This window comes from Pyrus communis, chromosome 8, assembly GCF_041283825.1.
Source record: "Pyrus communis isolate YQ-2024b chromosome 8, ASM4128382v1, whole genome shotgun sequence".
Classification (NCBI taxonomy): domain Eukaryota; kingdom Viridiplantae; phylum Streptophyta; class Magnoliopsida; order Rosales; family Rosaceae; genus Pyrus; species Pyrus communis.
The window spans coordinates 3,128,407-3,200,495 of record NC_142572.1 but is presented as its reverse complement, the minus strand read 5'-3'; the positions used below and the strand labels follow the sequence as shown (position 1 = coordinate 3,200,495).

General features: G+C 36.2%; 2 protein-coding genes and 2 long non-coding RNA genes across 11 annotated transcripts; 3 read left to right on the top strand and 1 right to left on the bottom strand.

The window, feature by feature from the left end:
* The first annotated feature begins 25,383 nt into the window (after positions 1-25,383).
* LOC137718424 (MADS-box transcription factor 23-like) lies at positions 25,384-43,913 on the top strand. Of its 2 annotated transcripts, XM_088698615.1 has the most exons (9): positions 25,384-25,492; positions 25,791-25,979; positions 35,907-35,985; positions 40,674-40,735; positions 43,049-43,148; positions 43,235-43,276; positions 43,359-43,442; positions 43,567-43,721; positions 43,816-43,913. In XM_088698615.1, exons 2-9 carry the CDS (start codon positions 25,798-25,800, stop codon positions 43,829-43,831), a joined length of 720 nt encoding a protein of 239 aa, XP_088554741.1. In that variant the 5' UTR covers positions 25,384-25,492; positions 25,791-25,797; the 3' UTR covers positions 43,832-43,913. The 2 variants fall into 2 exon arrangements, with proteins under 2 accessions (XP_088554741.1, XP_068314073.2); XM_068457972.2 differs by lacking the exon at positions 43,816-43,913 and having other exon boundaries at positions 43,567-43,746.
* On the bottom strand, positions 33,874-53,537 carry LOC137718425 (uncharacterized). 6 transcript variants are annotated; one of them, XR_015965339.1, is made up of 8 exons: positions 52,994-53,537; positions 52,736-52,802; positions 44,304-44,363; positions 39,438-39,617; positions 37,387-38,234; positions 37,004-37,200; positions 35,779-36,031; positions 34,739-35,686 (listed from the first exon to the last, which is right to left on the bottom strand). It is a non-coding gene; the product is annotated as an uncharacterized LOC137718425 (long non-coding RNA). The 6 variants fall into 6 exon arrangements; XR_015965338.1 differs by lacking the exon at positions 39,438-39,617 and adding an exon at positions 33,874-34,138 and having other exon boundaries at positions 35,012-36,031; XR_015965336.1 differs by having other exon boundaries at positions 34,739-36,031.
* Positions 53,538-56,994: 3,457 nt separating this feature from the next.
* On the top strand, positions 56,995-59,191 carry LOC148694611 (uncharacterized). The gene is made up of 3 exons (XR_015965725.1): positions 56,995-57,511; positions 58,199-58,257; positions 58,984-59,191. It is a non-coding gene; the product is annotated as an uncharacterized LOC148694611 (long non-coding RNA).
* Positions 59,192-62,363: 3,172 nt separating this feature from the next.
* LOC137718230 (uncharacterized) lies at positions 62,364-64,861 on the top strand. Of its 2 annotated transcripts, none has more exons than XM_088699146.1 (2): positions 62,364-62,633; positions 62,757-64,861. In XM_088699146.1, the coding sequence occupies exon 2, from the start codon at positions 62,808-62,810 to the stop codon at positions 64,647-64,649; it is 1,842 nt and encodes a 613-aa protein (XP_088555272.1). In that variant the 5' UTR covers positions 62,364-62,633; positions 62,757-62,807; the 3' UTR covers positions 64,650-64,861. The 2 variants fall into 2 exon arrangements, with proteins under 2 accessions (XP_088555272.1, XP_088555273.1); XM_088699147.1 differs by having other exon boundaries at positions 62,365-62,633; positions 62,864-64,861.
* The last annotated feature ends 7,228 nt before the right edge of the window (positions 64,862-72,089 follow it).

Here is a 72,089-nt window from a genome sequence, read left to right as displayed (position 1 = left end):
ATATGGCAGGAAAATGGCCTAGAATTCTCGGCCTATTTAGGCTTCTTCGAATCCATGACAGATGCGAGCATGCAAAGCTAAGATCTTAATCCAGGGATGGTAAGGAATTTTTCGGTGGTGCTAACTTCATCCAATTCAACGAGGGTTGGCCGGAAAACAAGTTGGGAAACCTGCAACTTGTAGGGAAAAATGGAGCCGTGAGGTTCCATTCAAACAGCGCATAGCTAGAGAGGGAGGGAAGACAGAGAAATAGAGACTGAAATCGATAAAGGGTTTGACTGGGAATGAGAGAGTGAGAGAGAGACAGGAATCGAGAGGTTTGGGAGGAAAAAAAAAGGACAGGGTGGGACGAAGAACTGAGAGAAGAGGGAGAGAGTGGGACGGAAATGGTAGGAAAAGATGGAGAAAAAGATAAGATCATAATAAAATATTAATAATTTTTAGATTAAATAATATAATATTAGAATTTGTTATGATCCAGCTTCTTAGTCCAACACTGCACCAAACATTTCACTAAGTTAGTCCAGTTTAATCTAGTCTAAACCAGTCTAGCTTAGTCCTTAAAACTAGTCTAGTCCCATACAGTCCGGTGCAACAAATGCACCCTGAGGTTTTAACTCACTTTCACCTCACCCCTTTAATGAAAAATTTTCCCTTATAACTAATTTTATTTAAAATATAAAAAAGCCTATAAATAAATAGATTAAAAAAAAAAACAGCAAAACATTATGCATCTTCCTCTTCCCCTTGCAATTTTTTTTCCCGACCACAAACCGTTTCCCCCACCAATTAACAACAAAACAGTTTTTCAATGACATCAGTAAAACATAGAACAAAACTGTTTTTCCAATTATAAATTTTGGCAAGGCAAGAAAAACGAATATACAAACCAAACCACACAGAAAATATGTAATTGTCTTCTACTCGAAATTTCCAGTTATGTGAAATTGAATCCACAAGGAACGATTGGGCTATCAACAACTATTACATCAGTCCTAGTGGGTTTTGAATTTGAACATAAAAAAAGAGTCAAATTATAGAATTCTTCTATTCAAGCAGTGACGATTTTAAAAGCATGGTGATAGAAAAATGGAGAGGTAGATGGTCGAGTAGTGATGATGATGAGCTCTTAATTTCATGGTAATTTTAATGGGTGATTAGTCTTTAGAAAAATAGAGTGAATTAGCTTGGCTAGCCAATTTAGGTTAATAATCATGATGCCTTCTTAAAATCTCTTGAGAGAGAGAGTTTTGGTAAAATTTGGGGTATGGTTGTTGGGAAAAAAAAATATGGGAGGAGGAGAAGAAGATGCCTAGGTTTTTTTTTCTTTTTCTTTTTTTCGTTTTTCTCTTTATTAAAAAAAAGATTTTGTTTTGTAGAAAAGTAATTTAAAGGGTAAATTTGTTCTTGAGGAGTTATGTGAAAGTGAATTAAAATTTAAGGGGTGTTAGTGTACGTTGTAAAATCAGAGGGAGTTTTTTGAAAAATTGAAAACTTTGGGGAGTGTAATTAACTAGAACTATGGCAGACCTGATTTTCAATTAGGATGCATTTGGTTTTCGATTCGCATATAAATCTCCAAGGTTACCTTATTGGTCGATACTCGATACCCTAGTACATATCGAATATCATTCACGTGAGTCTACCAACCCCAACAACTCCTGAAGAAAGAAGCACAATTTTCTATGCAGTAAAAAGGATAATGCTAGGTGAGTGACATTTTACTATAGTAGTGAAAATGAGTTGAGCTCTTGCATGATGACACGGGTTCAAACTCCGTTAATGGCTAATCTAATACATAATCTAACAAAATTTATCGTTTGACCCCCAAAAAAAGAAGATAATACTAGGGAGATCAAAATTTTAAATCATACTGTGTAAACTAAATGATGTTGTTAATAATTGAATTATTAATTAAATGTCGATTAACGTACTACACATCATACATCATTGGTTTGCAAAGTTGGTTTAAAATTTTGATCTCTTTAGTATTATCCAAATTAAAAATAAAAGAAAAAAATAGCATTAAAAGGCAATTTTTTTCTAAATTATAGGAAATTGCAAAGCATTCTAAATTTTCAAGGAAATGTCGCTAAAACGGCAAAAAAAAAAAAAATAAATAAATTTATTTTGCACTTCTCAAAAGTAAATTTTTGTTTTTTAATATAAAAAATTTGGAGTGTAATATTATTTTTTTGGAACACCAATAACAGCAATTATTTTTTAAATGAACTATTATATCTTTCAAAATTGTTATAACAAAATCAATCACACAAAATCTGTTTTCTTATTAAAAGTAGTTGGCAGAGTCGTTAGAATCAACCGACGGATGAAAATGAAAAAGATGATAAATAATAGTAGGCTAGAAATATAAAGTTTGAAACTAACGGTTGTAAAAAACAAATTTAGTAAAAGTAGTGAGTGCATACAAATGGTTACCTGCAAAACCCTTTTTAAGAAATGGTGAGATGTTATTGGCAGGATTGTGATTCTAGTTGGGAGCCGGTTGAGTACCATCGGACTATACACCCAATAACGGTGAGCAAATGGCTCCCTCATCGATTAGCTATTTTGTGCATTTGCACGTGCAGGGTCTTTCAATCATATTTTGACATCTGCTATTCGCTCCCACGGGTTTGGATACATTATCAGATTATATGGATGGATCCGACATCAACCCGGAGCCTGTAATTACATAGATTTGTTATAAATATGAGTTAATTTATTCAATGCTCACGAGGGCAATCCTAGAATTGTGTTTTACGCATGTCCAAGTTACATTCGTTCCGGAAGAAAGATATATAGAACTTAGGAGCTATTAGCTCTGGTGAAGTTTGTTTCAACTGTAATATCACCCATTTCATTTGCTTTTTATCTTCTGTAACCTCCTTTTCATTCTATAGTTTGTAACTCTTTCGACATCCTTGCATGTTCTTTTACAAGTATGGGTTAAAGCTCTGGATTGACAGATGAAAAACTATAGTTGTAAGTTCATATATGGAAGCAACAAAACAAAATGGAAGACATCATTTTTCTAGTTGTTTAATGAGTAATTGTAATTGGACGTATATTGTTCTAAATCTGAAAATTGATTTTAACATCTCAATAATCATTTTTATCATTTTTGTGGAGCAATTTTTTCAAATTTCATACACATTTTTAGAGTTTTGAATCCTGTAAGAATTAATTTTCATGATCATGAACTTGTCACATAATAGTGGATTCCACTTATTGAGCCCAGTGCGATGCTCTATGCGTATTAAATAAATAACTCATTATCGGGGCACTTTTGGCGAAGCAGTCAATAAGAAAAAATCATCAACAATGAGTTATTATCAGTTTTATAATGAGTTGATAAGAGATAATAATAACAACTCGTCTGTCACTCTGTCGTTAAGTTATATGCAGATCATATGTATATATATTCCCTTTACATAACATAAACTATCTAACACACTGGATCATTTCAAATATCATAATTTAGTTGCGAAAGGATAAATACATTGGGACAATCAACATCTAACAAGATAATATAAATATGTCAGTGGGTAAATATTATTGGATGCTCAATGTCCAATGGCGTAGAGTATTTATTCTTTAGTAAAGTAACAGAATAAGAAGTCAAAAAACAAGACATTGTTATGCAACTGAAAGTTCAAGGTCGATGGGAAAGGTATTGAAGAGAAAGGAAGGATTATAATTATTGATATTGAACCAATCAAACTTCTCAAGCAAGAAGACTAAAATACATGAATATTTATTGAGATTTGTATATAAGTTTTGCTAATTACCAAGTGATTACCAGGTTTAGTATGGATAAAAGTACAGAAGCCATGACTCTTACCACTTATGGATAAGTCATGTAATGTACTGTTGAATGATATTTTGGTGGGCATGAAACTGCAAGATATATTTGAAAGTGCCAACTTTGGAACTTGTTTTGTTTCAGGAGAGGGACAAAATTAGCACTTGGCAGAGAGAATCAGGTGCTTCATATAGTTGTTAACAAAAAAAAGGAAAACGAGGGTCGAGGTCAGTCAGGTGCTTTGGCAAAGTCAAGTTAAGTAGTGCATGGAGAAAAATCATAGGCGGAGCCAACTTCCTTTTCCGGAAACCTCGTTTTTCAGGGAAAATAAAACGAAAGAGGAAACTTACGTCTGTTCGATTCCCCACGTTTTACGTTCCTGACTCCTGACTCGTCCCACACCACACATATCATGGGAACTGGGGACTCGTGATGCACGTGAGTCGTGACCTTCTTCTTTAGGTTGAATTTAAGTGGCAAATACACCCTTGAGCTTTTGGAAATTGACCAGAATATCCTCTTTTTTAGCAATTTGTGGGACTCCGCAGGGGCTGGTAGGGCTGGTATTTGATTCAGGTGGGAAAGGAAACATCCTAGTTGGATATGACGGTAACAATCATGCTAACAGCTTAGTTGATGATACAACTACATATTTACATTATAAGACGTGCTTTAAACGTGCTAGGTCATTTGAGTACTTCACCACTAAAGAAATACCCAGTCCTTTTTTGGAACTTATGGGTCTACTTCTAGATCGATAGAGTAGCAAATCTATTCCACCGAAAAAGAAAAGGAGTTGCTAACCTCCGCACTCAAAGTTTGATTTCGAAACTCCCCTTCTTTGTTTTGCCTTATTGAAAAGGAAAAAAAAATCAACTCTTTCAAATTAGCATGAATCATGTGCATATTTAAGCATACTATGGCAAACTTGAGTTCCCTAGTCCATCCCCATTTCCTCTAAAACAGTATATCATTTTGCCGTTATATTCTTCTTGTGTTTTAAAGATGTTTTATCATGCATATAATAATATAAATTTCCGTTTCTATTTCAAAGAAAGCACAATAGTGTTAAAAAAAGGTTAGTTTCAGCATCGATGTTTATATCTTTTTCTTCAACTCACTATGCTCCGAGTTCAAAATTTTCTCTTTTTAGTATAGATTAGAGTAAAATATCGTTTGTGATTAAAAAATTAACGATAACTGGGTTTTGAGCACCATGCCTAAAATGATGCCCGACGCTTGACAACACATCCACGTCAGTTTACAAACTTACTTAAATTGGAGACAACGGACATTTTCAAAACTCTGCTTAATTACAACTGAGAAAATTAACATATGAATCAACGAAAATAAAAATGTGCGTTTTCGATCTAATGTATAGTACTGAAATAATCTCATCCATTGATGGAAGATAATAAGAGAAGAAAATAATCTCACCCATTAATCTGATACTGAAAAATAATCTCACCCATTTATTTAGTACTGAAATACCATATGGTTAGTCTAGGGGGAGACGAGGAAAATTTCCATCACATAGAAGCTAGCTAGAATAATGATCAGTTTCCAGCAAGAAGAAGAAAGAAGCTAGGACCCTGATTAGACATACTTTGTAGTTGGGACTACTGTTTAAAAAATTTGGTTTAGTGTTAAATTATCAAAGAGACGGGTCAAAGACCCACTTCCAACCACACCAATATTGTCCAAACTTGTTAATTATCATCTGCATAATCCGTTAGGTGGGGTTTTACCATACAAGACCTTGGTATTAGTTGAAGGTGGGGTTAGGATATTTACACTCTTCTTTTCTTAGAGATACGGTCGATAGGGGATATTTCAACACGTCCAGTCACGTGGGACCCAATTATTGGGTCACACGTGGGAGATCCACACATTGTCAACCACGCGGAGCCAAGGGGACCCACCCATCACGTGGTAGTACAAGCCCGCTCCCTGGCTTTGATACCATGTTAAATTATCAGAGAGACGAGTCAAAGGCCCACGTCCAACCACACCGATATTGTCTCCAACTTGTTAACCCTCAATGAACTTTTTACTTTTCTATTATATATAAATAAATAAATAAATAAGAGTAAAGTACAAAAAACTACCTCAACTATTGGTGTCACGACACTTTCATACCTCATCTTTTAACATTGACAATGTCATACCTCATCTTTAGAATTTGATCCAATGTTATACCTTCCGTTACTTGGCCGTTTACTTTTCAATTAAATGTTGACGTGGCTTGATTCGAGACCCACTTTCTATTAAAATATCATTAAAATATTATTAAAAACTAACAAAAATTGATAAAATAATAAAGAAAAGTGTTAAAAAAAATTTTGAAAACCCATTTAACCCCACCCCACCCCCCCCCCCCCCCCGGCCGGAAGAAGAAGAAGAAGAGAAAAAAAATCCCAAACCAACCCCCTGCAACCTAGAAAGAAGAAGGAGGAAGAAGAAGAGGAGGAAAAAGAAGGAGGAAAAAAATAATAATAAATAAATAAACCAACCCAACCCAACCTAATTCCTTCCCCCAGAAAGAAGAAGAAGGGAAACAAATCCAAAGCGAACCCAATTCGTCCCCCCCCCCCTCCCAAACTCAACCCCCTACCAACCCCAAGTCCACCACTCTCATCCATTCTTCACATCCTCTTCCGCACCCATCATCCACCTTCTTCGCACACCCATATTCCCGCCGACGGGATCTGGGTTTTTTTTTTTTTCTTCTTTTTTTTCCAGGTTGCAGGAGGGAGAAGAAGGGGTGGGGGGGTTGCAGGTGGGGGGAAGAAGAGAGAGGAGGGGGGAGGGGGAGGGACAAGTTGAGGGATTTTTTATTTTTTATTTTTTTTACTTTTCTTTATTATTTTAATATTTAAAAAATATTAAATAAATTTTTTTTAGGTTTTAATATTTTAATAGAAGGTGGATCCCGAATCAAACCACGTCAGCATTTAACTAAAAAATAAACGGCCAAGAAACGGAAGGTATAACATTGGACCAAATTCTAAAGATGAGGTATGACATTGTCAATTTTAAAAGATGAGGTATGAAAGTGTTGTGACATCAATAATTGAGGTAGTTTTTTGTACTTTACCCAAAAAAAACTAAAAAGATTACCACCTACACAATTTGTCAGGTGCGAAGTTTTATCAAAAAAAGCCTCGGTATTAGTGAGAGTGGGGTTCTGATATTTAAACTCTTCTTTTCTTAGAGATACGATCGATGTGGGATATTTCAACACCTAGTGCCGCCTAGGTGCTAGGCGGCTAGCCACATTCCCAATTAACTCGTAGGCGTTTGAAAATTAAGAAATGGCTCCTAGACCTCCTTAGGCGCCCGCCTACCCTGTCTAGGTGCCCGCCTAGACCCGTCATGGCACCTGCTTGGGTCGCAACTCTCACTTTAACAAAAAATAGATATCTTTCATTTTGCATTTTATTTTTGTTCAGTAAATTGTAAAAGACTTGTTGAATACTTGGATGACCACTCTTTGTATGCATGTGCCCCATATGTTCAATATGTTCAAATACTTTAATCTATATGCCATTTTATTTTGCAATTTATGTATCTCATACAATTATGTATTTTTTTAAGGATAAATGGGCATTTATTTATACGATATAAATAAGTTTACTTAAATCCACCTAATCCACCTAGGCCTCCACCCAGACCCCGCCTAGTCATCTAAGCGCTAGTCACTAGTCAACCGTTCAACTAGCAACTAGCATCTTTTAAAAACTTGGTTGGAAAAAGTCACAAGATAGGGTTGGTGAATCCATTTACGCGATGAATATATATTGAAGCATGCTTTCTTACAAAAATAATAGCAAAGTTTTCTTTCCATAAAAGATAAAGTTCACCTGCATCTGATCATCAGGATTCATAAGGAAGAAAGAAGTTTAAAAGGGAGAATGAATCAGTAAAGTGCCATTTCCACTCTTTAGATAATAAAGCAATCAATGAAAGTGATATATTATCTTATATATCCAATAAAGGTGGGGGAAGAGAATGACTTATATTGAATTGGTTTAAGACATAATGTTATACTATTAAATTGAAAAGTCACGATGACCTCGAACTTATTACTAATACCATCTGAGGTTTAAGAACATACACTAACATTCTCTGAAGTTTTAATTCACTTTCACCTCACCCTTTAATGAAATTTTACCCTTATAATTAATTTTATTTTAATAATAAAAAAGCCTATAAATAAATAGAAAAATAAATCAAAAATTAAAGAAGGCATTAAACATTAAAAAAAAAAAAAAAACAGAAAAACCTATGCGGCTTGTTCTTCCCCTTGCAATTTTTTTCCCGACCACAAACCGTTTCCCCCACCAATTAACAAAACAGTTTTTCAATGACATCAGAAAAGCATAGAACAAAACTGTTTTTCCAATTACAAATTTTGATAAGGCAAGAAAAACGAATATACAAACCACACAGAAAGTGTGTAATTGTCTTCTACTCGAAATTTCCAGTTATGTGAAATTGCATCCACGACGAACGATATTGGGCTATCAACAACTATTACATCAGCCCTAGTGGGTTTTGAATTTTAACATAAAAAAAGAGCCAAATTATAGAATTCTTCTATTCAAGCAGTGACGATTTTAAAAGCATAGTGATAGAAAAATGGAGAGGTAGATGGTCGAGAAGTGATGATGGTGAGCTCTTAATTTCACGGTAATTTTTGTGGGTGATAAGTCTTTAGAAAAATAGAGTGAATCGGCTTGGCTAGCCAAGTTAGGTTACTAATCATGATGCCTTCTTAAACATCTCATAAGAGAGAGAGTTTTCGTAAAATTTGGGGTATGATTGTTAGGAAAAAAATATGGCAGGAGGAGGAGGAGAAGATGCACAAGAAGGAGATGCCTTGGTTTTTCTTTTCTTTTTCTTTTTTTGTTTCTCATTATTCAAATAGGGTTTTTGTTTTGTAAAAAGGTATTTTAGAGGGTAAACTTGTTCTTGAGGGGTGTTCTTGAGGAGTTACGTGCAAGTGAACTAAAACTTAAAGAGGTGTTAATGTATCCCGTTCTTAAATTTGAGGGAGTTTTGAAAAATTGAAGAACTTTGGGGAGTGTAATTAACTAGAATAATGGCAGACCTGATTTTTTTTTATTGGGATGCATTTAGTTTTCGATTCGCATATAAATCTCCAAGGTTATCTTATTGGTGGTTACTCGATACCCTAGTACATATCGAAGGAATATCGAATATCATTCACATGAGTCAGCCAATCCAAACAACTACTCAAGAAAGAAGCACAATTTTCTATGCAGTCTTCAATAAGATATTCTTAAAAAAAAAATAAAAAAATAAAAAAATAGCATTAAAAATGAATCCTTTAGGTCTCGTTTCGCAGCTCGGACTATACTGACTATTTCTGTCGGATAGAATAAATAGTCACCGGATAGTACTGACTAATTTAGTCAGGCGTTTGGTGCAGTATCAGACTAATGACCGTATTATTTATACTGTATTTGGTACTGAACCAGATAAGAAAATAGAGGTTACATCATTGATATAATCTCAATCAGTTCAGTGTAAGTTACATCATTGATAGAAGGCAAGTCATTAGCTGCCAACACAACCTGCATAATAAGAGGCAATCATGTAAAAATGCTCAGCAACGCAACTCATTCACAAAGCATTCATAATAAATTTCATGCCTTTTGTTATTTGGCAGGAAGAAACAAGTTCGGAAAATACATGCTAAAGAAACAAATGCATTGAACTTAAGAACAAGATTTGGGGGTTCTACATAAGAACCAGATGCATTGAACATAAGAACAATATTTGACAGTAAACCTGTGTCCCACGCCAGAGTAATTCTCTTCCAAATGGTAAAATACCCAAAATAATACCAGAAATATTTACAGACTTACAAAAATATTTACTATAACTTATCAAATCCCACCCTCCATACGAACCCACTCATTGATTCACCAACCAAAATTAAAATCCCAGATTGAATATTTTCAAAGGAAAAATAATGAAAAGGGCTTGAAAACTTTGAGTTTTAATGATAAGGAAAAAATAAATGGTAAAATGAATAGTACCATGATTGACTTTTTAGTGTAAAAATGTGATTTTTCGTTAAAGTGAACAGTATCGTGGGCTTTTCGTTAAAACTCCATATTTTCAATGGTAATAAACCAACAGGCTCCTCGTCGGAGCCCGGCTCCCTTCCTCGTCAAAACCCAGATCGGAAGAATTCGAATCATTGTCTTCCTCCTTCAACCCATGGAAGGTTTTGTTGCCACTTGTCAGAGATCGAAGGCAAATGGATGAGGTGGGAGGTGTGTGTGTGCGTGTGTGAGGAGGGAGGAACAAAGAGATAAAAGAAGAAGAAGGCGAAAATGAACTTGGGATCCAGACAAGAGAGTGCAGGCGATGTAAGAAAGTGGAAGGAAAGTGATGCGAGAGAAGGAGAGAGACAAAGAAGCGATAGAGAGGGACGGAGTAAGCGAGGAGAGCCATTTTACCCGGCTAAATTATCCGAAGGTTTTGGTTGGGATAAACAAGCGGCGGGAGGTGTATAAAATAAGTGGGCTGGGATTAAATAATCCGGTGTTTATTTAATACGAAGCTCACCAAACACCGTTTCCTACTATTAATACTATCCGGTGGTCTTATACGGCATGCCAAACGAGGCCTTAATGCATTATAAGTAGACCTGGCATTTGTGTCGTATTTCTCATGTTCGTGTTGGTTTCGTGTCATACCCAATAACTTAATGGGTCATGTCGTGTAATACCGTTAAACTAAACGGGTAATATGACCCGACTCGAAATCAACCCGTTAATATTATCAAGTAATATGACCCGACCCATTACCCGTTAAGAAAAATATATTTTAAATCAATGAAAATGAAAATAAAAAACATAATTTGACCCAAAAAAAATGTAAAACATAATACTAAATTAGTATATACATACTAAATTTTGGAGTTGACCCCTTCGTGAAAGTTGTAAAGCTTTTCATTACGAGTGATTACATTTTTCACACTTCTACAATAATTATTATTAATTTTGCACTCAAATAAAAAACACTGTTCATGAGATTTGGAAGGTTTTAAAAATCTAAACGACCATGTAACCATTGTCTAAGCGTTGAGGATGCAATTATGAACGTTTATTATGTTTTCACATCTTTTGGACTTATACATTAATGATTATGAATTTTGTTTATTTTGAACTCCCTTAAAAATACTATTCATGAGAGTTTGTACGGTTTTAAAAATTCAAACAATCATATACCCATCCTCAAAGCGTAGAGGATGCAACTACGAGTGATTGCATTTTTTTTTCATATTTTTCGCACATGTAAATTAATTATTATAATTTTTTTAATGTGTTTGGTATTTTAAATTACTTGATATTTTATTTTTAATGTGTTTTATGATTTTTAATCTCAATCTTTGCCTATAATATACTATAAAAATAAATAAATAAATAAAACTTAAATTTTAAAATTTATATAGAATAATAATTAATAAACAATATATACATATTCATTATATCTATTGTATTTTATAGTAAGTTCTTTTTAGTAGTTTAAAAAATTAAAATCATCAAAATAACTTTTTTCTTATCCTGTTGAAGCAAGTTACCCACGTGTCACTCTTGTGTAAACTTGTTAAGGATCCGTTATTAACGGGTTATTATCGTGTGACCCGATAATAACCCAATTAGTTGTCGTGTTGACCCAAAGCCCGTTATTTTCGTATCGTTTACGTGTCATGTTAATGGGTCGTGTAAGAAATTGCTAGGTCTAATTATAAGAATTTACAAAGCATTCTATATTTTTAAGGAAATTCATTGAAATTGCAAAAAAAAGTTATTTTGCATTTTTCCTAAGTGAATTTGTTTCTAAATATAAAAAATTTGAAGTGTACCATTACTTTTTTGGAGACCAAACAACACCCATTTTTTAAATGAACCATTATATCACTCAAATTTGTTATAAAAAAAAAATAAAAATCAATCATACAAAAATTGTTTTCTTCTTAGAAGTAGTTGTTGGTGAAGTTATTAGAGTCAATCGACGGGTGACAATGAATAAGGTGATGAGTACTAATAGGCTAGAAATATAAAGTTTGAAACTCGCGGTTGTAACATAAAAAATTTTTTTGGTAAAAGTACGTAGTGAGTACATACAAATGGTTTTTATTGTAACCTGCAATACCCCTTTTTAGAAATGGTGAGATGTTATTGGCAGGATTGTGATTCTTATTGAATGCCATCGGACTACACACCCAACAACGGTGTTCAAATGGCTCCCTCGATTAGCTTTTTTTTGCATTTGCACGTGCAGGGTGTTTCAATCATATTTTGACATCTGCTATCGGCTCCCATGGGTTTGGATACAATATCAGATTCTATGGAGATTGCGACATCAACGTCGAACCTGTAATTACATAGAAATTAGTTATAAATATGAGTTAACTCGATGGTGAGAGCAATCTTAGAGTTGTGTTTTGCGCATGTCCAAGATACATTCGTTCTGAAAGAAACATAAGGTCTGGTGAAGTGTGTTTGAGTTGCAATATCACCCATATTTTTCGTTTGCTTTGTATCTTCTATAACCTCCTTTTCATTCTATAAATTGTACCTCTTTCGACATCCTTGCATGTTCTTTTACAAGTATGGGTTATATATATAACCCATACTTGTAAAAGAACATGCAAGGATGTCGATAATATATAGGGGTAAGTTCATGATATAGATGAAACAAAACAAAATGGAAGACATTATTTTTCTAGTTGTTTAAATGAGTAATTGTAATTGTAAGTTTGTAGAGCAATATTGTTCTAAATCTGAAAATTGATTGTAACATCTTAATAATCATTTTATCATTTTTGTGGACCAATTTTTTCAAATGTCAACACATTTTTAGAGTTTTGAATCATGTAAGAATTCATTTTCATAATCAGGAACCTGTCGCATAATAGTGGATCCCACTTATTGAGCCCAATGCGATGCTCTGGGCATATTGAATAAATAATTCATTATCAGGGCACTTTCGGTGAAGCATTCAATAAGAAAAATTCATCAATGATGAGTTATTATAATGATTTGATAAGAGATAATAATAACAACTCATATGCCACTCTGTCATTAAGTTAGATACAGATCATAGGTGTATATATATATTCCTTTTACATAGTATAGACTATCTCACACACTTGATGATTTCAAATATTAGAATTTAGTCGCTAAAGAATACACTACATTGGGACAATCAATATCTAACAAGATAATATAAATATATCGGTAACATTATTGGATGCCCAATGTCCAATGGCGTAGAGTATTTAATTTCTTTAGTTAAATTAACAGAATAAGAAGTCAAAAAACAAGACATTGTTATGCAACTGAAAGTTCAAGCTCGATAAAAAAGGTATTGAACAGAAAGGAGGGATTATAATATTGATATTGAACCAATCAAACTTCTCAAGCAAGAAGACTAAAATACATGAATATTTATTGAGATTTGTATACAAGGTTTGCTAAACCAGGTTTAGTATAGATAAAAGTACAGAAGCCATGACTCTTACCACTTATGGATAAATCATGTAATGTAGTGTTGAATGATATTTTGGTGGGCATGAAACTGCAAGTGGGTCGATGCACGTATTACATATTTGAAAGTGCCAACTTTGGAACTTGTTTTGTTTCAGGTGAGGGACAAAATTAGCACTTGGCAGAGAGAATTAGATGCTTCATGCCATAGTTGTTAACAAAAAGAAAAAAAGAAAAAAAAAAAAAAACAAGAGAGGGTCGAGGTCAGTCAGGTGCTTTGGCAACATCAAGTTTAAGTAGTTCATGGATAGAAATCATGGGCGTAGCCAACTTCCTTTTCCTGAAACCTCATTTTTCTGGGAAACATAAAACGAAAGAGGAAAATTGGCTTTCATAAGTCTGTTCGAGGCCCCATTCCATTCCCCACGTTTTTATGTTCCTGACTCCTGACTCGTCCCGCACCACACATATCATGGGAACTGGGGACTCGTGATGTACGTGAGTCGTGACCTTCTTCTTTTGGTTGAATTAAAGTGGCAAGTACACCCTTGAGTTTTTGGAAATTGACCAGGATATCCTCTTTTCAAGTAATTTGTGGGACTCGACAGGGGCTGGTAGGGCTGGTATTTGTTTTAGATGGGAAAGGAAACATCCTAGTTGGATATGACGGTATAGCGGTCATGCATGCTTAATTGAAGTGACACAACTACATATTTACATAGGAATGGGAGATCCCCATCCTTTTTCCCTCCCCTCATTCCACAGTTTGTTTTCTTCTTTCTCTCACTATTTTTTTTTCTTTCTCTCTCTACATACATGAAATCTTGAGCGTTCAAACAAAAGGAGAGGAAATGTAAATAAAAAAAAAAAGGAGAAAATCCTCGCCCATTTACATAATAAGATGTACTTTTTGAACGTTCTAGGTCTTTCATATGAGTGTTTCACCAGTAAAGCAATATCCAGTCCTTTTCTTGGACTTATAGGTCTACTTTTAGATTGATAGAGAACTCAAATCTCTTCCAACAAAAAAAAAAAAATTAAAAATAAAATTAAAAAAAAAAAACCAGAGTATGCCAACTTTTGCACTCAAGGGTTGAGTTCGAAACTCCCCTTCTTTGTTTCGCCTTATTTAAGTATACGTTGTCAGTGAAATCAAAACTAAGAGAAGGCTTTTCATGGATGGATTTAGTTTGCACTCGCTTACAATAATAATGTAGGTATAGCATACTTTTGCAAGTCAAATAATATCCATTGTAGAGTACATTGTATCGGAATATTTTTTATTAATTCTATTAGAGACGTGAATATATGGAAATATTTTCGTCATCTCTAATATTTATGGTACACAAGTTATTGTTTCTATTTTATTTGGCATAGATTTTTTACAATCTATACTTTGAAAACAATTTTGTAGATAATTTATTAACTCAACCTCTTGTTGGTCCAATATATATATATTTTTTTTTTTAATTATTAGAAAGCGATCGAAGTTGATAATATTAAATCTTCACAATTCGCATAGTACAGCTAGGAGTTCCAATATTAAAAAGATCCACATTTTCCGTTTCAGTTCAGACCAGAATCATATTCAATAGTACTATATATGTTTACAGCACCACAAAAGTCCAATCAATCAGACGTATATGTCACAAGAAAGTTGTTAGTGGGTAGGTAAATTCAAAGTCATCTGTTTGTTTTGGCTTTTTTCTGAATGATGTCAACGTACAAGCATTTTCTGCAATCATCATATAAAGCTTATTATATTTTTTTAGTAGAACGGCTTGCATGACCCGGATATAATGTCATATGATATTTTATGTCAATAATGTATTTATGTTATTGGCACGAAATGCTATTATAGTGGTGAACCGGCCCATGACATACAAGTTATTCTTTTTTGAGGTAACAAACTTAGCCAAAATTAGAAGGGAAAAAAAAGAAAAGATAAGGCATTTAATACTTACTAAATATAGAAATTAGCAAACTTACAAAAACATACGTAACAAAGTTCTAAAGAACGAATGCGAGAAAATATCACTTTGTGCTTAAAGGAAAACATAGTGCTAGTGAAATTATGTTATACCAATTCTTATTTGTGCTAATGAGCCTTGCCTTTCTCACTTGTTATTTGCAGATGATATTTTGATTTCTAAAAGCAACAAGAAATAACTGTCAAAATGTGGTCAAGCTTCTTAATGCTTACTGTCAAGCGTCTAGGCATGAAGTTAGTTTACAAAAGTTAATAGTTTATTTTGGAGCCAACACACCAAGGATGATCCGTGAGGATTTATGTGGGATCTTGGGAATGCCTCAAGTTGATGACCATGGTCGCTATTTGGGTGTTCCTCTATGGGGACGTTCAAAAAAAGAAATTTTGGGGTATGTTAAAGAAAGGGTTTTGAGAAAAATTCAAGGATAGAAACAGCAGTTTCTCTCTCAGGCTGTCAGATAAATTTTAATCAAGGCGGTGGCATAAGCGGTCCCGGCTTATCCTATGTTTGTCTTTAAATTTCCTAATAAGTTATGCAAAGAAATTGTTGCAGCTCTTGCAAAATTTTGGTGGGGTCAGAATGAGAAGGAAAGAAGAATACATTGGGTTTGCTGGGAAACAATGGGACATGTTAAAGGTGAGGGAGAATTGGGTTTTAGAAACCTAAAGGACTTCAATCTTGCCCTAGCAAAACAGTGTTAGAGATTAATTCATGAACCTGGTACTTTCTGGGCTAAAGTTCTAAAGGAGAGATATTTTCCTCATGTCTCGTTTCTGGAGGCTAAAAAGGGTGGGCGAGCATATTAGATTTGGTCAAACTTATTGGAAGGTAAGGAGATTCTTCTGGAAGGTGCTCGTTGGCAGGTCATGAGCGGACGTCAAACCAAGTTATGGGTTGATAAATGGTTGCCTAAGATTACAAATGGACATCTGAATCTTTTAAATGGAATTTGTGTTGATAAAAATCAAAATGTGGCATCAATTATTCAGAAGGAAATTATAAGTTGGTGTTTAGATTCTATTCAGAATTAATTTTGGATGAGACGTGCATGGCAATTGCAGTAACAAATGTTAGGGATTTTGGAACCAATGACAGACTGATATGGCCAGTGGAAAAGAAAGGAAATTTTTCCGTGAAGTAGAGATACAGATGGATTCGAAACAAGAAAATGAGGCTCCAGAATCAGCGCCCATCCTCTTCGTGTATGACTGAACCTTTAGTGTGGAAGGGTATCTGGAGTCTTGAGGCTCCGCAAAAAATTAGAAACTTTCTTTGGAAAGTAGCAAAATGGGCAATTGCAACGCAGGCAAACTTATTCAAGAAAAAGTGTGCCCCATCACCGTTGTGTCCAATTTGCAATGAATATAAGGAGACAGTGTAGCACATGCTCCTAATGTGTCCATGGGTGGAGCTGATTTGGTTTGGGAGTCTGCTTGGTTACTAGATTGATAAATGTTCTATGACAAATATCAATGCTTGGTTGGTGAAAATGCTGAAAGAGAACTATGCAACAAAAGAGCACATGAAGAGATATATAACATTAATGGCTTTCGAATGTTGGCATATACGGAAAGCATGGTGTAAAGTTGTTTTTAATCATCAAATTCCATCTCCTTCTTAAACCATTCATGATATCACTTGTGTAAACATGATTTTCCAAAAGGCTAAGGATTTGATTAGTGATCGACAACCCCCGAGAATGGAGAATCAAAGGAGAATGACACCTTGGTCTCATCCCACTTCTCAAATGATAAAAGTGAATGTTGATGCAAGTTGGAAACCCAAGAAAAATAAAGGATATGTGGGAATTGTGATTAGAGACTCACAAGGAAGATGTCAGAGCATTGAAAGAAAGGAAGTCCTTGCTTTGAATGCTTTGCTGGCAAAGGTTATGGCGGTACTTCAAGGTTGTCTAAGTGCAAAGCAAAGGAATTATCCCTGCATAATTGTGGAGTCTTACTCAAAGTAGGTAATTTCGTCTCTTAGTGGAGGAAGGGAGACTTGTAGTTGGGAGATTTTTCCCATTGTTAATCGTATTTTGGATATTGGGAAATCTTTACAGATTTGCAGCTGGTCTTGGGTGCCAAGGTCAGCGAATAAAGCGGCAAAGCTTGTCGCAACATATATTGGTACGGAGATGAGCGAGAAATGTTGGATTGACTGACCATCATCTTCATTGGTTAGAATCTTAAACAATGATGAATTACCATGTCCTCCTTAGACGGTTTATTGGAGTGGGGAATGACACTTTGGTTTGTAGTGTTGGCGTCTCCTTGTGTTCTCTACTCCTGTTTATTTTGTTAACCTTGTTAGCCATTTCTGGCTTTCCTTTTGTACTTTGGCTTTTGCCTAGTTGTGGAATACATTTCCAGTTTCTCCAAAAATATATATACATATATATACAAATTCTTTTTCTTTTTTTATATATGTGATTGTATAATTATTTTAAATGGTTGATTATTTACGGAGTTTAAGAGTTTATAACTTATATTTTAGATCAATCTCATAAATTTTAACGCTCAAGTCTCAAATTTTAATGGAGCTTAAAACCTAAATCTATGCTTTGTGATTCATTTTATAACCTATATAATCAACTCTGCAGTTAAATAGGACCACAATTAAAAGTACAAACATCTATGCATTTTTATTGCAAATGGCCTATGAGATTTGCCCAACTCATCATTTTGAAAATCAATCAATCTTGTCCTAAAATTTAACCACCACACATAGATGTGGTCCCTACTGCCCAAATATGTCAAATTTTCTGTTGTTTTAGGAAGCCTATACAACAAATCAATGATCATAAAACATGATATTGTTTTATGCATGCATCAAGTTGAGTCGCTCTGGGTCTAGAGGTATTTACCGATGGAGGAGATTGAGGACCTAGCATTTGAGGGAGAGTGAAACGGCATTGTTGAGGGTTTGCAGACGGATAGGAGGAGATGGAAGGATAAAGGTGGATGTGGAGGAAAGGAAGTATGTGATGTCTTTGCTGGGTCTTTTTATATATATATTTTTTTTTTATTTAATTGTAAATATTTTATTTGGTTTCTAATTTTTTTTAAGGCTTAATCTTAACTACCCTGAAGTTTTTGGTTTTTCAACTTTTGATATATGAAGTTTTTTTTTGTCCCAAAATGATACTTAAAGTCATAATTCTGAGACACTTTCATACATCTGTTAAGTTTTCTGTCAGAACCTATGTTAACTGATGATGTAGCGTCTATATGGACAATAACTAGGCACGTGGATATTAAAAAATGAAAAAGTTAAAAAAAATTAAAACATTAAAATTTTTAAAATAATAATAAAAATTAAAAAATGAAAAAAAAAATTCTGGGCCTATTCCTACCTACCCCCGCACCCAGCCAGCCATCCCTTCCTTTTCTGTTCTCTCATCTGCGCCCACCCACCTAACCCTTCCTCCTTTCTCTTTCCATGACCGCTGCCCACCCCATCCGAGCATCACCCACCCGCTTCTCAAAAATGTCTCCTTGATTTCCAACCGACCTGATTCACACCCAAACCCATATCCGAATTCACCACATCCAACTCCGCCATCGTCAGCACTCCCTACCTCGCTTGCCCCATTTCCGGTAGTTTGTTCCATTACGGCTTCCATGCGCACGACGTCACGATCTATCTCGGTTATCCCATACCTGTGACCCACCACAAACCCTGGGTTTCATCTCTGCAAAGTATATACCTTGTTCTCTACAAAAAAAAATTGGGGAAGAAGCAAATCTTTGTCCATCTGTTTTAGGAATCGAAATTGAAAAAACAAATTGAATTTGTATAAAATTGAAGAAATCATGTTGGGATTTTGGTTTAGTGGGAGCATAATTGGACGAATGTATGGTTGCCTTCGATGAAGGCTGGTGGTTTTAAGAGGGAGTTGCAGATTTAGGAGTTATGAGGGGAGGGAGAGCCAAGAAGGAATCTCTTATTCGACATGGCTGAGTTTGGGTTGGGCGCAGAGAAGAGAAGAGAGAAGGGAAGGAGGGCTGGGTGGGTGAGAGCAGGGTTGGGTAGAATAGGCCCTGGATTTTTATTTTTTTTAATTTTTAATTCTTAATTTTTAAATTTTTTTTTTTAATATCCACGTGGCGCCTAGTCATTGTCCATGTGGGCACCACGTCATCAGTTAACAGAGATTTTAACAGAAAATTTACCGGATGTATGAAAGTGTCCCAGAATTATGACTTTAGGTACCACTCTGGGACGAAAAAACATGATGTACCAAATGTTGAAAACCAAAAAACTTCAGGATAGTAAACTGAGATTCACCCTTTTTTTTAATTTGAAAAAAAAAATTGTGTCATCTACGTGGCTACAAAACCATTAGTTGTGTGGAGTCATTATGTACCATGTCAGTAAACTAAGAGAAAATTTGATAGATTTGGACAGCAGAGACTACATTGATGTTCGGTAGTTAAATTCAGGAACGACGACGATGATTTGGGTCAATCGCAGGGACTAATTAGTCATATATTGCATACATTTATACCATTCATTTATAGTCTCTTTGAGATGCTTTTGAGTTAAACTGGTTGCGTTTTACTCTATTTTATGTTAGTGTGTAGTTGCATGTATTCTATGATCCATTTGAAGGCAAAAGAAGCAAAATATAACACTTTTGGAGTTTTCCCTACTGAGCATGGAAAGATGAAACTTCTTGTTGTTTTGAAGTCCAAATAAGGTTTATAAAGGATCCAACACGAATCTTCCCTGTCAGAAGATCAGAGTAGGATGTAAGAGGAATTCTAGCCTAATTCGGAGATGTCAAATAAGTAAAACTTGTTCAAAATCTTAGCGTAATTGATGAGATCTATTTACAATCTGCATGTCGTAGCCACTTTTAGCACATAAATACTTACCCTTTAGCCCACTTTATACACCCCTTTTATTTGGATGAAATTCATAACTCTAGGCCATTCATCTCTCACCTTTCATTCATACAAAAAACCGTAGCCATTCTATACACTTCTACCATCTACCAAAGATTCCTCTCTTGGAGAAGTACACAAAAATTGCTTCAAGGTTTCCTCTCTTGAATTTTATTTCACTCATGTTGTGTATCCTTGTTATAATCTTTATGATCATGATGTGTAAGTAGATTCATATCTAGGGATTTTGATTTAGCTTTGCAAAACTAATCCATGTCGTTAAGATAAAGTATTCAATTCTCCAATATGCTTCTTGTCTTATTCAGTGATAATGTTTAATTTGTTTGTTTAAATTTTGTATCACCATTAGGGCTGCATACAAATTGTATGACCAAGGTAGTAGTACACATCGTGTTTAATCTTTGTTGACATGTGAATAAATGAAGAGAATGCTATGCAAACATCCAGCTATATATTTTCTTTGGTTAGTGAATATTTTTTTTTCGTATATTATAGACTCTTAATTTATATTGAAGTTGTACATCCCAATTAGGTTTCAGATTAGGAGAATTTAATCACACCACACATCATATAACTAGTCATACATATTTAAAACGAACTCTAGAGGCAGATTGGTAGTTGAATATAGCTTAATTTAATAAACATGAAATTAGCTTTGTAACAGCAAACTCGAGATCCCTCGTCCATCCCCATTTCCTCTAAATCAGTATATCATTCACCGTTACATTCTCCTTGCATTTTTAAGATACTTTCATGTACAACACAAAAGTCAAATTCAATTTTTTATTTTCATTGTCAGTTAGGATTACCATAAAACTAGTGATTTGTAAAGGTCTCATCAATTCCTGTGGTTTGACACTCTTACTTGTATTATTATACTACCCACATATTTACACTTGGAAGAAAACAACAAGGATCGTTTATGATAAAAAATCAATATGTACATGCAACTATTATTAGCACTCAAAACATGTTATCTCGCAGTCCTTTGTAAAAAATTACAAATGCAAAATAAACATGGACGAGTACATACTGATCTTTTTATAGTGTCAACAGTCCCTTATACATATAATTAACTACTCAGTAAACTATATATTTATATATGTTCCACCAAATTAAAAATAATTTCGGAAGTTAAAAGACATATTAGTTGCTCGAAAGTTATCGAGTTAGAAATTTGGTTTGTTTTTATGTTGCATTTAATATTTTTGGTATTTTACGTGTTAGTGTTTTTTAGTGAGAGAAGGATTATGATTCATTTCCTATTTTTTACTAAGACTCAAGATTACTTTCATGTTCGAAGGAGGGTCATCTTTTGCAAGTTCATCAAGAAGTAATGCAAGGTTTTGTCTCACAAGTATTATCTTTTCAATTGGTTGGATGTGATATGTGGTTATGTTTTGTATTGATTTACGTTGTGTTTGAAATCGTGAAATTGTATTTCGTACCAACGATACTCCTTTCTATAATTGATTAATGAATATTTCTTACATTATAAAAGAAAGAAAAAATTACTTTCATGTTTGTTTATTAATTTCATGCTTGTTTCAAAATTAGGTCTTTAAAATACACCTCTTATGATTAAATATATGATCAAATATAAGAAATAAGTTTTTGGCAAGATGTAATTCTTTTGCTAAGTAGTTTCAAAATTATGTCTCTAAAATACACCTCTTTATTTCTGTCAATTCTTTTTTACATTGTTTGTTTTAGTCATTGAAATATATAAGAATTAGAGTTTCTAATAAAATTCTCATTGTTTTCTCGTTCTTCGATTTGTTAATATAAATTAAAAGAAATGAGGTTGAGAATATTGTGGAAGCACGACATAAATGTGAGTATAATTTAGTATATGCTTAAACTATTGTTAGTCATGGTTGTATAATTGTATATATTAACGATGAGTAACAGATCAAGCATTTGCCTACGCAACATTAGCATTGTACTCTAGCAAACTTGCCTTATTTTTTAACTTTATTCTGGACCCAATTAGGCAAAGTATGCCAATATTTATTATGTGCTAAAGTACCACTTGTGTTAATTTATTTATTAAAAATGCCAAAATGGTTTAGACGTCACTTTACCCACTATACCTCTTTATGGAAAGCTCCCATGTAACCAAATATCTCATAATTTAGAGGCATATATATTTATGATACAAATCCTCATTTCCTGTTCACGGACAGCGAAAGTATAAAAAAACATTATAATACTCCAGGGCTTTTTTATTACCACTTCACATATTAGTGAACACACCTACATATTACAGGAGAAACCCCAAAATTCCTAATTGACATAACCTTAAATTTAAAGTAGGGTTTAACTGGAGAGTGGGGTGTATGTAAAGAGTATGGGGTGTGAGGGTAGTACTAAAAAGTATGTGGGGGTATATTAAGATAAATTTTAATTTCAAAAGTAAATGTGGGGTTTATTAAGTATGTGGGTGCAATCAATAAAATGTAGGGTGTGAATAAAACAACCCTATATTTTATTTGGGAGTGAATTCTTGCTCCTTAAATTGTCTTTGGATGAGAGAAATTTAAGATTACTAAGGAATGCAAAAAGGACGGAATTTTATTTTCTAGAATTTGTTTGGTTAACTTAAAAAAACAATGGAATTTGAATACAAAATTTAATGTGCATATACAATCATTAATATATAAATCAGAGATAATAGTTACAAAATGTGCTAGTAGTGGTGAATCTGGTGATGGTGATGACATTAATGATGGTGGGTTCTGACGGCGGTGGGTGATGGCGGCAACCATAATGGTATTTGGTGGTGGCGGTAACCGTGATGGTGATGGCGGTGGTGGTGGTAGGTGGTAGTGACATGTGGTGGTGGTGGCCACACTCATGGTTGAGTTTCTTTTTTATACATTTTATTTTTATGCTCACTCATAGAAATTTGAAAATTACTCATATTTACATGTAATTTAAACTTAGAATTTGGCGAGGTGAAAATGCACTTCTATTTGTTGAAGGAAAAGTGCGGCTACTCCTTCTCTTGAGAGGTCTCCTCTTGCTTCTTCGAAAGTTCCCGAAGGAAGAGAGCAATCCTTGTACTAATTAAATATGTCAATGGATTGATGGAAAACTTCTCTTTTATCCCACTCAGAAGCAAGGCAGGCCCTGAGAAATTGGGGGCCCAAGGCGAGCCTTCAAATGGGGGTCCTAAAGTTCTTTAACACCCGACTCGTCGTACATTTATATGTATAAGAAAATGTTTCGCTAAATACATGAAAAAGTTCATTTCTACATCAAAAATCATTAGAATTCATATCCAAAGAAGAAACATATGCAAATATTACTTAAATATTACACGTCTCGCGTTTTTAGACGCAAATGTATTAATTAAGTTTACATAATCTAACTTTTCAATCAATTCTTTTTCAATTGACAAAATAGCTAACCTATTTAATCTTTCTTGTGACATAGTTGATCGAAGATACGATTTGATCAACTTTAATTTTGAGAAACTTCTTTCAGTAGAGGCAACTGTAACTGGTATGGTTAACAAAATACGATAAGCAACCCATGCATTCAGGAAACAACCATCCATTTGTCTTATATATTTCAACACTTCCATTGCCCGATTTATTTCCTTCGACAAAGTTTCTCTCAAGATTATTACCTCTATAAATAAGTCATTTCTATCAATATCAGAATGCTCACCATGTTTCAGAAATCCTTCAAGATTGATACAAAAACTCTTCAAGCTATCATTGTCTACATCTTTTAACTTCTTCAAATTAATTAACTACTACAAAAACCATATATATATATATATATATATATATATATATATACACACACACACACACACACACACACATACTTAAGAAATATTTTGGGCTTTCCGGCCCTTCTCGAGGCCAAAAGCTGCACAGCAAGTTCCAAATTTTTTTTTATAATTTCATATTGAGATATTTTACTCAAACTACAAAATTATATATATATATATATATATAATTGTTATTGGTATTCCAAAATTCTAGTGGAGTACATTCCAAACTTTCTATATTTGGAAAAAAAAAATACTTGTAAAAAGTGTAGGGCGAGATTTTTAAAGTGTCAATAACACTTCTTTATATATATAAAAAATAAAAATAAAAATTGCCCCCCCCCCCCCAAAGTGGGGGCCTTAGGCGCCCGCCTACTTGGGCTACTCCCAGGGCCGGCACTGCTAAGAAAAAGGTGGATGTTGATTACTTTATCTTAGGGGTTATCCACCCTTCTTATTCTCACCCTACCCGTAGTGAATTTTGGGTGGTGTGAGCATGAAAACTCCTATTCAAGGTTGTCCTTTTCATATCTAGCTAAGGGAAAGATAGAGGGATGGTTCCAAATTCCCAAATTAAAAATTCTTGCGAAAATTTTAAATTTGTATGTTTATGAATTCAAATAAAGAAATTGGTGAATGTTAATTTATAAATTCCAACTTTTGTCCAAATTTCAAGTTTATTTCTCTTATCCAAACGTAGTGAGAGATGGTGAAGTTTGTCATGAGTTTGATCAAATTTATTACTATACAAATCTCAAAACTCAAACTTATTTAACGATAATCAATCAGTTGGTGATAACCGCCACTTAAGAATTGATAAAAGTGTATGGGTAATGCTAGGAAAACTAAATTTGTGGATAAAATTTGCAAACTAAATGAGGTGTCATCAATAGGAATGAGCACATTTATCAACTTTTAAGTAGTAATTCAATCATTAACTTACATGTCATTTAGTTTACACAATTTTATTTATAAATTTAATTTTCCTAGCATTATCCAAAACATATTTACATAGGTTTGGAAAAGCCTGCAGAATATGACATTGACATGCATGACATCACCCATGCAAGTTTAGCGGGCACTCCCAAAGGGGACACAACGGCCATTCCAAAACTCTGCTAGGGCAACTTTGTCTGCTGCATTTTTCTATTCGTCCAACGTCTCCCGAGTATTTTGAAAAAAAAAGAAAAAATTCCCAAAAAAGGGTATGCGTATTCCTAGACACACGCGTCAAAGATCTATACGATGGGTGGCTTTAAGGTGTCCTTGCAGCTGATTGCTCCACGTGTCAAGAACATGAAAACCACTAGTGGTTTTATAGCCGAAAAGATAGTGGTTTCGTTGTCCTCAGGCGCACTTTCCTTATATAGCCTTCTGCTGATGTTAATCATCAGTACAGCCAGAGCTATTTTGGGAGAAACCTCGATTTGTCTCCATTACTTAAAAGCTATAGCTTCTTTGAGAACCGAGTAAGTTTTAAGTCCATTTTTTTTCTCTTTTATTTCCATTAATTTTCTTTCTTTTTTCCCTAAATTTTAATTCCTCAGTTTCTTCCTTTCTTCTATTTCAATATCGTTTCATAAATCCATCATTTTGATTTCAAACCTGTCCGATCTTGAACTAATTGAAAAATGAATGAACTTCCTCATATAACTTTAAGCTAATATAAATTGTTCTCATTAATCTTTCGTGCATATACATGTAATTTATTGGGGCAGATGATTAATTTTGAAGTAGTGAATTAATTAACTAACCCAGATTTGTTAGGTGATCGATGGGAAGGGGTAAGATTGTGATAAGGAGGATCGACAATTCGACCAGCAGGCAAGTGACGTTTTCAAAGCGGAGGAACGGGCTGTTGAAGAAGGCGAAGGAGCTGGCGATCTTGTGCGATGCTGAGGTCGGAGTCATGATCTTCTCCAGCACCGGCAAGCTCTATGATTTTGCAAGCACCAGGTCTTCCTAATTCTATCAACTTTAGTTTAACAATATTTAAGCTTAATTGCATCTGTTATTCATTTTATCTGATGACATGGCATTTATTCGTAGCTTGAGATCCATGTGGAATTGAAGTTAATATGGTTGATAAATTAGCCTGAAAACATGCATGTCTTGTGGTGCTTCATTGTTCGCAAATGTCCGATAGATTTTGATTCGGAATCACATAAATTATAACATGCAAGGACTACACATTAGTATAATTAGAACTAATAATTCCTTGTTCGTAAATTGAGTAGTGTCTTTTTAATTTTAAATTCCTTATAAAATTTCAAACCCATACAACAAGATCTCATAAGAATTAACGTATATCGTATAATCACTTCCTCCTTTTGTATCTCTTCTCATTTACTAACAAAAATTAGATATGAGTTCTAACTAAGGGAGTACATAGTTAATCCAAGACACCGCCTAGTCTTAAAGCAAACGAAGATTACACCCTGTTCGACGGGCGAAGCTACCTTATATCAGAGAGAGATGTTCTCTTTTGAATGAATGTGAGCTAATACGTTCTTTAAAAAAAATAAAAATAAAAATAAGATAAATTAGTTCTAATCACAAACTTAAAAAACCACACGATAATAGCTCCGGTCTCCTTTTTTTGGAAAGTTTAAAACGACCAAAGGCTTAGATGAAAGTGCATGATCTATCACTAGAATATAGATTGAACAATTATTTGCTGGTTTGCAAAAGTGTGTTACGGTATGATGTATATACTTTGTTTTCTTCCTAAAAATAACACCAATTAACTATTTATGCCATTTCAAATTATATGGGGTAATTAATACTTTTATTGTTTCAACACACATTTCATAATTAATTTGAGTCATTTTGTGATAGGATTGGTAGAGGATCCTCCCTTGTATGTTTACTTCATATTTCAATAATACATAATGTTTCTCTTTAAAATGATCAAACAATCATCGATTTCTTTATGAATGACCAAACAATTTCATGTTTTTGTAGGATGAGAAATTGATATTATTGAATCTGACGTGGTTTAATATTTAATTTATATCAAATAATTTATATCAAATCCTTTCTTCTGGAGGAATTCTCCAGGAGAACTAAGCCAATCGATCGAGGCTAATTCATCCTTATTTTAAAATTGAATTGACATGATTAACTCTGGTAGAGTAATTTGCCATGCTTGTTTTGTTTCAGACTCGCGACTTGCAATAGTCTAGTGACCTTTTCACAAAAATTTTAGTTTCTCCAGTTATATCACCATTACGCTATGCATGGTGCTGCATGCAATTGGTTGGACGGATTAAATCGGACGCACTTTCACTTGTTTCTTTTTCCCTTGGTAGGACTTTTTATGTTTTATCACTTATACGTATCATCGGGGAAGGGGAGGATGAGAGCTTAAAATCTCTTTCAATATTTCAAGGAGAAGTATATATACTGTTAAGATAAAGAGCTAGTTCAGTGGTAAGTGTTATTAGATTGAGTCTATTGACCCTGCGGAAATAGAAGTTTGTCATTTGTGGTTCATGAGATTGTCTTTAATGAAGTACTAGTGCAAAGGCCGTTCTTACCCTCGAACCCTACAAACCAGCGGGGACAAAATACTTGAGTGCTAAGATCCATAAATAAGTTTAAGCTAATGCAATTGCACATGGCGAAGTCGGGATTTTCAGATAATGGTGTCATAATATCCACAAAAATGCTTCGTTACCATTTTGTCGAGCACTTAGTAGGCACCTATCAATTCTTGCCAATGTATGCCAAAAGCTTATACCAACATAAGTCGACAACTACTATTATTCGTAGAGGCTTGTCGAGGGTGGATGCAGGATATTGTGGAGTAACGTTGAAGACTGTCAAGACTTGTCAACTAAGGTATTTCATTAAGCACATGGTACTCACAATATAGTCGCACACAATAAGAGAGAAAAGGAAGACAAATATGATAGAAGAAAATAGAGAAGTAGGAGAAGAATGTTGTAATTTAATATGCCTTAGCTGTTTATAGGAGTCAAATACAATACACAAATAAATATACATGGGTTTTTGAAGTTTTCGAGGTCAAGGACAACTAAGTACCCCATACGGGCTCCGGCACTATTGCATGTATATGTTGTTTATGAAATGAGGTGACAAAGAATCTAAAGAAGATCATCAAAGTCATGCACATTATCTTCTGTTATTATTCATACAACACCATGACATAATGTGTTCTTGGATTTTGGGTTAGAATTTCCTAGGGAGTGAAGGGAAAACAGAGACCTACAAATCATGACGAAGTTTGGACAAAACGCTCGAGAAGTACATTATTTATGAAAATATGTAGAGTTCTCGACATATTTGATCCGTATATATCCGTAGGAGTACCTTGAGTGAAACAAATTTCTGATAATAACAAACTCATGGCATGTTTTCTACTCATCGCATCTTTGCTTACTTTAATGAAGTTATGAATCCGGTAAGAGAAAGAAATATGAAGATTTTTTAGCCAAAATGGTTATTAAGATTTGCATAACTTTTTATTTTAATCCTTGACAATGAAAATCGTTATAAGTGACCACTGAGTTTGTCCACAATAAATTGTTTTAGTTATTTCGTAAAAAATCTGTCAATATCCCATTAAGTGAAGGGGTTGGTTTGACAAAAATACCCTTTAAAATGCGGTCACATGGTTGTTCACGTGACACTTTAACGAGGATATTGACAAATTACAAAAATACCAAAATGATTTATGCTGAATAAACTTAGGGATCACTTATATTGATTTTCATTGTTAAGTACCAAAGTGAGAAGTTGTACCAATATTAGAGAACATTTTGGTTTAAAAGCCAAATATGTATGGGATCAATATTTGATATGATTTCCTGATTTTGAGGTACTAAAATTACATATATTAAAGTGAAACCCACCCTTTATTCACATTCCATATACGTTAGTAAACACAAGCGAAGTTAAAAATTAGAATGATTTGAACACTCATGTTTCAACAAAATCGGAATGATTCAAACTTATTCATGGTAAGTAAACATGTCATCAAATGTAAGTGAGGCCATTATTTGAGCTTGGTTCCACACCTAAACCGCTAGTCGACCATAGTAACCCTAATAGTTCAGTCTGGTTCAATCTGGTTTAGTTTTCACTTAAAATGGTGGCAACAACTAAACCAAATCACACTATTCCAAAGTCAATTTAGTTGGTCAACCCATCAAGTTTGGAAGATGAGAGGTAGCAAAACTTTAGGTTGTGGAGCTAGAATTATGACTCAGAGGAGCCAAAAGTCTCCCTAAAACGTTTTTTTGATCTAAGAAAAATAAGGATATGTCGTGTCCTAACTACTAACCACCATCATTTGGGTTTGGTATGATGTTATTCTTGTCATCCTCTTCCTCAACTCAACCCCCATGCCCAGACTCAGATTAAAAGTCCCTTTAAGCAAAAGAATGAAGGGAAGGGGGTGAGAATAGAAATAAAAACCAAAAAACAAAAATAATAGTATTAAAAGACTTCAAGGAATAAAATTTAAAAATTTTAAAAAATACCAGCCTCTTGCCAACTTTCTCTCTCTCCCTTTTTTTATCACCTGAGTCCTTCAAAACTCATAGTGATGATGGTTAACTGCATAAGAACCACTGGCCTTAAGTCAAACCCAATGAAGGAATAAGGAAAAAATTGTGATTGGGGCTCTAATACCCTGAAAATCTTTGGAAATTAGACGAATAACTCCATTTTTTATGTGAAAAAATGTTAAGGTAGGCTCGGCCCATTCTGGTCTCTTCATGGCTCAGCCATTACGAAACTGCATACATACAGGCGGTCGCCAGGATCCAAACATACCACATATCTTCGATATTAGCATATTTGACTCAGACCTTAAGTGGCCTGAAGCAATGAGGTTTTGTCGAGATTAAGGTAGCGAGGCTTCGTGAAGGACGTTGATATGCAGAAAGGCTTCACCAAGGGTGTGACAATGAGGCTGCACTGAATTGAGCGTCAAACAATGGCATTAAGGGAAGATAAAGAAAGACATATGAGAAGAAAGATGAGGATAAGAAGAGTGCAACAAGAGATGAGGTTGAGGAGTGATAAGAAAGAGAAAAGAGGAGAGGAGAGAAAAGACGAAAAGAGAAAATGGTGATTGATAGTTTTCTAATAGAATGAGGATGAGGATTTTGATTTCTTTGGGTTCTCGAAACGATAAGTGTATTCAACCTCCAGTTAGAACCAACTACGTGTACAAAATAAAGACTATAAAACTCCTCTCGTTCGATTCAGTTCATACATATTTTAAGACAAAAATTGTAGACTGAATTTCTATCTTAGAAGGTGATGTGGAGCATGATTGGAATTGATTTTTAAAAATCCTTCTTAAATTCTAGTTAGGAGCTCATTTAAGGAGCCTATTGGAGATGCTCTTATCACATTACTTCGATCCATATGTATTGCGCATCTACATTAGTGGGAAGGATCCATTATAGGTGTATGCATTTTTGTTTGAATGCTTGGACAACAACAAAACTTTATCTCTCTCAGTGGATTCGCTATATAATCCTAGAGCGCCACTACGCTCAGTTTTGCACCAAGTCTTTCATTAGCTCCTAGTATTTCATGCCTTTTCTTAATGTCTTTTCACAAGTCTTCTTAGGTCTTCCTCTACCCCTTTTTGCCCTAAGCCTCAATCTCATAATTACATTTTCTAATTGGAGTATCTGTAGGTTTTCCTTTCACATGTCCAAACCACCTTAACTAATTTTCTTTCATATTATCTTCAATTACGACTACCCCTACTTTACCTCGGATATCCTTGTTCTAAATCCTATCATTTCTTGTGTGCCCACACATCCAACAATGCATTCTCATCTCCGCTACACTCATTTTTTGCACGTGTTGATGCTTGACCGCCCAACATTCCATACCAGAAAGCATTGTTCGCCTTATTGTCATCCTATAAAATTTTCCTTGAGCTTGACATACGACGGTCGCACAACATATCTGATATCCTCTTCCACTGCATACATCCAATATTCTATGGTTGAGATCATCATCCAGTTCTCTGTTCTTTTGCATAATAGATCAAAGATAATGAAAACGTTCACTCCTTGGTACTTCCTGATCTCCAATCTCTACTATATCTTATTTGGATCTCTATTCTCACTTAACTTCACTCCATATACTCTGTTTTTGACATGCTCAGGCGAATATCTCTAAATTCCAACATTTCCCACCAAAGGTTAAGCTTCGCATGTACTCCCCATCCCTCTCTCCCTATCCCCACGTTTCATCTATCAACACTATATCATATGTGAAAAGCATACACCAAGGGATATCATATTGAATATGTCCAGTTAACTCATCCATTACCAATGCAAAATGGTAAGGACTTAAAGCTGAACTGTGGTGTAACCTTATGATTATGGGAAAATTTTCATTTTGTCCTTCATAATTTCTTATTGCAGTCCTTACTCCATCATAATATCATTTATTGCTTGGATATATGCTATTCGTACCCCTTTCTTCTCTAGAATCCTCCAAAGAATTTCTCTTGGGACCTTATCATACGACTTTTTTCAAATCTATAAAGACCAAATCCTTTTTCATATCTCTATATCGTTCCATTGATCTCCATCAAAGATAGATTGCCTCTATAGTCGAGCGCCCCGGCATGAATCTGAATTGATTGTTTGGGACTCATGTTTGGGACTCATGTGTCTTGCCTCAGTTTATAGTCACTCTCTCCCAAAGCTTCATTGTATGACTCATCAACTTAATATCTTTATAGTACGTGTAATTTTATATATCGCCCTTATCTTGTAAATAGGCAACAAAGTGCTTTTTGCCACTTATATGACATTTTTCCTTTTCAAAATCTTATTAAAAAAGTTTGTGAGTCATGCTATACCTGTCTCTCTTGAGACCTTTCACACTTCAATCGATATACCATTGGGACCCACTACATTTATATGCTGCTTCTTTCTTAAAGCTACAGCCACTTCCTCTTTCTACACTCTTCCAAGATACTCAACTCACCCAAGAAGTACTCATTGCATTGAAAAGATTATGAAAATAAGCTCTTTATTTGTTTTTAACTGCGTTCTCCACAGCTAAAACATTTCCATTCTCATTCTTGATGCACCTTACTCAGTTTAAGTCTCTTGTGTTCCTTTCCCTTGCTCTAGCTAGTTTATAGATGTCCAACTCGCATTTTTTGGTATCTAATCCCTTATACATATCATCTAAAGCCACCAGCTTCGCTTCTCTCACGACTTTCTTTGCCTCATTTTTCGCTATTTTATACCTCACATTTTCATCTGTTTTATTCTTGTATAAAGTTTTACAACATTCCTTCTTAGCCCTTACCTTTTCATGTACCTTCTTCTTCCTCCATCAAGATTTCTTTTAATGTGGAGCAAAACCCTTTTGACTCTCTTAATACCTCTTATGCAACTTTTCTGATATACCTAGCCATGGAATCCCACATTTGGCTAGCATTCCCCTCTGTATCACACACATATTGGGCGAGTATTTTCTCTTTGAAAGTGACTTGTTTTTCCCCCTTTAGATTCCCTCATCCAGTTCTTTGACACTTCAAGGTCTTGTTCTTTCTTTTATCTCTTTTGATACGTACATCCATCACCAATATGTGATGTTGGTTAGTCAGGCTTTCTCCCTATATAACTTTGCAATCCTTACAAGTTATACAATCCCTCTTTCTCATTAAAAATAAATTTATTTGTGTTTTTTCTGACCCACATTTCTAGCTGATCACATGCTTCTCACTTCTTAAAGAAGATATTGGCTATAAAGAGATCGTATGCCATTGCAAAATCGAAAATGGTTTCATCCTCCTCGTTTCTCTTCCTACAACCATGGCCACCATGCAAACCTCTATGGTTGCCTGTGTCCTTGCCCATATGTCCATTTAAATCTCCTCCTATGAGTAACTTCTTCATCTGAGATACTCCTTGAACCAATTCTCCAAGATTTTCCCAAAATTTCTCCTTCAGATTCCTATCTAACCGTACTTGAGGTGCATACGCACTAATCACAATGGTGAGTTTGTACTATCACAAACTTTATTGCTATAATTCTATCATCAACCTTCTTGACATCTACAACATCTTTTGTCAAAGTATTATCCATGATGATGCCAACACAGTTTCTCAATTTATTTGTGCTCGAATACCAAAGCTTAAAACCTGAGTTTTCAATCCTCCTTAAGACCAACCCGCTTAGTTCCTTGGAGGCACATAATACTTATCATTTTACTCGATATAACTTGCACTATTCTACATTCCTAAACACAGTATACTCTCTTGAACCCTACCTTCATGTCATACCTTCTTTGACATCACTTGTGCAGTAAGGTCAAAATTCTTCTTCTACGTGTCCCTAGTAAAGTTGCTGTAAACGGATACTTCCAAACAACTTTGAGTAGAATCATTCAAAAAGAAGTTTTTACCGCACCCTTGCTCGTTTAACATTGCATCCAACTAGCGACGAAGATACAACCCTTGCTCACTTATCAATGTGCCTAGGCCACAACTGCGTCACTTCCCGATGATGAGCTAGCTTTAACGAAATTTTGTTTATGATTTATTATCATAGGGATGATAGGTGAAAATAGTATGTTGACTGTTTACTACCTGACACCTTCCCCCCTCCTCTTTATCCGGGTTTGGGATCTACAACGTAAGATAAACTTACACAGGGAGAGTTAACAAATTGTGCTTTGAGAGTACTTTGAGTGCTTTGACAAGGAGTAATAAATTGTGTCATGGTGTACATTGGGTGCTTTGACAAGGAATACTTTGAATAAATCTTGAGCGATGTGACAAGTTACCACCAAATTGTGACATAAGAGTACTTTTAGTGCTTTGACAAGAAATAATAAACTAAGCCTCATTTGGTCTTTAAGATTAATTTATAAATCTTCACGGTATATTTAAGGTAAATGTGACCGATTTATTAAAGAACTAGACGAGGATTGGACATGTGGAACGAACAAGTTTACTCCACTTGCACTTAAGCTTGAAGCCTTTTTTTAATCCTAAAGATTCTGAAAGTAAAGCTTTAGAAACCCTACATTATTTTAGAATCTCTTGAGCCACAATTATATTATCAGCGATATAGCAGCCAAACACAAAGCTCGCCTGTGTAGGAGACAAGAATTTAGTCAGCAGGGGTCTGAGGACTCATAGAACACCTTATTAATCTTAATTAAACTGTCCTTTCAAGCAAGAGTCGGCTTAGATCAATGAATGAAAAGGAAGAGAGTGAATACGGCACAGGAAATGAGGCCATCTAGGTTTGTCTATTCTAATCCTGCCATTTTGAAGGGTATGCGAATGGATAAGTTCACTTAATGCATAACATATCTTTTATCTTCACGTCGAACACAATTTGTTAATTTTTCACTTCAATATACGTTGAGTTCGGTGAGTTTACCATCCCAATCCAATCCTCTAAGCCAAACGAAGCCTTATATCCAAAATGTTAGTACAGTATTTTTTTTGTTTTCCGTTTGGTTTTGTTTGTCCTTAAAATCTTCTTAGCCTTGGTGTGTTCTAAACTCTCCACTGAATTCGTAATTCACGTAATCGATGCATCTTTATTGTCTATATGGATCACAATGTGGCCTAAAATCTGGAACTCATCATGTAGCCTGGTCAGGATCAAGCTCTCTATAATCTACTCATCCATCAGACTATTAGATGCACAATTGTTCAGTTAAAGAAAAGAAAGAACGCACGTTGCAGTCAAATGGCTTTAATTTTTTTATTTGGTTGATCCCTAGCATGAACAATTCTCCAAAATAACATTAAAACTGAAGCTTCTTGTCTGTTGGTATATGTGTGTTTATGTGTGTGTTCACATGGACGACTGCCACTAGCAACATGTTACATATGTATTGGTTAATTCATGCCAAAATACAGGATATGTATTAGGTTAATTCATGCCAAAATACATGACTATCAGGAAGAACACTACATGTCGTTGACACATTAGAAGCAAAACACTTTAACCTGTTTTAAACTTGACTACCATTTTGTAGAAACTGCAGCACATAGAAAAGCGACGTAGTTGAAAACCGATGAGCTCCCATGGAATCAAACTAGAAACTGCAGAATATGAACTCCAACAACAGTGTTAGTATAAACAATAATTACCAGTTGCCACTAAATCTGGTCCTAGGATTTTATAAATAGCGGAAGTATTCCGTAGATATATTGTTCAATCCTACAGAAGGTACTTCTCACAAGCAACAACCCTTGCACCGCAACAGTACAAAGTGAGGACACATTCCTGTTCCCAGTGCAGATTATTAACTTAACTGACATTGACGAACCATAAGCTCTTGTAGAACATAGTTCAGAAACTAAGGAAAGCTCTTGTATATCTATAAAATATGCAGTTCAATTTAATCTTGTCTGCATGTACGAGTAATTCTTGATATGCAAATGACTGTAACGTGCTAGTCTAGCAGCACGCTTACAAGAAATGAGAATGAAGCGTTGTTTAAAATTTGCTAAAACTAGTTCTCGTGTTACAGCTTCAGTCGCCATGAAATGACTTGTGTCGTCAACTGTCCCAACTATAGAATAAACTAGATTTAGAGTTTAGAGGTCTGAAAAACAAGTTAGGAAAAGATACAGAAACTTATCTCTAGTTCCCTGCTTCAACAATGTCTGGTAGCAGATCTGAAAACCACATCTTTATCGGTAACAGCAGCTTAAAAGAAAAAAGAAGCTTGCATGGAAGTCTATTAAAAAGTTATAGTCTAAAATGTTACCATGATATGTCAATTTTCTTTCGTTCCATGTCCATATACAGATTCTTGAAATCATATTCCAAATTCTTTTTGTGCTAAGCTCACAAAAAGCGAAGAGTATATCTGATATAAATGTATCTTCTTACCAGCATGAAATCAGCAATTGAACGATACAACAAAGCAAAAGAGGAGCACCGTCAATTTGGGAATCCAGCTTCTGAGATTAAGGTATCCTTCAGTTCCCTATCCTGCAAGCTTTTCCTTGAGAATATACCTAAAAAAAATTTAACATGTGAGTTTCTTTTAACATACGACTCTGAAATAACAAACAGCTCATTCATCCAATCGTACAGCAAGATATGTATGTACTCACACATATCTTTTATAATAAATCTAATGACTAAATTTTAAAAATATGTGCGAATAAAGTAAGAAATTAAACTCTATACAGTAAGAAATCTCAAATCTTTACGAAGAAAAGGGTGTTAGGAGAAACTAGAAAGTTAAAGACTGCTGTTTGATTCATCATAACAGAACATACGCAGAATGCATTAGATTGTCATTGCTAAGTAATTTAATTAAGTACAGTAGCCACCCCAATGATTTGTAGGACAGCCAAAGGTTACCGGCAATGATGGTTGCTCACTGACAGCTGCTTTTCAGGAAAACGCATTTAAAAATGACTCACACCTGTAACTTATAATAGACTTTTCTACAATCGAAAAAAACACAAATGAAAGCAAACAACGATACAACTAAGCTCCATATACAACCTGAATTCGTGGATGTATGTTTGGAAGATAGAAGTTCGAAAAAATACTCTAAAATAAAATCTTCATATAATGGTTCAAGTGATCCCATTGGTGGCATTGAATGCACCAATTTAGTAAGTTTCACCATCAACATAATTCTTGTCAAATCTTCAGATCAGCTCTCCAACCTAGGGATACAAACATCTGCTCATAAATTGTATATGCGGTTGAAAGAGATTTGCACCCTCACCCATCCTAAGAAATTATAAACGCTCTAAAAACATATGGTTGGCATACTTAATTTTTATTTTATGGAAAACAAATATTTTCGCAGCAAAGACAAAGAAACTACAAAACAGGGGACAAGGTGTTTGCTGAATTACACCGATCTAAAGAACAACAAAATAGAAACCAATGAGAACAAAAGAAGAGAAACGACTAATTTATAGAAGCTTTCCAATCAGAATAGATAGCATGAGAGGACCAATCCTTACCATCCGAGGAAACTGAAGCCTACCAAGATGTCCAGAGTCGAGTAGTTAAAGTATTGGTAACACCATTCCTTTTATTTGTTAGGACACTACAGAAGGCTTCGTTGCATATTATTCCTTGATATATAACAGCATATCATCCAAAAGTCAATCTCCCAGAAGTAAATTTCCAATCAGAAGTCCCGAACACAATGAAAGTGCTGCAATGCATTGAATACTAGATTAATAACATGGTAAAAAAGATGAGAAAACGGAAATGTAAATTGATTGGGAGCCAGATGAGTATAAACACTGTTTCTGGATCCTTTGAAACAAATACCCAGATTCTACTTCTTTGCTATCACAAGAAATAACATACAGGGAGCATACAGCCTCAAGCTACTTACTCCTTCCAAATTGTTGATCCAATTTCACCTTCTTCATTTGCATAAGAAGTCGTGATTAAGGGTTGGTCACAGAAGGACAACTGTGATAACAGAGGACTTCCTTGCATAACTAGTTGCCAATTCAACGCGCATGTCTGTTTCGTGAGCCCATAAGTCAAAATCATGGATTTGAAGAACTCCAATGACATGGGTCTTCGTCTATATATAGAGATCAATCAAGAACAGGAATGTTTTTCTTCGCTCTTTTCAAAGAAATATTTGAGGTGGCAGGAAGACTATGAATGAAACAGAATGCCAAAATCAATTCAGAATTCAATGTTGTTTCATCAGCCAAAGCCGTGATGCTCTTCATTTGCAATTGCAGAGGAAAATGGGCAGTCAAGAAACCAAGTAATGCATCATAAGGACAGAGTTCCAACAGCTACACAGCTTTTGAAATAATTCCATTAAAAGATAGTTCGTTCTTCTTGACAGATCATAGACAGTTCGTTCTTCTTGACAGATCATAGCAACAAAGTTGCGATTTGGTGGAAGCTCAGGCATTAATTCCAAACAGAATCTTGGAACCAAGGAGCAAAGACTGAATAGCTAACCTCTCAAGTTCAGTAACAATGGGGCATGAGGTTATTGCTATGACAAAGCACCAAATATGTCTGCTCCCATATGTGTGAAGTTGCTCAGTAATAAGAAATCCGTTCACAATCTCCAGGGCATCTCTTCTTACTTTGAGGTGTTTCAATTCAAGAATGGAGATCTGAATGAGAATCCAAATGCAATTATTGGTAAGGCTCATCCCAGAGGCAGTAATAACCTCGCTCTGAGAATTTTTCCAGTTCCACTTTTCTTCCCTACAAAAATTTCTCTTTAAATCAGTGCACATAGGGTTAGTGAAATCAATGAAATAAATTAAGGCAAAAAACATTAAGGTCATGCTAGCTCCCTTTTTTTCCTTGATTAGAAATCGAGTTCGACATCCATACAAAGGCATTGTATGTGCATGCACGTGCCAAAATTCTAATCCATCAATAACTCATATTCATGGATTGTTCTTGTCAACAGAAACATCCGTGAAATAAAAACTTCCATTCTACTAATTATAAAAACTACGTTGTTATTAAAACTCAGTTCAAGAACAAACCAATCATTTCTATGCATAGCACATATGAATTTCAATGCAACCTACCCACAAATAAGCCATCCATATAACCAAAATAAGCTTTGTCAGAGTCTACAAATCAGACGCCTTTTTTCTCTCATCTAAAAGTACACTGTAACTCAATGAACAATGCAACACATGATGGAACATTGAAATTCAACCTTTTTCGTAAAAAATTGTGCCATAAGCCCAAAACAACTTGAATGAAGAAAAAGATAGTCCATTTCTCGGTAAAAAAAGGTTTGCTGATACAGTACATACCATCAAATCTGAATATTGAATAACGCTGCAAAACTTTGATAAAAGTTAGATGTTTTTATTTTTATAGATGAAACCCCCTCAAAATGTCTTCAATATGAACTCCAACCTCAAGTTTAAGTCTTGGCTATAGCCTCTCTGCCTTGTATCTACGAATCGGTACAACTCTTAAAACATTACTTTCATGATGTACACTTAAATCTTGAGGGAAGTCCGCATCATAAACATTCATAACAATCCACCATGGAAACCTTTACCTAGGTGGAAAACCATCACCAAGCTCTCTTTTGCAAAATTTTAGTTCATCTTTTCTTTCTACCAATTCATTGAGCTTGGCATTTGGCTCGTCAGACTGTCTCCTTTACTGAATCGGCCAAGTTTCCTCCTTTGCATTAATGTTCCCAACTTGCCAAATTGGCTCCTAGTTTTGTATTAGAATAGGCACCACAAAGAGTAAGGCCATCAGTATATGCTAGAACTCTGGAGGTCTGCTCAAACTAATTTTATGTGAAAGGAATTACCGACTTTGGTTCAAACCTATACTACAGTTTATTCTTCCCTTCTACCAAACATTACCACAAAGTATTTCTTCAACTTTTTGGTCATTTTTGCAACCCTAAAGAAACCACAGCCTTACCTTCAGAGGAAGACCCTTACCAAATGCAGCACCTTGGCTCTCTCGTCTCTCTCGTCTCTCCACTAACCACTGTATTAAAAGCGTGAGGCGTGGGCGAGGCGTCCGAGGGATAGCCCAGCCTAGGCGTGAGGCGTAAGGCGTGAGGCGAAGCCTTACGGGACCTTAAATAATAGAGGATTGCTGAAAAAAACAGAGGAAACAGGTGAGAAAAACAGAGGAAACAGAGACTCTTGGGGCTTTAAAAATAAAAGAAAAACAGACTTGGCCAAAACTACGTCGTTTTGGGCCAAGTCATTTAAAAAAAATTAAAGACTTGGCCAAAACGACGTCGTTTTGGACCAAGTCTTAAAAGAAAAAACAAAAAATCCCTCTTCTTCTTCGCGGTCGTCTTCCTCATTAAGACGCCGCACAGCCTGCAACCCTAAACCCAGATGGCAGAGCTTGAAAACAGAGCAGTTGACTTCGATTTTGGGTCGCGGATGGATCTAGGAACGCCCGCCAACCGCCTTTAGGCGCGCCTTAGCAGCCTAGTCTCGCCTCGGTGAGTTTTCGCCCACTCCCACTGGGCAGAGGCGTTATCACTCCCGCCCCGCCTCCAAAGCCGTCTAGGCGCGCCTCGGGGCACGTCTTTTAAAACATTGCCACTAACCCACCCATCTCAAAGCATACCCACTAAATACCTAAAACCTCATAAATATTACTCCAACACCCAAGGGAAAAAATATTTAAGGTGTGAAAGTCCACATGCCTTCATTTCTCAATATCATTGTCCGGTGCCACTTAATACGTGTAAACATTACAATGGGTCTTTATCTCTATATCATGCAAAGAGTGAAAAGAGAAGGGGGGAAAAAGAAGATAAAACTGACTCAGAAAATAAAAGAAAAATGTTATAAGTCAATGGATGGACACAATTATCCATCCAATAGTCTCGTACAAGAAAAATGATAGTGCAAATCTGAAATGGTTACTGCACCTAACTGCACAATATAAGGTCCAAATAGGAGTTACATTTTAAGTAGCTTTAGCTATTTGTTGCATTCAAAAGATGTTGTGAGTAAGGCGATTATCATAGGTTAATATAAGCTCATACTTTTCCTTGCACGTTTAAATGTTATACAAATGAGAGTATTGCTCTCACGTATAGTGCTTTAATTGTATTGAAATTTCCATTTTCTACTTTAAATTTGTTCATTCTATAGTTATGTCTAAAGATGGTACTTTTTTACTTCCTAGTTATGGCAAAGGGAAGCAGCAATGTTGAGGCAACAACTTCAAAACTTGCAAGAAAACCATAGGTATAATGATTTTCCTTTTCTATCATGAATACTTTGTTGCATATCATAACCAAGAAACACTATCATTAGCAAAAGACGATGAGAAATAAAAAGTTAAAATTTCACAATACAATTGGGGTATTTCGTGTCATTTAGACTAGACTACAAGGCCTTGCCCCTTACACACAAGAAGTTAACACGCAAGTGTCTACAGACCATTTTCACCAAAAAAATACATTTTACTAAAGTTGTATAAAAAGAGAATTCAATACTTGTAAAGGCAGCACAATTGGCACTAGTGCACTCCAACTTTGTGTGTACAGGAAACACGAAAATTTACAAATGTCCATTTTGAGGTTTAAAGTGCATAGTAGCATTATCCATTCATAAAGGTGAACTATCTTACTACGTCTATCACCAATTGCATGTATAAAATTAAGACATTAATGTTCAGAGAGGCTTCGGAAGGTGCTATACCAGGAAATTACTTGCTGTTTGAATAATTCAAAGAGCCTGAGTGCACTTTAATCAAAATCATAAGGCAAAATTTTCCTACATAAAGATTTCTTTGTTTTGCATCTTCTGGGAGAAGCTCGAACTTTAGCTTCACCAGAAACTCTTTTCAATTTCAACTAAAATTCAAGAGAAGAAAAACATATTAGCAGATAATGCACTTCTATGGTGCATAAGTGTGGTTTAGTGGTCTGAAGAGCTACACCAAACAGAGACTCAGGGTAGCTGGGTCAAATTGGTAATGAAGAACATGAATGTATGAGAAACAAACTGAACTCAATGGAAGCCCTACTGAAGGTTTCAAATTCTTCGACAATATGAGTACAGCCTGATTTTCTTAATAAGACTGTAACGGTGCCTTACTGACTTTATTTTAAACAAAGTCTTCATTTCTTACAAACACCAAAGAATAAACAGCAGCTAGGGTTTGTACTCTTGCCTAAGTGATCTTAGGTTTGAATTGTAGTTTTGGATTCTTTTGCTATTTAAGTCTTATTTAAGAAAACATGCAGAAAGTAAAAGTGCTAGGGTGAGGGCATGAACCTACTCCCTACAGGAAAACAAGAAAAATCTCTAAACCCTGGTGCTTTGTCCATAATTTGTTATTCTACTGCAAGCTATGATATATATTCTACAAGTATATGAGAAAAATAAAATCATGGGCCCTCCAAGACCAGGGCCTGTGCAGTGGCACTGCTTGGACACCCTCAGGCCCGGCCCTGCATATGATTTGTAGAACGATTTGTAGAACAAACAATTATAGAAGCTATTTTGTTACTTAAGGGACTAGTGAACGAGCTCAAAGAGAAAAAGAATGATCTTATGTCGTTATAGATATAGAATATATGACAAGACTTGTAAAGGAGAAAATTCTTGGTCAAGTTCTTAATTTCTAATGGTTTTTGTAAAGGTTTGGATCTAGCTCTCAACCTTTCCTGCAGTGGTTAATAAAAAATTTTACAGGAACTGTTCACATGGTGTACTATGATATGCACACTTCTCATGCTAATTAAATTAAAACATTAAACAGCAATGGGTGAACAAGTTGATTGCTAGCTAAAACAAACAACTATGGAAGCTACTTTTTAAAACTATGTCTAGTTGTTTATATAGGGTGCAGAATGATAAAAGAAAATAACAAGATTACAAACAAAAATTTATAATAACTATCAGTGCTTATTTTGATTATTGAAGGACATCTTATGCTGCATGCTTGATTATGCTAAATTGAGAACTGTAGGCGAAATAAATTTTTGCCTACCCAAATTATTTTTGTATGACATATATTTCTGCTATTCCAATTGTATCACAACCAAGTGCTTTCCTTGAAATACAAAATCATTTCACGCATAAAGCCAGAGATATTGCATATACAATTTTTAGCTTTATATATAATGTCAAAAATAAATTAAAAGATCCTAAAAATGTTCATAATGCTAATTCCAACTTAATAAAGCACTCTAGTGAAGTCTTTTCTTATCGGTGAATGCACTGCATTGAACCGATTGGCATGTTCCATGATGTTATACCAGATGTTATACAATGAGGGCGTGACAACTCTTCATAACAAGTTATTGAATTTTCCCTAAGGAGTGACATTGTTTATACTCGTACAAGATAGAGGACAACACAGGTAGAGGACAATACAGTGCTTAAATAATGGGATTAGGTACAGTTGAAAATGAAGACATAATCTAGGATAAAGATGTTTGGCATCAAACAGAATTGCTATGCATCTCATAAATCCGCCTCACTACTGGGTTTAAGATGCCCAAAGTCCATTTTAGGGCCTAAACAATGCTTCTCTCTCAATGACTACAGGCAAATGATGGGAGAAGAGCTTTCTGGTCTGAGTGTGAAAGATTTACACAATCTGGAGAACCAATTGGAAACAAGTCTTCAGGCTGTCCGAATGAAAAAGGTACGAACAGTCGCTCAATTTCTGAAAATCATCTATTTACATAATGTTTCCCATAGGGGGCTAAATCACAATTTTTACTTTTGTAGGACCAACTTTTAATGGATGAAATAGAAGAACTAAACCGAAAGGTTAAAACCTTGCAAAACTTTGGTACCACTTTTCAGCCTTTTCCTCTTTATTACTCAAGTAGCTAATTTAACGTCTATGCAGGGGAACGTCATTCACCAAGAAAATGTCCATCTGTTTAAGAAGGTAAACCTACTTCGTGAAGAAAATGTGGAGTTATCTAAGAAGGTACTGGTTTTGATAGCGTAATAAACTTTAACTATCCACGAAAGAGTAATAAAATCTACAATCCAACCTACAACAAATTGCAACATTTTTCACAACGCCTCAACAGAAAAGTTTCACATCCCAGGTTTATGGAACAATGGATGTAAATGAAGCCAACCAAAGTCTCATTCTGACAAATGGTCAAGGTATCGAAGAGGACTCACATGGACCTGTCCGTCTCCAGCTTAGCCAGCCACAGCAGCAAAACTACGAGCCAGCAGCAAGGGCTACAGATCTGGGGTATACCTCCTTCCTAAAACTATAGTGTCTATTATGATAATCACTTATAAGTTTTCATTTTTTGATCAAACTATTTCCGTGACGACTACGGCAGACTACAACTACGCTAGCAAAGAAGATGCATCAGACTAGGATGATGTTACTTGATTTCTCAAGAACAAGGCTGTTGGATAAAATTTATGTTCTATCACAATGTGGTAAAAGAGCTGCAAAACAATCAGCAAAAGGACCTTTATTTGAAAACAATGTTTTGATGTGTGTGACAATCAAAGAAACCACCTACATATGTAAAGATGAGATTCATATATAATAAAGAATAATTGACTTGCACTTCACGTGCACCGCAGCGTTTAGAAATCTCTTAAGTCTCTATGCAGCTGTGGAACAAACATGCTCTGAAACATATTGCAATGTTTATATGCATGTCGCCAATTTTTGTACAACAAAACATGTGAACAAAAGCACTTGCTTTGACAAAAGATGAAAATATAAAGAGAAAGAAGCAAAACTTTTCAACTTACTGCGTTCAGGTTTGGTCCACTGAAGTATTGCATTTCACAAAATGGTGTATGAGGTGTTTACCTTCATGTTCATGCAGTTTGATATTTCACTGACAGCATCTGCAATGATTTGACGTCCTGACTGCAATACAATGTTCACCATGGAAGTAATAGCTAGTTAAGCACAGTAAGCGAAATCAAGCCATTGATAGTTTTGTTTATGGTAAACCATATATAAATTCAATGAAACAACCATTACATGTAAGTATGACAATACGCAGAATTCTCTGATATAATAATAAATCCACCTCTAGGACACTATAATAAAATAAATTCAAAATTTATGTTATCAGCGGGAAAAAAAAAAAACATGCATGGTCGAATCAAGGTAAAACTCTTTAATGCTGGTTATGAATCTTATGATCAAATGTAGATCTTGGACCAACTTTGGTTGAAACAAACATAAAACATGTGAATACAATGTTTCATTTATCAGATACAAGTGCAATTCAGAGCAATCCACAAATAATAAGGCTCCGGGACTATTAAACAGTAAATCTTGTATCAAGTTAGCACTAGTAGACTATGCATGCTTAGCTTTGAGTCCCATGCCACTCTATGGTATTTGTTAAACAACATAATTCTAATTAAGATTACCATAACCAGATCCCTTGTTTCCAAGTTCACAGATTGATGCACCAAATACACAAACAACAGAAATGAATAAAGTTCCAAGAGATCTATGGACTGCGATGCATATCCCATATTGGAATTCTAAAAGATGAGAGGTTTCCTTTTCAACAGGGAAGATCACATAATCATGCCACATTGAGATTCTTTTGGAAAACAGGGACAAATAATTATTCGTGAGATTAGATACATCAGCAACTAAGGCCTACGTAACATAGCTTGCGAGGAAAGGGTAAGAAACATGTTCAAATAAAAATCTGGGTCTTCAAATAAAATTATGAATCACCAAATCTTGTCAGACCATTGGTTTTATAAAGAGAAGGAAAACGTATGATAGCTGTTTGAGCATTTTCAACTCAATCTTAATGGCTAATTGGCTATTTCATAATACAACAAAAGTAAATAAATAACGTATAAAACTGGAGCCAGCAATATCTGGCAATATGTTTTATTTACCGTATATTTTAATGGTTATTTCAAGAGAAGCAAAAACGGACGTCTAAGAATACAACTAGTATAATTTCATGCCGCTTCCTGAAACAATATAGTACTTTAAAGAACAAAAGACTTTCTACGATTAGACATACATTAGCCGGAAAAAGTCAATGCATTCAACAAAATTGAAGCATATGTTGTATTTGGCAAGAGTCAATAGGACTTTGAAAGATAAGGGCCCGTCCGGTAACGTTTTGTAAAATGACTTTTGAAGAACTATTTGTAAAACGAAAACAACAAATAGAATTTTGCATTTTTACGATTTGAAAATGTGTGTAGTAGTTTAATCTGATAATGAAAACATTGAAAATGGGTATGGTACCAATATCTATAATGTCACCAAAAAACATACACACACACACACACCATTGTATTAAAAGGCGAAGGCGTAGACGAGGCGTTCCATGGATAGCCTCGCCTAGGCGTGAGGCGTGAGGCAAACCCTCAAGGTACCTAAAATTTTAATATATATTTCATATATAATTATATTTTATACATATAATACTTTGTAAAACAAATATAATTATAACTAAGTCAAAAATAATATCATCTTCTTCATTACTAAGTCTAGTTGTACTTAGAAACTATGTCATAAAGTCTTAAAATGTTGTAATTATTTATTTTATTGTAAGTAATTATATAGAACTTTAAGAGAAATAAGGGTGAGTGACCACAATTATAGGGAATTTCAAGGAAAATAAAGGTTGAATGTCACAATTATATGGAAATTCAAAAGGAAATAAAGGTTGAGTGGAGAAATTATAGGGAATTTAAATGAAATAAAGGCTGAGTGGAGAAATTATAGGGAATTTAAATGAAATAAAGGCTGAGTGGAGAAATTATAGAGAATTTAAAAGGAAATAAAGGCTTAGTGGGGCAATTATTATAGGAAATTTAAAGGAAAATAAAGGAAGAGCTAGAGTTGGAGTTAGACTTCGCCATTTGGACAGAGAAACTCTCTCTTTCTTCTTCGTTTAAATTAGAACAGTCTCCTGCATTTTAGAAACAGACATGAATTTTGAAGGGAAAAAACGCCCAAGTCAGCCACCTAGGCATGACCCGACGCCGCCCTACACCCACCCCCACAAAACGGAGGCGAAAATTCGGCCGCCCAACCTTCAAGGCCGCCTAGGCGCGCCCCGAGGCGAGTTTTTTAAAACACCGACACACACATTCATGTTTGGTTGTAATGGTGGCTGTGATTGTAGAGATGGTGGTTGAGATGAGAGTGGTGTTGGTAGCAATGGTGGTTGCAGTGGTGGTAGTAGTGAGGGTAATGGGGTGGGTGGTGGTGACCATGGTGAGGGTAATGATAATGATGATGGCAATGGTTATGAGAGGTGATGGTGGTGGTGTTGAGCGTGATGGTGGAGGAGGATATGGTGGTAGCAGCAATGGTGATGGGAGGTTGTGGTGCCAAAGATAATGGTGATAATGGTGAGACGATGATGAATGTTGTGGTGGAGGTAATGGCAATGGCGACTATAATGGTGGTATACACGATTTTATTTTTTTATTTACAATTCCAACTATATTTTATAATGTATTTTTCAAGATTATTCACATACCCATTTTTACCTTTTACACCTCCTTGTTAATTTTTTGTCATTGATCTTCTTTAATTCATTTGATATGACGGCCAAAAATTGACAGGGGTGTATGAGAAGTAAAAATAAGTGTGCGGATAACACCCTATTTTTTATTTTCTGTTATTATGAAAACTATTTTTTTTTTAACAGAGGAAATATCAATTATAGCTCTACAAACAGTGGAGAATATTGTTGTTTAGGAAAGAATCAAAGTTTCCTTGTACAATTAGATTAGGAATTTTAGAAGGAAAGCGTACTTTCCTATTCCATATAGAATAGGAAACTTAATCAGAAAATAGGCATGTAAACCAAAATAGGGTGTGGTGAGGCTAGGAAAAAGAGAGAAAAGCCAGAGATAGCAGAGGGAGATAAAGGGTGATTAATTCTAGGGTTTTGCAAAAGTACTGTAACTCTGACCTAGGCAAAACTTTTGCTAAATCAGTATAAATCTTGCGTTTCTAGTTATTCTCTAATTTGCTAAGTTTAATCTATTGCCAGGTACATCAATAAAAAAAATATCCAAAGTGAGTCACAGTCTCACAATTATACCAATTGGTGTCGAGAGATTGGTTCAAGGTGTTGTGTGATGTCAAAAGGCAAGGCGACCACGAACCTAAGGCCTGCACTAAAACCTTTTGATGGCAAGGATGACTTCACGGACTGGCAAAAGACGATAAAGAATGTATTGATATAGTAGGAATTGGATGATGCATTCATTGGTGAGAGGCCAACGACCATCACAACACAGGCATAGACCAAGATTCGTAAGAAGGCAAGAGCTCCATTAAGATCCATCGCACGAGATCAGTCAGGTCCCAGATCACAGAAAAGATGATTATTAGGGAAGCATGGGACTAGTTGGAGAACGTTTATATGGGCAAAACCATGTCCAACAAACTATTTCTCAAAGATGAGCTATTTAAGCTTTGATTGGAAGGAGGAGGTGATATTGACTTATGCAGGTTCCAGAATTGCATAGCCAATCTTTAGAAGGTTGAAGAAACTTGCAAAGATGACGATATGGCTATCATCCAGTTGAGGTCTCTACCTTCGTCTCTCAAGCACTCTCGAACAACACTAATATTTGGAAAGGAGTCCTTGAAGCTTGAAGACAAGCCCTTTAGTCATATGCTAAACTAGATGATATAACTTAAAGCTCTCAAGGCCTTTATGTCAAAGTCAAGGAGAAAGGGCAGGAAAAGACAAAGAAAGAGAAAGCAACAAAAAGGGTATGTCAAAATCCAAGAAGAAAAAGGAAAAGAAGGAAGGTTGCTACAAATGTGGTTATGCCGATCAATGGAAAAAGAACGGCAAAATTTGGAAAGAGAAGAAAATCAAGATGGAAAGAAGTTCAAGTTCAGCTAGTACAGTTACCGAGGAAGTGAGAAATGGGGAGCTTCTTTCGGTAACATCAGGCTCCAAAGCTTTCACAAGTTGAATTTTGGATATTGGATGCACATTCCATTTGTGTGCAGTAAGAGAATGGCTTCATACCTACAAGGAGGTCAGCAGCTGAGAAGTTTTAATGGGAACGATTCACCATGTCCTATAAAGGGAATCGGCCTGTTAGAATCAGGATGGTTGATGGTGTGCAGGCTTTGGGGAATGTTAGATATATCACTAGACTGAAAAGAAAAAAAAAATTGATTTCCTTGAGTACTTTAGACAAGGCCGGTTATGGGTACCGTTATGAAGCAAGAAGAGTCAAGGTGAGTAAAGGATGTTTTGGCTTTTAATTAATTTTAAAATTCATAGGGAATCCAATTCTTTGTTAACCTCAGCATGGATGACTTCCTACTAAATATTCATATTTTATAACTCTAATTTGAATAGAAAGATTATGGCTCAGAGTTGCCAATTGATAGAGAAGCTTGTCTCATCCCAAGCCCAATTTGGATCATTGGCGGTAATACAAGGTAGCATTATAAAATGTTGTCCAATCTAATTGGGACAATGATAGCTGGAGGAGCAGTTGTTTCCACAAAGCAGAGTACAGAAGACAAGTTTGGACTCTAACATACAGGCTAGGGCGCATAAGTCAGAATGGGTTGCAAGAATTGCACAAAAGTCTTGCTAGAAGGCATGTCACATCGCAAGCTAGACTTTTGTAAATTCTGCGTTCTCGAAAGGCAAACAAAGGCTCATTCGCAAGCAGCAGTGCAAATAATCAAAGTGAGGAGCAACTCAACCATATTCACTCAAATGTTTGAAGCCCTACACCACCTAAATTCAAAGGTAGAGCCAATATTTGCTTACTTTCATGGATGGTTTTTCTAGAAAGTTTGGGTTTATTTCATGAAGCAAAAATCCGAGGTTTTTGCAAAGTTCAAGGCATGAAAGACAAAAATCGAGAATCAAACTGGAAGAAAGATCAAGTATCTCAGTATCTCATAATTGACAACATAGGTGAGCATACAAGCAAGGAGTTTGCCGATTACTATAAGCAGGAAGGCATCACAAGGTACTTCACAGTAAAAAAAAAAATTCCAACAAGACGGAGTTCTTGAGGGGATGAACAAAACTTTCATGGAAAGAGAGAAGTATGCGATTTCATACAGGATTACCTGATCATTTTTTGGCAAAGTGCAAAAGAGGTGTGGTCTGAGAAGCCAATTAACAGAGTGTAGAAAAGGTGTGGCCTGAGATTGTTAGGATTTTGGCTCGTCAAATTTAGTGTCCTATTTTGTTTAGGATTGTATTGGGGAACGTAAGGGTGCATCGGTTCTTCTCCTAAAGGGACTAGGAAAGAATCAAAGTTTCCTTGTACAATTAGATAAGAAATCTTAGAAGTCTAATTGGAACAGGTAGAAAGTGTACTTTCCTATTCCATATAGAATAGGAAACTTAATCAGAAAATAGGCATTTAAATCATACCTATACATATAAATAGGGGGCGGCATGGCTAGGAAAAGGAGAGAGATGCCAGAGGCAGTCGAGAGGGATAAAGGGCGATTAGTTCTAGGGCTTTGCAAAAGTACTATAACTCTTTTATTAATCAAATAAGTTGTTTCTCTACCTAGGAAAATCACAACTGAAAGTAGGCAATAGTCCAGCCGAACTAGTATATAATCTTGTGTGTTCCTAGTTATTCTCTAATTTGCTAAGTTTAATCTATTGCCGGATACATCAAAGAGCAAGATCCAAAAGGAGTAGGAATTATGACAATGAGGAAACTTGGGAAACGTAAATAAGGCATAGAAATTCAAATATCAACTCGAACTACTACAAATTATTCATAGAGAAAAGCTTGTATTGAGATACTCTGAATCCTACGGCAGCCATGCATGCGTTGAGGAGGTCTAAGTTACTCAAGAAGAGCAGCTTGAGCAATCGCTTTTTTAGAAGGCCTTAGATCGTGGGCCATACAATTATGAGGAAAGTACCTTCTACCAAAGGTGACATAATTCATAAGCAGGTAAGCCATTGCATTAATTTACCATGCTAGGTGGCATAAACAAAGCAACTAAGAAGCCCATAATAAGGTCCTTTATAAAGCAAAGCATGCATGTTTATATAGTCCACCGGAACGAACTAACAACTCAATGAGATAATTTTTTTTTATAGCAATTAGAACTCGACTTGAAGAGTTGAGATAACTAACAGAAGAAAGGACAAAGTTACCGGTAACTGGAAGAGGTCACTCTGCTTGCCGAGGGGGAAACACTCTTATTTTAAGTTCTTTCAAAGATTGTTCCTTCCGGACCTATTCTCTATCCCGTAGTAGAAGTGCTCCCCCTTATTCCCTTACTCTAACAAGTAAGCAAATCAGTTAGGTTCGTCCATGTATATTTGTTATGGGTATGCTTCCCATCTCAGTGAGGAAAAAACAGCCCTAAACTGAGAGGGAAAGACGGCAGGGGGGCAAGGGAATACCTTGAATCCTACATCATGGATGACATGTGAAAGTATATGATACTTACGCAAAGATCTATAAATCCAAATGTCAAGTTGCGGTTAACTATTGGAAACGAAAGATCAGAGTTGATCTACACAAACACAGGCTAACCAGAACATGAATGCTCAACTAACAAATTAATAATCTTACTATTGCACAACCCAAACATTGGTTATCATTTCCCAACAAACACTTGAAGGATGAGCCAACAATGTATATTAAGCAATACTACTAACTATTTTATAACTTATGAGAATAGTTTGAGTCTATCATGCTCAATTCCAATCAATTTTATAGGTTCATCTGCACAAACTATCAGTCTATCATGCTCCTCTACGTATGGTGGTGATAACCACCCACCAGACAAAGTCTAATTGAACTTAAGAAAACTTTGTGAATCCACAATTTTTACAATGAAAACACATCACGAGAAAAAACAGCAAATCAAAACATAAATAAAAAAATTTCAAATCACTGATAATGATCAGTCTTCTCTCATGTGAAACAGTGAAAGTTATCATATATACTCAGTAATTGTTCCTTCACAAGATATAAATATTCTATATTTTTATTCTCCAGGACTTTTTACAAATATGAGATTGAGATCAACCACTGCTAAGTAAGGCAAAGTTTCGAATTAGTCACAGTATCAACTCACAATATTCAATCACCCTAAAAAACGCCATCATTTTGGGCATTAGCACCATGAACAGTTAACTATTAAATCAACATTTTTATCACCACCTTAACTCTAAGGACGCTAACATAACCACTGCAACTACAAGACTAAGTTCCACCAATGAACAAATGTACTACTACAAATCATCATGCCACCACCTCTTGGTTATACAATCCGCCATGAAACAAGCATTAATCCAACATGCCATAATCAATGCCACAAGCACTACTACTACGACCTGCCAGGCCATACACAGGTACCTAGCTAGTTTATCTGAACGTTGAAATAACTATCTGAAAAACATTATTAAGCAAATATGAAAACCTAGATGCCTCCTCGAGGCTAAAAAGGGCTTATTTTTAGACGTATTCTAATAACTTCCATTAATGGATGCACATTTAGTATGTACATTCATAATGTTCTAAAGTTATCATATAATATAGATCAAGAATGTAAGTTCATAACACATTGACAACTGTTAATAACGGATGTACATTACATAATGTATTTTAAAGCTATGATTGAACATCATACATTCCTTACGCAGACCAGAAACTTGATGAACTGCATCAGACAAACACACTTAACAATTGGAAGATAAAACAATAATATAACCGAGCAAATCTTGAATCTTTGTCATAAAAAGAAGCGGGTATACAATTGATTCGAGGGTTAACCCATAAAGCATCGATACTAATATACTACAAGCTACTTTGGTACTTGTACAAGATTGCACACACTAACACCTACTTAGCGGCATATCATGAAATAAAGAGATATTGTGGAGCCGATATGGTCCAATAAATGAATCCTCAAATCAAATTGACAATATCCATAGCAACTACCACCTCGATTTGTCTACTATTTACCCTATAAATCATAGATAAATGCTAAGAAGACTGCTCAAAAGTGGAACTTTTCATGAACTCTCTATCACCTCATTTTTTTTTTTAATGTTGTCACAGAATTAACGTTACACCGTAAGGGGAAAGGGGACAGAGAGATCATGAAAATAATATAAAAAAACAGGTGCATCGAACAAGGTAAAATTTAAATTAAAGTTAAAGGTGATCAAGGCAGTGACACCAACCAAGTTAAAAGCAATTTGTGGCGAACAGAGCACAATTTACAAGCAACAGGAAAAAGAAAAAGTAGTAATCTTGTACCTGAATTGCGAAGTGAAGGCGTCTGTCTCCAAAACAAAATAAATTTCCTCTACAATAATATTATTTTCTGAAAATTCCAAAGAACAAAAATATAAGTAGAGATCACAAACAAGTGGCAGTGAACATATATTTTTCTCAAATTTTGCAATATATAATTATATTTATAAATAAATAAATAAATAAAAGAAGCTCAGCTCAATGCTCAATTCACAGTAAGATAAAAATCATCTGAAAGTGAAAGATAAGTATGACACTTACGACGTAGGGCTTACGATAAGGACTCTACTATTACGCGATTCTTTCTCAGTTTCATTTAAGCTTGTAATTTTCTGGAATTTTCTCGTAGTTTTCTTGGCAGCCAAACAGACGGTTCGCTGTCGAAGGCGGACGGATATTAGTCAAGAAACAGCGAAATTACAGGTCGGAAGAGGTGGAGGAAATGGAATAAATCAGAAGAAGGAGAATGCAGGCAGAGAAACGCGGTGATTAAGGAAGATCGCGAGGTCGGTGGAATCAGGAGAATCGGACGGAGAGAAGGGGACAAACAGAGGATGAGGAGAAGGAGATCTCTGCTTCAATGGAGGAGACAGTAGTGAGCGGATGCCTAACGAGGAAAAAGAAGGTGCGAGAGGAGGGAGTTGAGAGAGATGAAAAATATCTGCGAAAGAGACGAATTAAAAAAGAGAGGGGAAATGATGGTGGGGGAGACTCTGAAGGAGAGAGAGAGCTAGTGGGGGCTATGGAGGTCTATGATGCCCCCACTCGATCTTACACGTAATCTCCTTTTGTTCCTCTCTTTCATTTGCTGATTCTCTAATAAAATATTATTAGATAGATCTGGGGTTTCGGATTCTCCCAATAGCTTTCTCACCAGAACAAGGAGATATTCCATCGGCTCATCATGTGTTGTATTTCTTTTCTTTTTTCTTTTTTTTTTCTTTTTTTGGTTAAAAAGGACTCGATGCTGCCATTTAGTATTACTGTTTAAAGATATTCTCTTTTATTTGTAGATAAAATGTTTTAGGTTTGATTCTCGCTAAAGATGAATTTGAATCACAGTATTATTGTTAGCTCATTGTGAAGTTTAGTCACCACCCCTTAGTATAGATAGCATCATTTATTCAAAAAATATATATCAGTTGATGGTTTCGCCACGGTAGTCCACCTCCTTTTTGGAGGTCGTGAACAAGCATTTCAATCTCCCCCTAGCCATCATGGTGTGATTCATCAGCGTCAGGAAAATAACCAAGAACGTGCCGTGTTGAATATGAATCTAAAATTCGTTCTCAACCATTGAACCACCCGTGGTGGTTATCAAGTATAGTATTTGGAGACAATTTATATAAAACGGAATTAATAGCCGCGTAGTATTTTCATTATGAGAAGAGAAGCGTATTGTGGATAAGGACTCTACGGGGTGCAAAAGTTAAAAGTATTTTCCGACCGCTTGAGCCAGTTGGAAAACCTAACCAATTTTGTGGCATGGAGCTCCAAGGACAAGTCTGCCGGACGTGAACTCCCAACCACATGTTTGCCATCGACAGGCAAAGAAGTATATGTAGAGATTTAAAGGATGTCAGGCCTAGCGCTCAGTAAAGTGCTTTCCAACCACTTTTGAATGAGTAGTGTGCTCAGTATATGGCATCCGAGAAATTGTGCAAGTAGCTTTGAGAGAATGTCAATTCCTCTCCACATGTTGAGTGAATAATGGAGGAATAGCTTATAGGTCATGTCTATTGCTTGGCTCATAAAATGATAGGACAATGAGAGAATTGAGAGCTAGAACTTTTGGGTGTCGCTTAAGGCCTAAAAAGGTCAAGGAACCCTTATAAGCAGTCGGACCACGAGAAGTAAACTACATTATTCAATTGTTGAGCTCTCTTGTAATCCACGTCAAATGTATATTAGACCATTACAGTGGTCGTAGCCCATTTTTAACGATGAACCACTCAAATGTTTTTGTTTGTAGTCTAGCTCTATATCTCGAGGCCACCAAGGGTTGGTCATGCTGGTTTTTGTTGACCTTCCAATTTTAAGCGTTAACAATTGACATGTATAAAAACAAGTGGAAGGATTTAGTAAAGTTTTATGAATCGTTTATCTATTTGTTATTGTTAATTGATTAAACATTAATTTTAATTGACGTTTTGCAAAGATGATCTTAACATAATGATTTATAATATGACTGATTCTGATCATAAACTCGAGTTCTATTAAAGTTTTCTACATTAGGTAGGAAAAAGTGAGTGTGATACCACTTTATTGAACTCATATAGGAATCACACTTCTACAATTGGCTAAAACATTACAGTATAATACCCATTACGGTTTAAGGTTCAATGTATTTTTGTCTTGAATTCAATATATTAAGGAAGTTGTTATTAGCACTTCAAAAATCCCATTCTACACTTCAAACTTTCTATATTTGGAAAGAAAAATACACTTGTGAGGAGTGTATAATAAAAATTTTGAAGTGCCAATAACACTCCCCTATATTAAACTCATAAATGTGATATAAATACATTGAACGCACGCTAATACAACATAAATGTTATAGATATCAAACTTAAACTGCTTGATTTTTATATAGATGTTACACTAACACAAGTTACTGTAGAAGCCTAGCCGACAACAAAAAACTTTGAGTAGGAAACTCGTTGATCTGGGAACAATCAAACCGCTTGGTCTTCCAATAAAACGAGAGAAGAAAAAGCACGGAAGTAATAAACAGCTGGGTCGATGGTGTTGGGACAGCAAATAGCATCTACCAGATTACCTACGATCAGAGAGATTTTTCAATATGATTAATATTCAGGATAGTATATTACGTGTCAGTATATAAATAGTAAGATATATGTGTTAAAAAGTTGATAACTTAAAAAATAAAATTTCTCATTACTTCTATTTTAACACCTGATATACTATTTATGCTCCCGAATAAACATTTCTCCACCTAAGACCAAACCAAGATTTAAGGACATGCCTGCGTGGGCATATCGCAACCAGACACGTACCCACGCTCGAGAATTCGGATTTAGGTACATGACGCGCGCTCTAGAAAGCGCGATTGGTATGTTTCAAAATCTAACCATGGTTCTGCATTATTATATTCGTGTTTCGAAGCATCCGGAAGCGAAAATTGTAAATAATACGTATCAAAGTTGCAAACGAGAGCGGCCCTACCCACTTATTGTGGACACGTGTCGATCTACTAGAATTTCGTCCAGTCCTATGTCTGTAATTCTCCAAGTAAAATGTTGTGAAAAGATCAAAGGCACCTGAGCTGTACTGTTGGGCTTATCATGTGTTTTTACTGTTCTTGTTTGTTGGTTGAATTCGAAGTACCTACACATTGGAAGAAAGCTGACCACATATTCAAAATTTTGGAAAAATGATCATCTCCATATCCTTTTTGTAGGGATCCAGAAGATCCATCAATCACAATCGTTCATCATATATTATGAGATCAATTTTCATTAGATAATATTTATAGGGATGTGTTATCCACACACTTATTTTTACTTCTCACACACCTCTTGTTGAGTTCTGTTCTTTGATCTTCTTCAATTCATCTGATCCGACGATTGAAAATTAAAAGAATGTATGAGGAGTAAAAAGATGTGTGTGAATATTACACCCCTATTTATATTCAATTTTAAATTTTAAATAATTTTTGACCGTATAATATACGATGAACGGCCTTGATTGATTGATTATCAAATCCTCATAAAGAAAATCCGAGATGATCCTTTTCCAAAATTTAGTGCCTTAATCTTGTTTGCACATGAGCAAAACATAATTAAATAAGAATAGTGATATCCATACCTCTTTTTATCTATTACATACTTTTTCACATTTTTGCAGTGGGATCAAGAATTAAAAAATATCAAGATAGAAATTAACAAGGAATTTGTGAAGGTAGAAATAAGTATGTAGATAGCTTCCTTCTCAAATTAATACACAATGGTCTCACTTTTCGTGTGACAACCCGTTCCAAATTTTACGTTTTTATTTTATTTTAAAAGCGTGAATTTACGAAATTGCCCTAGAGGCAAGGACTTTGACTTCCGTTGACCATCGACTTGAGAGATGTGGGACTTATTCTTTAAGCATATCCTCGTAGTACTCTTTGGTACGAACGTATAGGCGAAATCCGTTTGCGAGTCCGGATTATAACGGTATACTTATGGACGTTTGAAATTGGTTATTTAAATATTTGAATTCCCACATTGTGGGATTAGTGGACCAATTAAATTAAAGCGACAAGGAACCAATTAGAAAATAAAAGTGAAGCTTGCAGCCAATCAAAAAGAAAGAAGAAAAGAAAAGAAAAGAAAAAAAAAAAAAAAAGGGAAGAGAGCTTCCCGTGCACCCATACCCGCACCACCGCGAGTCCATCTTCCAAGGCCGATTCCGGCCAACTCCGGTGGATTTTTTCGATGCCACCACCACCATCTTGAAGCTCTCATTCCCCTCTACAAAACCCACCCAAGAACCACCTTGATTAACCATGGTATGGGGTGGTTTGAGGCCACGAAAGTTGACGAAAATCAATGGTGCTCCGGCCACCCTTTTCGATTTTCCGGTAAATTGGCAAAGCAATGGCCGATGCCACAACTTGGGCTTTGTAGCCCATCATCCCAGGAGCAAAACCCAACCAACCTTGACCCCGTTGGACCACCGTAGACGACGAATCGACGTCGGGAAGTTTCAGGCACCCGCCGGCTTCGTGGGCAAAATTGACCATCTTCCGTCCACTTTTGGACTTCGTGACAGGTATGAAAGTTGCTCCACTCACTGAGATCTTCATTTCTGTGAAGTTTTATAATTTTTGGAAATAGTTGGATTTTCCGGCGAGTCGGGGCGGCCGACCGCCACCCGCGGCGGCGCGTGGCCAGTGAGCTGCCAATGCTATTTTTAGGCTATGTCGAATGTTTTGAATTCAGTTTTGTCGTTTGAATGACGTAGGTTGATAGTTGGAACCTAAATTCATTACGATACGTTACTTGATAAAAATATGAATCGATGATCCGACCGTTGGATCGTTACCAAAATTGGATACATTATAATACGTAATATTTAAAGATCATAGAAATTTATGGATCGGGAATCCGACTTACGGATCTTCCTGAATTGGATTTGTAAGTTAGTAAAATAAATGTTCATGGCCACTTGTTTTAGGCAATTGGCGGAGATCTGACCGTTGGATCGTAATGAAATTTTAGTATGTTATTCTAGAAACATATTGTGGATCGTTGGGAGTTGCGGATTGGAAATCTGATATGCGGATCTTCCGGGTCAAGTTATACAGGGTTGTAAACCCTACCGTCGATCTTTGATCGATGGTTGACTTGTGGTCAATAGGTATCAAACTATTTTAGAATGTCGTTGAGGTTGTGTTTTATGTGAATTACGTATTCTTCAGATAAGAGTTCTGAGATGTGATTTGATAATTGGTCACAGGGACCAATCATTCAGGACGCCTCGATGTGTGCGCTAGAGAATCATAGCGTGGACTCCAGGTAAGTGGATCTTTTCCTTTTTATCGTACATATTGTTGAGAGTTCTATCGATACTTTTAAATTGATGAGATATAGATAAGTCGTACAGGTCACTATAGGTGACTCCGACTTATATGCTAGCCAGGATTGATGAGATATGGATAAGTTGTACAGGTCACTAGAGGTGACTCTGACTTATATGCTAGCCAGGATTGATGAGATATAGATAAGTCGTACAGGTCACTATAGGTGACTCCGACTTATATGCTAGCCAGGATTGATGAGATATGGATAAGTCGTACAGGTCACTAGAGGTGACTCCGACTTATATGCTAGCCAGGATTGATGAGATATGGATAAGTTGTACATGTCATTTTACATGACTCTGACTGGATTGATGAGATATGGATAAGTCGTATAGGTCACTAGAGGTGACTCCGACTTATATGCTAGCCATGATTGATGAGATACGGATAAGTTGTACATGTCATTTTAGATGACTCTGACTGATATATCACTTTGTATTGATTTAGTTCATTTGGCCTACTTATTAATGTATGGTGGAGTTAATGGCAAACCGTGGTTTTGGTCATTTCTGAGTATGGTTTGGATATATGTATATATGTTGTACTGTCTTATGGAAAACGATACGGGTTTTACATTTAGGGGCATTACTTTTAGAGAGGTAATAACTTTGGGAAACTTGGTTTTATTGCTTACTCACACCTTCTGTTTGGTGCCCTCCAGGTTTTAGCTGCTGAGTTTGTATCGACAAGAATCTGTGGCGAATCTTAGTATTGATGGATATTTTTGAGGGTATGATTCTTACCCATACTACTGTACCTTACTTATGCTCTGACATCGCGTGTGAAATGGGTTCGCTCCCACTCGTAGCACACTCTGGTACTTAGACACTTTTAGATTCAAATTTATTCACTTTTTGTACACTATCACATTTTATGGCTTCGTCACCTTCCAGGTGTCGGCCAGCACAGCTCGATTCAGGGTTCAAGTGGACTTTCTGGGTCGGGGTGTGTCATTTCGACCCTCGTATCGAATGGATTAAAGAAAATAAAATAATATAAATTAACAAGGAGTGTATGGGAGTAAAAATTGAGTATGTAGATAGTGTTGAAAAATATTAGTGTTTATTTAATTATTTGGATTTCGCTTGTTAGTATAAGATTTATGCCTAACCCATCTGAGTTTAGGTTTTTTAGGTTTTGTTCTTTATAAATGTAGCTTGTAGTTTAGTGTGATAAACAAGTTAGTAACAATGTGGTACTTTCGAGTTTTGTAGCCGTCTCAGATAATATGTAGTGTTCTCTTTTGTTTGGTTGATTGAGTGATATATTTGTTTTGAACTCTGCTTGTTTGTTCCTTCATTATGCGTACTTTGATTTTTCGCTCTTAACTAAAAATTGTGTAAAATTTTGAGAACAACTTACATAGTATAAATTTATATCGTAACATTTTGACTTAATAGAAAATCATGTATAAAATTTTCTGTACATACATAGCTTTGAACTGTGAATCGAAATGTTACAAGAAGTTAATCCACCACATAAAGCTTAAGAGTAATAACAAAAGAAAAATCTAAACGGTCTAATTCGAACTTGATTAAGAAAATAAAGAAATAAGTACATCTTGAAATGCATGCTCATGCAAAATGTACTTATCAGTGTTAAATGTTAATATAAAACCAACTATAAGCAACAATAATGCTTTCTAACTCTAATTTTGAGGACTCCCATTTGGATGCCCGCAACGGAAGACCGATAGCTGGAAATTAACAATGCTTAGTGCATGAACTCTTTGCTCATTTATTTATGTTACTTGAGATCTTATATCACACCACTTTCAAAACTTACAAATCATTGCTGGCCAGTAAATGGGCTCTCATGAGCCTCTAAAATATCTTTTGTACCATGACAATAAGTGGCGGATTCAAGATTTTAATACTGAATGGTCCCAATATAAAGGGAAAAAGGATCTTCGCTAGGTCATTTTCCTAGGGATTCCGTAATCGTGACCGTTCATCGTATATCGTGCGGTCAGTTTATTAATTACTATTTATATTTAATTTTAAATTTTGAATTTTGAAATGATTTCTGATCGCATGATATATGATGAACGATCACAATTACGGAATCCTTAGGATTCCCAAGAAAATGATCCGGCAAAGATCCTTTTCCATATAAATGCTCCAAAAAATATTAGATGAAATATAACTTTGAAAATTTAAATGATAAATTACAATTTTTCATTCATAATATGTGTACAAACAACATTACAAGCTATAAAGACTAAATTTGTCTATGACGAGGTTTTCATACTCTAATGATTTTCGCTTGTAATATCGTTTCATACTCCTAATTTCTACACATATTAATTAAGCAAAACAAAAAACCATATCAATTGATGAAGTAAAAAATATAAATGAACTAACCAACACATGATCCAAACGATATGAAAAAATCACAACAAATTAACAATAACTATAATTTAACATTCTACAATATTAATTTAGATTAAAATGAAAAATTTACTTAAATTAAAAAATGAAGAGATTAAATGGTAGTGGAGAAAAAACACCTGACTGGTTGTCCGTGGACTCAGTTTTTGGAGGAAGGGAGTGGAATTGGGGAATGGGATAACCAATTAGGCTTGTTAGTATTGGAATTGAAAAGTCAGATCTCTTTGACAGTTTGAATTTTTTTTGTTTTTTTTTAATAAAAAATGGCAAAAACTATATATCAAAGAATGGGATTTAGTATAGGCTCAAAGGTGGATGTCTTTTCAAACCAAACGCACCGTTTTACTTAAATGACTTGACTCAAAACGACGTCGTCTTGGCCAAGTCATTTGAAATAGAATTAGTATTCTTCTTCCTCCTGGTTTCCAGAATGCAAAATACCAGAACAATGTGCAGTCATTTTGGCCAAGTCATTTGAAATAGAATTAGTCTTCTTCTTCCTCCTGGTTTCCAAAATGCAGAATACCAAAATGATGTGCAGCCACGCTTCTCCTCCTGCACTACATGCCTAGACTTGGGTGGTCCTTAGAGGCCCTCACAGCCACTTATTTGGACTTCCGAGTGGTCCTGGGACCACTCGGGTCCCTTAATAGATTCGCCCCTAATGACAATGCTCCAATTGGTGTTATTCATCATTGTCTTGGTAAGTTATTGTCTCGCTAACTAGTGTTAATTGAGCTTCTTTGCTCCTTAGTCTATGGGGGTATTAACAACCATTTCTAGCTATTATTTTCTTTAAAAAATTGGTACGGTGGAAGATCTTGAATTTGAAACTTTCTATACTCACTGTTTCACGTGCAATAATATGGGGGCGTTGTTGTTTAGAAACACACAAACAACACATTTGCTTCCACATTCTGCAATACATGAGAAACCTACATACAATATTAGAGCCCAACTACTGTAGATTGTGAGGCAAATTAATAGTTTTATCGTAATACAATGTTTATATTTAGGGATAATAATAATAATAATAATAAAATACGCGTTATAACTTAATGAACTACTACATCACACCACTTTCTCACAGTCGCACCAAATAATTTCTTCTGACCATGAGATTTAGCCGCCACACAACTAGTACCCTAAGGACGGGGATTCTTTCCACTCCCTATTCCGCACCCCCTCCTCCCCCTCCTCTCATTGTTTTATTTTCTCCTTTCTCTCTCTCTACAAAGTATAAAAAAAAAAAAAAAACAAGATGAGATTTTGAGCGTTCAAATAGAAGAGGAGAGAAGAGGAGGAAAAGGGAGAGAATCATACTTCGTACCCTAATCTAGCTTTAGAACACAAGATTGAGTCTAACGTGAATTACTATTATTTTAGATAATTTTTATTAGCACTTCAAAAATTTAATTGTGCACTTCAAGCTTTCTATAAGAAAAAAATACTTTCATAAAAAATGCATAATTAGATTTTTAAATTGCTAATAACAGTTCTGTTATTTTTTTTTTACCATAATCGTCTTATCTAGTTTTGTAGGGACGTTATTTTCAAACATAAGTGACAAAAATGTACAAAGGGAACAGAAAGATCACAACCTTAAGTTTGGTCCAAATAAACTTGGCCCATTGAAAAAAATTATCAGCAAGGCCGCACAGGCCTGCGCTGCAATCAACCCACCCCCTCATTGCCTCCCAGTTTCAAGTGCCATCTACGACGCCGAGGCCTTCCTCGTTCAGCTCTAGCGTACCTCGCGTTTTGCAGACACACAGAAGAAAACGACATAAAACGGATAAGCACGGCGGCACATTGTCACCCACCACCGCTTCTTCACTCTTTCTTCTTTCAACCTTCTGCCCCTCTCTTATGTAATACTTCTCCTTCCATTTGAAAACGAAAGAAGCTCGCTCTGCTTTGGGTAAGCTCTCTCTCTAGCTTCATCTTTTCTTCTCTAAGTTCATTTCTGTTTGTCACAAAAAACCCAACCCAACTCTGCAAATTTGTTTTTCTATCTATTTTCTTTGCTGTATTTCCGTTTAAGCATGGTGTTTTGAGTAGTGGGTTGTGGTTTTATACATAAGTGGGTGAAGTTATGGATTTGATGGTACCTGTGAAGCAAACCCCTGATGGGTTTTGCTCATTTCACAGAGTTGGTAGGCAGAGGACAAGAAAGACTGGTAATTTTGGAGCTACGGTTTGTGGTAAGGTTGGTCCCACCAAACCCAGTTCTGGGAGGCTCTTTGTGGGCTGCAGAGCTCGGTTTCTTGTTCTCTCTGATAGCATTCAGTGTAGAATACAGGACGGTTACCAGAAACATAGGCGAAAGCGTGTACTTGCTGTGTCGAAAGTTGAAACGTTTAGTTCCAATGGTAGGCTGCAGAATGTTGAGTATGCCCCACATGGGGGTTTGAATGGAATGGACTCTTCCAATGGTTTCGAAGAATTTGAGAGTAACAATCATCTCCGCAGGTTGGTTAGAAATGGGGAGTTAGAAGAGGGATTTAAGTTTCTAGAGAACATGCTTTATCGCGGTGATATGCCGGATATTATTGCGTGTACGAGTTTAATCCGGGGGTTTTGTAAGAGTGGAAAGACAAAGAAGGCGACTCGGATTATGAACATTCTAGAAGACTCCGGGGCTGTCCTTGATGTTATAACTTACAATGTCTTGATCAGTGGCTACTGCAAGGCTGGTGAGATTGATAATGCCTTGAGGGTTTTGGACCGGATGAGTGTTTCTCCAGATGTTGTTACGTATAATACAATTTTGCGTACTTTGTGTGATAGTGGGAAATTGAAGCAAGCAATGGAAGTTCTTGATCGACAGATGCAAAGGCAATGTTATCCAGATGTGATTACATATACCATACTGATCGAAGCAACTTGTAAGGAAAGTGGGGTTGAGCAGGCGATGAAGCTTTTGGATGAGATGAGGAGCAAAGGATGCAAGCCTGATGTAGTCACTTATAATGTTCTTATAAATGGAATTTGCAAGGAAGGACGGTTGGATGAAGCAATCAAATTCTTGAACGGCATGCCATCATCTGATTGCCAACCAAATGTCATTACCCACAATATTATTTTGCGTAGCATGTGCAGCACCGGGAGGTGGATGGATGCTGAGAAACTATTAGCTGAAATGGTCCACAGAGGCTGTTCTCCCAGTGTTGTTACTTTCAATATTTTGATTAACTTCTTGTGCCGGAAGGGTTTATTGGGTAGAGCAATTGACATTTTGGAGAAGATGCCTAAGCACGGTTGTACACCAAACTCCTTGAGTTACAACCCATTGCTTCATGGCTTTTGCAAGGAAAAGAAGATGGATAGGGCGATTGAGTATTTGGATATAATGGTTTCTCGTGGCTGTTATCCTGACATTGTAACCTACAATACTTTGCTCACAGCTTTGTGCAAAGATGGAAAGGTTGATATCGCTGTTGAGATACTTAATCAACTAAGTAGCAAGGGTTGCTCTCCTGTTCTAATCACATACAACACAGTAATTGATGGGCTCTCAAAGGTGGGGAAAACAGAACGTGCCTTAGAACTTTTGCATGAGATGCGCAAAAAGGGTTTAAAGCCCGATGTAATTACTTATTCTTCTCTTGTGGGAGGGCTTAGCAGAGAAGGAAAGGTTGATGAGGCAATTAAGTTTGTCCATGATTTGGAAGATGTGGGCGTCAAGCCGAATGCTATCACTTTTAACTCCATCATGTTGGGGCTTTGCAAGGCTAAGCAAACTTGTCGTGCAATTGATTTCCTCGCTTATATGGTATCTAGAGGATGCAAACCTACTGAAGCAACATACACAATTCTCATTGAAGGCGTAGCTTATGAAGGGTTAGCAAAAGAGGCTCTGGAGTTATTGAATGAATTGTGCTATAAAGGGGTTATGAAGAAAAGCTCTGCTGAACAAGTGGCAGTCAAGATGTAGATGTACGCAGTTGGTAGGTCATTGTTTAAGTATTGGCTTTGAATTTCGTCGGCCTTATTTTCATGATAATGATTTCCATGGTGTCCAAAATATGTTTTCTTTAATTCACTCATTTTCTTTGTCTCGAGGAGCAAAATCCAAAATCGATTTTGTTAGATATCCATGTACTCTTCTCGTCATTTTATTTGATCTGATTCTTGTGCTTTGATGAATCCATGGTTGTCTGTCGAGTAGTTTCCAATATCTAAAATATTTATACTTGCTCTAGTTTTCCACATTGTGCCAACCTGTAATCAATGTGATAGTTACCTTTAATGCTGCAAAAGATTAACTAAAGAGTTGCTGTTAAAAATTGTATCATTGCTCTTTAATTTTGTGATTTTTTTTGTTATATTCTCTTTCCGTTGTTAAAATTATTGTTTGCGATTGTTTTGGCTTGAGATATTCTGTATTGAAGACTGATTCTGAGTAGCTTGTACCGTGTCCGATTTACTTCACACATCAAAGTTGAAAGGCGTCTGAGTAGCTCATACGGACTAAGTTTAAACGTAGTAGTTAAGGGCACATTAGGTGGACCGGACAATATAGGATTTCGTATTTCGGAGCGGTTAGGCTAGGATTGGATTTGATAGGTTGGCTTTTTGTCTATTGTTTGGTGTAGTTTAACTCCACTGGATTTGGATTGGATTGAAATGTGAAATAGCTTAGCTTAAACAGAGAAGTTGAGACCACAACGACGACAGACGGTTGTTTGCGACCCCCCAATCACCAACCCACGATGATCAACCCCGAGGTTTGCGACCTACGACCTCCTCCTGCATTCAGATCGACACTCACAAATCACAACCCGCCAACCCACCATCATCCACAATGCTGGTCACACTTCTAGAAGGGAAGTGTACGATTTCCACATGCAATCAGAAATGAGATTCTGAGAAAAGAAGCACGACGGTGCTACAACGACAGGGAAACTTTAAAGAAAAGCTTCCGGTACTGTTTATTTTAACGAAAAATCATATTTTTACACTAAAAAGTCAATTTTGGTACAATTCACTTTACCCTTTATTTTGTCCTTATCGTTAAAACTCAAAGTTTTTAAGCATTTTTCATTAGTTTTCCTCCACAACAATGCTTGCGATGACCCCGCGACGATGCTTGGGATGACGCAGCAGCGCTGCTCCAACAACCATGCAATGAAGGAAAGATACGATGACAGAGAGCAGAGGAAGATGTTGACATAAAGGAGGCGGCACCTCGCCTCATCTGCGACGATTAGACTTGTAGCCCGTGTGTGGGGTTTGGTTACATAATCTAGCTATTTTGAATTCGTAACCTATCCTGTCAAAATTCCATTTAGCACCACAAACAACAGACTTCCGACTCCATTTTAATTGACTAGAACCCATCCCATTATGCCCACCAAACGGGCCCTAAGGTTCTGTAAATTAGGCTGCGGTTATCTTGTCATTGACATTCACCCGAGTTGGTGTGGTTCCTCCCTGCACTTATCTTAGGGAATCATATATGCATGCATCTTCATTGACATCCACCTGAACTTGGTGGCTTCCATCTGCACTACGCCGTGTTCTCATAGGGAGTCGGTATGCATCTTCACTCACATCTGCCTGAACTACGTGGTTTATGTCTGCACTAGGCCATGTTATCACAGAGGATAATGCACGATCATTACCAGGGTTCTGAATCCTGATCTTCCCGTGCAACATCACAGATGCATGACGTGCGCTAATGTCATCAATGCTTGTGCATGCCAGCACGGACGTCTATGAGACCAATACTTGAAAATTGAAACCGTTATTGGTAAAAGCACCAAGTCATGGAGAATATTCCATCTCCCAGAGGAAAAAACGAAGGTGTTTTTTCTTGCTGGGGACGTATAAAGTTGAAGCTTCCATGGATAAGAGGATTAAGACGATATACAACCGCAAGGTAGAGAAGTGTTGGAAATCCCCGTGGCCGTTTCCGGTCCGATCCTTTGAGCTATGCACAGAACTTCGACGATGGTTGGGACCAAATGAATGATGAGGACTCTGCTAAACGCGGTTTCTCAGACAGACATGCTGCCCCTTCATTCAAATCACATGGAGATCATAAGGAACAAACTTTGTGTTACACTATACAAAAGTAGAGGCAATAGCTGATTCATAAGCAATGTTATTTGATTCAAACTCCCATGGAGATCATAAGGAACAAACTTTTTGTTATACTACACAAAAGTAGAGGCAATAGCTGATTCATAAGCAATGTTGTTTGATTCAAACTTAATTTACCTATTATTTGTAAATATATCTCATAATAATAAAATGTGCCCAATATATATGTAATCATACAGAGAAAATAAATTACATTTTTTTTTATCAAAATAGAAAATAAATTACTTACAAAATAAAGAAATGTTTTTTTTATTCAAATTAAGTTACTTACAAAATATATGTTATTTCTAAAAAATGCTAGGCGCTAGTCGGGCGGCGAGCTGGCGCCTAACGCCTATGTTGGCGGCTAGGCGGGGTCTAGGCGGGCGCCTAGGTAGATTTAGGTAAATTGCCTATATATCTTGTAAATAAGTGCATATTGATATTTACAAAAAATTATATTTGTATGAAATCCATGAGTAAGATAATAAAAGAATGATAAAATGTAAAAAAACAAGGTTCTAAAAAATGCTAGGTGCTAGTTGGGCGGTGGACTAGAGCCTAGAGCCTAGGCGGACTAGACAGATTTAAGAAATTTTATTATATATTATATAAGTTAATTAAATTTACAATGTAATATATAAGAAAGACATGAAAAATATATATATTTTTTTTCTTACAAAAAAATAGTATATGTGACGTTAGAGTTTCAAGTATATAGCATGATCTGATCTTCAAAGAGACTTTCAAGGTCTAAAAGATGGATTTCCCAAATAAAACAATTTAATTTAAAAAAATAAATAAATAAAAGATATTTTGAATAAAATTAGAGTTTAACATTTTCTTTAAACCACATGGTGGCCTCTCCACCTCACTCCCTCACATCATCCAAGGTTCCAAACCGTGGAGCCACGTCAAAGATTCATCCCATGTCTCTCACGTAACCCAAGGTCCTAAATTGAGACTCCCAATCCCATATCAGATATAAAATAGTGTAAAAATTTCAAAATCAACACACACCAACACATTTGACGCATTGGAAAGCGGAAAGCTTTTATTTGGGGTTTCTTTTTTGTATCCTCTTCTTCGTCTACTTTAGTTTCTTCTTCTATTTTGCTATGTAACTTTCCTCCTTCTTCTTCGATGGAGTACAAATTTTCAATTTGAATTGTTCTCTCTCCCATCATTCCTCTTCTCTATAGATCATCCATGTTCTGCTAAAAATATGACGGCGAGTGAAACGGAAAGATGTAACGCGCCTACAACAACCGAAGCCAAAAAAAAAAAACTACCGCCATGGTCAGCGCCTAGGCCACCGCTCAGGCCGCCTAGATTGCCTAAAAAGTGTCTAGGTCTAGGCGGGCGCCTAACTCCTAGCCGATTTGGCCTAAGTCGCAGCAGCACTCTATCGCCTAGCGCCTAGGCGGCCGCCTAACCCGATTTTTAGAACACTGATATTTGCATATAGATAAATTTCTAGTATAATATTTTTTTAATGTATATGGAGTTGTTGAATTTTACAAGTTTGTAGTACATAATAAATGCTCATGCATATTGTGAATGCAGAAACCTATTGTATAACAAGTATCTCAGATTACATTTGTGTGACTATGTGTGATACTTGAAGCAACCATGTTCAAAATGAAATGTAATTCTTCTACTCGTTTATGACATGCCCCGACCCCGATATCCCCATATACCAGGGTAGACACGTGTTGGCCGACACCTGAAGACGATGAAGCCATTTTAAACATGCATTCAAATAAAATATGTAAATATAAAGAAATACGCAAATGCGGAAACGTGTTCAGATTATATAACTAATCAAGAATAATGTGAAAGAACTACTATGAAAAGATACGAATAAAGGAATGGGTCCGACATTGAGAAGACTCGAAATACCTATGCGGAAGTGCCCTAACTAGGGGTGGGCAAACGGGGTATAGGAACTGACACACCCCGATCGAAATCAAGGCGTGCTGGCCGTCACGTGAGGGTGACATAGCCATGTGCACAGTGCGGAAACAAAAATAATAATAAAATTATGAATAAATAAAAACCAAACTACTAAACAATCTAGTTAAAGTACAAATGCAAGTTTGAGTGTGATAACATAATCAGAGCCAAATAACCTAAGTGCAGTCCAGAAGAACGAAAACTAACTAAACACACCCAAAGGTGGTCCTACACTGGTGATAATCTATCAGGGATGCCGTGGATTCCTTGTAAGCCACCAAAAGAGCTATCCAAACTAGAACCTAGAGGGGCGCAAAACAGAAAGTGTGAGTAGGCAAAAACAAAGCTTTACAAAAACATTACACTTCTCAAAAGTTCTAACCCCTTTCCGTAAAACCTGTATAATTTCCCAGAAAGTATAACATATACATATATCGACACATGTTCAGAAATATGCTATGTCGAATGTCTCAACATAAAAATGTAAGTAACCAGGGTAATATCAATCAATGCCAATAACATGTCAGCTGGAGTCACCTAATATGACATGTACGGCTGAGTCTAGAGCTCAAATCCACATCTCACTAACTCTACCTGCACACAAGTCGGAACCACCTAAAGTGGTCTGTACGACATGACTGGGTGTAATTAAATATGCTCAAGTGCTACGATCACGTGAAGACTGGGCGAATAATCACAGGTCACCTACGAGTCAGAACCACCTAAAGTGGTATGTACGACAGGACAATGCACCTAACTTGGATCTAAGGTGAGTGTATGGTGTGGGAGATGAACATCATGTGAAGGACTATGCCCTAACTCTGGGCGGGAGCACTAACACCGGGGGTGCAGGCTATGAGCTTTCTATGCATCTCACATAACTACTACGTCACAACCATAAACTATAACTTAACTGGCACTTACTTGGGCGTCCACAACACCAAACACACACACACACACACACACACACACACCACTACTCATGCATAAATAATTATGTAACCATTATGCATGGCATTTTAAAACATAAAACATTCAATTTCATGTTCGGGGAAAAACCACAAGTATATAGGTATATACGGAAAACCAAAAGCCCACTCACTAATATGTGGAAGGGTCGTAACCCCCAAACCTTGAGTGACTGCGCTCGTCCTCGGGATAGGTCTCACCTGTTTGAAACCTCAAAGATCACAGGATCTCGCCGGAGAAATTCGAGAAAACCGGCCAACTTCAAAACTAGCTTTCCCGACGTCCAATTCCACCCAACGAACCACCCCAAGCTTCCTAAGGACCTCATTAAATTTCGTATAAGCTTTAAATTCCTTGAATTTGGTATAGTTGAACTCGTATGGTTCTCACGAACACAAAGGTACCATTGTCCACCTCGATCCGTCACGTTTGCAAGGGTTTTGAGTATCATCCGTACAAGTGAGAAGGGGAGAGAGAAAGTCTGTAATAGGGAGAGAGAGCACTGGAGAAGATGATGTGGGTGTAAGTGTGTGTGTGTCATGGAGACTCAACCCTCAACATAACAAAACAACAACCTAAAATGACAAATAACCTCCAAGGGAAAAATCATCATTTCACACCTACGGTACGAATAATTCGAGATGGGCTGTCACAACAACCGCAGGTTGAGGCTGGTACGGGCCGGTTCCAAATTTTTAATAAGAGAAACGGGGCGGGGCGGGGCTGGTCGGTTCCAGAAGTATAAAAAATGGGTACCCAGACCGTCCCGTTTGTAACATTTTCCCATTCCTCTTCTATTTTCTCACACTTTCTCGAAGACTTTCCTGAGTCTCATCTCCTTAGTTCTCCCTTTCGGATTTGTCAATTCTCAATCTCCTCCCTCTCGATCTCTCTCTCCACAGTCTCTCTCTCTTTCTTTGGACGCCTTTGTCTCCGATCTGCTCATGCAAGCCACCACATATGTCATACTCGGCTTTTATCTGTCGATTCATTCAACACCAATAAACATCAATCAAACATATCTCAACAAGAACAACAAAATCAAACCCAAAATCCCAATTGCCCAAAATGATCAAATTTTGTTATTTACCTGACTTGGGTGAGTCCGGTATCGCCATAATAAGCGCAGTTGAAGGGAGCAGAAGTGTCTATATAAAAGGTCTACTAGAGAGGGACACCTTTGGGGTCGCCGTAGACGACGTTTAGTGGGATCATTCCGGCCTGGTACGTATTCTGTACCGTGTAAACTGGAACTATCATCACCGGTTCATCCATTTTCGACATCTTTGCCTTTGTTCGTGACTTATGAGTGCGATAAAATCTCGCGATCTTGTTAGTGGTTTGGTCTGGTGATTGGAATCAGAATTGGCTGATCTCATAAGAGAAGCTATTCGAGGGAAATTTGTGATGAGCAGATGGAAATTGGTTTTCTTGTGGTGACTAGAATGTCCTTGTGGTGACTAGACTGGAGAATGAGTGAGTCCGAGAGGTAATCAAAACTGGGAAAAAAAAATAAAAAATAAGATGACCCATGGACCAGTCCCGAATCGACCCATTTGAAACGGGCCTGGTTAGGTCCGGTTTGAGTGATCAGATTTGCAATATCCAGCCCAGCCCGTCCCGTTTTCTTTTTAAACGGGTCAGGTCCGGTCCGATCTCTCCAAATTTGGGCTCGGCCCAACCCGTGCCCACATCTAGGTCTGACGCCGGGATTGTGTGCCTCAACTCTAACTCTTGAAGGGGGCGCAAAACAAAGGGTGAGTGGACCCAAGTTTATAATAATAATACTAATAATAATAAGAAAACCATTTTCTTTCTGAACATATTAACCCTCTGTTTTGCAAACACATATATAGTATTACATAGTAGGTTTTCTGAAAACTCTAGCATGCCGTGAAAACGTTCATAAAACATGTACATATAAACCAATGCTCAGTAATGGCAATATAGTCGCCCGAAGGCAAATCCGTAAAACCTCTGTAGATCACATCAATGATGTACTCAAATAGGGGTATCATAGTCACCTGAAGGCATAACCATTACTCGAATGTGAAGCTATACGACACTCGGTTACGCCAGTGAAGAAACATGGTAGACCCCATCACTCGAAGGTGAAGTTGTACAATTCTGGGTTACGCCAGAGAAGAAAATATAACATAACAAACCAACACTAGCCGTGGCTAGTGAAGCTATCTGACACTGGTTTTGCCAGTGAAGCTAGGATTATGTCATAAATATCCTTATCTATGTCCTATGTGTTAGATCCTACATTGCCTAGGGGAGATGATCCTCTATGCCTTATTTATACATGCCCACTTCCACATAGCATGAAGCCTTTTGGGAACTCACTGGCTTCAAATTTCAT

Excerpts from the sequence above, each read along its gene's own strand:
- LOC137718424 (XM_068457972.2), top strand. The coding sequence starts at position 25,798 with ATGGGAAGGGGTAAGATTGTGATAAGGAGGATCGACAATTCGACCAGC. Across the intron at positions 35,986-40,673 it reads ATCCAGCTTCTGAGATTAAG|TTATGGCAAAGGGAAGCAGC; the intron begins GTATCCTTCAGT and ends TTTACTTCCTAG. Across the intron at positions 43,277-43,358 it reads TAGAAGAACTAAACCGAAAG|GGGAACGTCATTCACCAAGA; the intron begins GTTAAAACCTTG and ends ACGTCTATGCAG.
- LOC137718230 (XM_088699146.1), top strand. The coding sequence starts at position 62,808 with ATGGATTTGATGGTACCTGTGAAGCAAACCCCTGATGGGTTTTGCTCA.